This window comes from Micromys minutus (genome assembly GCF_963924665.1).
Source record: "Micromys minutus genome assembly, chromosome: 8".
NCBI classification, from domain to species: domain Eukaryota; kingdom Metazoa; phylum Chordata; class Mammalia; order Rodentia; family Muridae; genus Micromys; species Micromys minutus.
The window spans coordinates 20,497,729-20,569,817 of record NC_137977.1 but is presented as its reverse complement, the minus strand read 5'-3'; the positions used below and the strand labels follow the sequence as shown (position 1 = coordinate 20,569,817).

General features: G+C 40.6%; 1 protein-coding gene across 1 annotated transcript; it reads right to left on the bottom strand.

Moving 5' to 3' along the window:
* Nucleotides 1-19,250: 19,250 nt before the first annotated feature.
* On the bottom strand, nucleotides 19,251-45,986 carry WDR36 (WD repeat domain 36). Its single transcript, XM_080920499.1, has 23 exons — nucleotides 45,744-45,986; nucleotides 43,896-43,923; nucleotides 42,285-42,385; nucleotides 41,432-41,549; nucleotides 39,503-39,635; nucleotides 37,781-37,835; nucleotides 36,491-36,623; nucleotides 36,136-36,311; nucleotides 35,750-35,870; nucleotides 35,134-35,199; nucleotides 34,392-34,478; nucleotides 33,129-33,271; nucleotides 32,024-32,138; nucleotides 31,459-31,624; nucleotides 31,130-31,238; nucleotides 29,235-29,314; nucleotides 25,388-25,495; nucleotides 23,767-23,864; nucleotides 23,269-23,414; nucleotides 22,017-22,136; nucleotides 21,772-21,853; nucleotides 20,448-20,635; nucleotides 19,251-19,510 (listed from the first exon to the last, which is right to left on the bottom strand). Exons 1-23 carry the CDS (start codon nucleotides 45,912-45,914, stop codon nucleotides 19,361-19,363), a joined length of 2,694 nt encoding a protein of 897 aa, XP_080776625.1. The 5' UTR covers nucleotides 45,915-45,986; the 3' UTR covers nucleotides 19,251-19,360.
* Nucleotides 45,987-72,089: the final 26,103 nt, after the last annotated feature.

Sequence of the window (72,089 nt, the reverse complement as noted above, 5' to 3'; positions counted from 1 at the left end):
CTCAGCTTCTTCCTACCAGAGATCTGTGTGCTCATCTTGTTTGTGGAAAGACCACCAAGGTTTCTTCTGAGACCACATGGTCAGGAACACCATTGTGTCTTCAGTTCCCACCGTTCTGCCGGGGCATTTCTGTGGTTTCCCAATTGTGGGAAAATGTCGGAACATTTGTATGCAGAATGAGAAGGGTGGGGAAAAAAGGAAAAAAAAAAAGGTTTTCCTGCAAAACCGAAGTAAGAGGGATTTAGGGTAGTGGTAGAATAGCTGCCTAGCTACAGCAAGGTTTTCTTCAGGCTCACTATGCTGAGGTCCCAGGGGCCGTTAGAGGGAGGGACCCGCACTACACACTGCTCTGATCCAGCCCAGAATATATTTAAAATCAGGAATGATCTGAAGCTAGTAAGAACATGTTGACAGAAGTAAGGGGAAAAAATGGATGAGAAGGTTAGAGACTATTTATGAAAAAACAAAATTATGATTATTGACCAACATATTCCTTAAAAACCTGTAGGTAGGAATTCATTGGCTTTTGGGGAAAGGCAGGTAGACTAGTATCTAAGAGGCTGGGGAGAGGGAGAGAAATAATTACGTCCTCCTAAACACCTTCTTCTTGCTGTGATATGCCAGATTTTTTTTCCCTCAAAATATTTTATTTTCTGTTTAATCTACCCAGTGAATTTTTTGGCCTCTTGCTTTGTTCATTTGTTTTGAGACAGGGTCTTGCGTATCCCAGGTTCGCTTCAAAGTCTTTGTGTAGTAAAGGGTAGCCTTGAACTCCTGATCCTCCTGCCTCTGCCCTCAGAGTGCTGAGATTTACATAATGGTGTCTGTCACTGGTATGTGGTAAAGAATCAACACCAGGGCATCCCGACTACCAGGCTGCTACTCCATCTGCCTTTCCCCCAAAACCAATGGGTTCTTTTTTTTTTTTTTTTTTTTAACTGATTTTATTGGATACATTTTATTTACATTTCAAATGTTATCTCCTTTCCTGGATTTCCATCCATATCCCTACCATTACCCCCTCCCTGCTTCTATAAGGGTGTTGACACACACACACACACACACACACACATACACACACTTCCACCTCCCCACCCTGATATTCCCCTACACTGGGAATATCGAACCTTGACAGGACCAAGGACTTCTCAACAAGGCCATCCTCTGCTACATATGCAGCTGGAGCCATGGGTCCATCCATGTGTACTCTTTGGATAGTAGTTTAGTCCCTGGGGGCTCTTTGTTGGTATTGTTGTTCTTGTGGGGTTGCAAACCCTTTCAGCTCCTATTCTTTCTCTAACTCCTCCATTAAGGACCCCATTCTCAGTTCAAAGGTTGGCTGTGAGCATCCGCCTCTGTATTTGTTATGTTCCGGCAGAGTCTCTCAGGAGAAAGCTATATCAGGCTCCTGTCAGCATGCACTTCTTGGCATCAGCAATATTGTTTGGGTTTGGTGGCTGAATATGGGCTGGATCTCCAGATCAGGCAGTCTCCGGATAGCTGTTCCTTCAGTTTTTGCTCCAAGCTTTGTCTCTGTATTTCCTCCTGAGAATATTTTGTCCCCCCTTCTAAGAAGGACTGACACATCCTCACCTTGGTCTTCCTTCTTCTTGAGCTTCATAAAGTCTGTGAATTGTATCTCGGGTATTCTGAACTTTTGGGCTAACATCCACTTATCAGTGAGTGAATACTATGGATGTATTTTTGTGATTGGTTTCCCTCACTCAGGATATTTCCTAGATCCATCCATTTGCCTAAGAATTTCATGAACTCATAATTAAACCAATGAGTTTTTACCAACAATTTCTAAAAAGGATTATTTTGGTCGATTTTCAGAATTTCAATATTTCTATAAGTTTTCTTCGACTTCTCATCCATTTTCTTTGCACACACTGTCAACACAAGTCTCACTAGCTGTGATTGTTACTGGTTTCAGATAAGTTCAGAGCTGGATCTGGGCGGTGTGTAGTGCAGATTCCTCCCTCTGACAGGCCATAGGGACCTGAGCCTGGCAAGCTTCCCACTGCTGCTCTGCGCTGCCACACTGCAGTGCCTGATCAATGCACGTGTGCACGCGGTTCACATGTGGCACTCGCGACTGGACTGAACGGCCCAGATCCTGACAATAAAGACTGGATTCGCCACCAAATAACTATTTCTAAACGTGTCCCCGGTGTCCTGATAACCTTTCTTTTCCACTGTCTCTGCTGAGTGATGGGTAGACAGAGAGATTTGAGCCCTTATTAGGGCAGGTTGAAAACAACTGTATGCCTACAAAAATGCCTCTGGATTCTAAGAGATCTCACCAGCCCACACACCATAGTTGGAAACTCCTGATTTCATCTTACCCAAGATGGGCTGCCAGTCTCTGCTGGCCCGAACCTCAGTTAGTATCTGTTTTGAAGTAATGACCCTTGGTCTCCATTTGTCATGGAGGCTCTTATTGTTCTCTACACTTTTGTCCACATTGGAAGGTTTAAAAGTATATGCTATTGGGTTTTATCCTTTATATTCAGTTATTTACAGTGAAACTCCCAGGTGTTCCTGTGGTGATTGGAGCAGCAGTCTATTGAAACCCTTTTAGTTTCATTCTTCAATCCATTTTGAATGTTTCCAGCTTTCTTGACCTCAGCTCTGCCAGTAGATCCAGGCTACCTACTAATGTGTTCTCTTTTTGTAGCCACTGACTGCCTCAGTGTGTGAATCTTTCAGTAATGATGCAGATTCATCAACTGTAAGAGATGTGCACTCGGGCCGAGGAGCTTGACCACAGGAGCAGGAGGGTATTTGTGAAATCCTAACTGTAAAGTTTCCGGGGAAAATACAGCTGCTCTAACAAGTCAAGTTTAATATAAATGCATATGCTTAGCTCTCCTTTCACCACTGTGTGCACAGTCTGTATTGGTGTGTGCAGTGTCTGTGTGCACAGTCTGTATCTGTGTGTGCAGTGTCTGTGTGCACAGTCTGTATCAGGCTTGGAGAATCTATGATTCTGAATTCATGGATCCAACAAACCACATAGTTCAGATCCTTCCGAACTGCAGAAGCAGATGGTTTAGGCTTGTAGTCCCAGAACCCAGGAGGTAGAGGCAAGCAAACCAAGGAGCTCAAAGTCACTTTTAATTGTATAGTAAGTTTGAGGCCAGCATGAGCAAAGTGAGACCCTGTCTCAAAAACTAAAAAATCTCTATATAAGGACCAAGTATAGATGCTAGCTTGCCACTTTCCCTGAGCAATCCAGTGCAACAACATTCACATTACATTTGCGTTGTATTAGACATGGCAACTAAAAATGTAAGGTTCCTGAACTGTGACAGGTCAGTGAGGTGTCAACGGATATGCGTTTTCTCCGAGTCAGTTTACTGGTTACCACATTGAGGAAAGGAGAGGGAGATATGTTTTAAATAGCTGTGGTAAGTTTAACAAAAAGACACATTCAACATTGAAAACACAGCATCATCTGTCCTGGATTTAGACAGGTTGTTACCATTGAAAGATGAGGTGGTAAGAAGACAGACTAGACTCTCCAGAACTTTCTGTAGACATCCTAGGCTGGGTCAGAAGTTGATTTGGATTCTTGGGGCTGAATGGGTGTGGGATGAGGAGAGAGAGTCTAACAGCATGAAAGCAGTCAGCATGTGGCCCTTCCTTTCCGACCTTCATTATTCCAGTGTCTCATCCACTCAGGCTGACTTCCACCTGCAGCAAGAGCAGGGTGGGCCTTGGAGTGGTGTCAGGTAAGAGCAGGAGATTTCTTGGTACCAACTGTTAAGCAGAAGGAAACCTGGAATTTGGGCAGCTGTTTAGGAGCAAATGTACTCCAAGCAAGACTCGCTAGGCTTTGCCACAAGCATCATCTGCTGAATCCTCCTGTAAAAGCCGCATTCCTGTCAAGTCTGGAAGTATTGCTCATCACTCACAGATCCTCAGAGAATGAACGGCATCCACAGACCACCAAAGACTGCACAATTTGGGCCAGTTTTTCATCTTATAATAGTCGTGTAATTTCATTTCCTATTACGTAGGTTCACCTTTGAGAATGTATACACCAAATTTCACTAGTTGAAATCAGGATTTATCCGTAACTTACATAGAAAAATCCCCAATACACAGTGAGTCATTGTGCCACTGAGTAACAGAGGCAGGAGTGAGTAACCTGCCTCCTAGTCCTTGATACATAAGAGAGTCCTACTCACTTGCACTGGGACTTGTTCTCCTTTATCAGCACGGCAGAAGTGCCCCTGTTGTTTGAAGTTTCTACTGAATGAAAAGGGGTGGGCAGCTAAGGAGAGAACTGTTGTGCTTTTGGGGATGGATATACCTTGTGAATACTTTTTATGTGCCTCAGGAATTTGCACTGTAGAATCCTGAACCCCAGTTTCTCAGCCAGCAACGATATGAGTTGGGAGTGCCGTGAAGCAAGGCCCTTGTGGAACCCTGACCAGGGTGGGTGGTAGCCATGGCTTCCAATGTTCAGAAGCATTGGAAACTGTGGTTCCCAACACTTGCATCAGCCGTGGCAGAGTAACTTGAAGTGATCTGGCTGTTCTCAACCACCCAAGGTCAAAAAGATTTAGAGAGGTGTCTTCAGAAATACTGTGCTGAGATGTCCGACATTGAAACTGATCACCAACACTCACATAATTCACTGTACCAACAGGTATGCATTCTGGATTTATTCTTTATTCATTCTAGCTTTACGGCCTAGGAACAACTGAACTCAATTCATTGACACCATCTAAATCTAAGGTTCAACGGGGTCTTAATGAGAGCTGCCCGGCCCTCTGGCCCTCACAAAGGGCTTAACAGCAGCAGCAGCAGTGTATGTTCCGTATCGTAGGTATCAGATGGGGAGCACTTCGGAGACGGCACTTGGGTTTTATACAGTGCACGTTAGTGTTTCCTGGTGAGGCCACAATCCTTCAGCCACTCAAGTAGGGTGTTGTTGCCTCAGGACTCTCTCACTCTTGAAAATTGAGGGCCCTTCTAAGCTTTGGTTTAGCTCCATAAAATTCTGTTGGCATTTGCTGTCCTTAACATACTGAAAGCGAAAAAAAAAAAAAAAAATCAGATAATATATTGACTACAAAAACAGGGTTTTCATGATACTTCTACTGACCTCCTGGAAGAGTTTCAGAGAGCCCCAGGGAACCTCGAACTATATGTTAAATATACTTTAATGTATTCATAATATTTACTATAAATTAAGTTATAAATTAAATTATTGAATACCTGTTGTATACAAAGCACTGAAATAAATTCTGTAGGAAATTTGGAAATTCAGCTAAGACAGGCTAGAAGCAAAGACAGACAGTGGGAATGAGATTATCACGTGGACAGACGAGAAGACGGAGCAAGCTGACACCCAGACAACAGCACAGGCCAGAACACAAGATCGCATCCACGGCTGGCCCGGGACGTGCTGAAGATGCCAGGAAATGGTGACAGGGTGCACCCAGATTTACCTCCAGTGTCTGTGGGCAATGCTCTGATTTCAGAAACTTTCCTATTTAAAACACTCTAATAAATGTCCTTTTCTCTTTGAGAGACAATTGTGAAAAGTGTGTGTGTGTGTGTGTGTGTGTGTGTGTGTGTGTGTGTTTGAGTCTGTATCTGTGTGGGTTTAGGGATTGAACCCAGGTTTTTTGGAAACAAAGAAAGCACTCTATCATTGACTTATGCCTTTAGACCAAGATCAGTGCTTCTAAAATAAAATTTGTAATCTAAGGTGTGGTATGTGTGTGTCCACATTGACGGTGACTTCTCAGCAGGAAGAAGCACGGTGATTTCCTCATCTGAGTGCTCACAAAGGTCACAGAGATAAGCTGATATGAGATAATAGCTCTTCATTTTGTTGGCCGGCTATTTTTGTTTCTTGCTGAAGGAAAGTGAAACTACACCGGGATTCCACCCACTTCCTGGGAAACACGGGCTTAGCGCTGCTGGGTGAGGAGCCCCTCCAACAAGGGCTGTACTTCCCACCGCTCCCTGCAGAGCTGCCTGGTTCAGCAGTCAAACCTGTGACTCATGGCTTCTTGCCTGTGTCTCCTCTCTGTTCCTGCCAGAGCCGACCTGGAGATCACCCACTGCTCCCAAAGAGCCAGAAACCCACATCCAAGTGACTGCAGTCAGGTGAAGAAGAAGCCTGGAGTTTTGGGGAAGCTCCCATGACTCAACAATAAACACGGTTGGAGCTTTCTAGAGTACTTCTCTAGGAGAAATCGAAACAATCATATAGGATTTGTCTTGATAACGGGAGGTATAGACACTATTATATCAATACAAATCGTAGCACAGAGGTAAAATAGAATAATCTAAAAAGTACTAAAACTATATACAGTAATGCCAGGATAAAGATAATATTGTATCCTGTCTTGTTTAAGATAAAAGTACAGGGTTTACTGTTTGCGATTCAAGTCTCCTCTGTGCCCAGTTGAGGACGAGCCACCTCTCCATGTCCTGCCGATGACAGTGAGCTTGAATTTGGTCCCCCTGCTTTCTTATTCCCTCCCACTGAGTCCTATCTGCACTCCTCTCCCGTTGCTCCCTTCACTCGGGGCCCAGGGCATAAGACCCCTGGTCTTCCTCGTGTCTTCGGAGATGGATACACACTGTCCTTCCTATCCTCAGCTTCTGAAACCCAGCGCATCAAAAAACTTGTCTCTTTTGCTTTGGGATTCTGACCGTCTTGCCGCACTGTTCTCTCATCCCGGGTGAACTGAGTAAGCACCGAGGTAGGGGAAGAGCCGTGGAGGGGAGAGCCGTGGGGGGAGAGCCGTGGGGGGAGAGCCGTGGGGGGAGAGCCGTGGGGGGAGAGCCGTGGAGGGGAGAGCCGTGGGGGGAGAGCCGTGGAGGGGAGAGCCGTGGAGGGAGAGCCGTGGAGGGGAGAGCCGTAGAGGGGAGAGCCGTGGAGGGAGAGCCGTGGAGGGGAGAGCCGTGGAGGGGAGAGACGTGGAGGGGAGAGACGTGGAGGGAGAGCCGTGGAGGGGAGAGCCGTGGGGGGAGAGCCGTGGAGGGAGCAGAGCTCCATGGCTATTTTCTCACGACTGAGCCCCTCCACCTCACATGGTATCACAGCGGCAGCCATGAGCCACCCTCTGCACTGTCACCACCTTTCTACCCAATGAGCTGGGCAAGAAACTGTACAGAGGCTGTCAGGGAGTGGCCCTCCACTTCAGAAGCTATGTTTGACAATTGGAGGCTGATCTGGCCTCCTCTCAGAATTTGGCCATCTGTTATTAACCAAAGAACAAAGAAACGGTCTTTTCCAAAGAAAGTTGGGGTCCCTTTCTTCCTCCCCATTTTCAGTCTTCATATGCACTGTGCATTTCCACACCATCAAACAGTAACAGAAAATGGCATTTGGGCGCTTTGAGATTTCATCTTTTTTTTTTTTTTAATGTAGCTATAAAAGCATATTAAGGCTGGAATTCCAGGACACACACACAGAGAGACAGAGACACACACAGACACACTTTTTTTTGAGGGGGGCTTTAAGGTCTTTTTATTGGATATATTTTATTTACATTTCAAATGTTATCCCCTTTCCCTAATTGTCCTCCATACCCTTATCCTCTCCCCTTCCCCCCTGCTTCTATGAAGGTGTTCACACACTCACCCACCTCCTCCCACTTCCCCACCCTGACATTCTCTTATTCTGGGACAGGACCAAGGGTTTTTCCTTCCATTGATGCCCAATAAGGCCATTCTATGCTACATGTTCAGCTGGAGCTATGGGTTCATCCAGGTGTATATTGGGAGCTCTGGTTGGTTGGTACTGTTGTTCTTATAGGGTTGGAAGCACCTTCAGCTCCTTCAATTCTTTCTTTAACTCCTCCATTAAGACTCCTGGTCTCAGTTCAAAGGTTGGCTGTGAGCATCTGCCTCTGTATTTGTCATGATCTGGCAGAGTCTCTGAGGAGACAGCTATATCAGGCTCCTGTCAGCATCAGCAAGATTGTCTGGGTTTGGTGGCTGAATATGGGCTGGATCCCCAAGTGGGGCAGTCTCTGGAGGCCTTTCCTTAAGTCTCTGTTCCAAACTTTGTCTTCACTCCTCATGAGACTATTTTTGTTCCCCCTTCTAAGAAAAACTGATACATCCACACTTTGGCTATCCTTCTTGAGCTTCATGAGGTCTGTGAATTGTATCTTGGGGTATCCCTGAGCTTTGGAGCTAATATTTATTTATCAGTGAGTGTGTACCATGGGTGCTTTTTGTGATTTGGTTACCTCATTCAGGATGGTATTTTCTAGATTCATCTATTTGCCTAAGAATTTTATGTAGTCATTGTTTTTAATAGCTTAGTAATACTCCATGTGTAAATGTACCACATTTTCTGTATTCATTCCTCTGTTGAAGGACATCTGGGTTCTTTCCAGCTTCTGGTTATTATAAAAAAGACTGCTATGAACATAGTAGAGCGTGTGTCCTTGTTGTATGTTAGAGCATCTTTTGGGTATATGCTCAGGAGTGGTATAGCTGGGTCCTCAGGTAGCACTATGTCCAATTTTCTGAGGAACCACCAGACTGATTTCCAGAGTGGTTGTACCAGCTTGCAATCCCACCCAACAGTGAAGGAGTATTCATCTTTCTCCACATCCTCGCCAGCATCTACTGTCACCTGAGTTTTTTGATCTTTGACATTCTTACTGGTATGAAGTGGAATCTCAGGGTTGTTTTGATTTGCATTTTCCTGATGACTAGGGATGTTGAACATTTCTTTAGATGCTTCTCAGTCATTCAGTATTCTTCAGTTGAGAATTCTTTATTTATCTCTGTACCCCATTTAAAAGAAAAAGTATTTACTTTATGTATATAGTACATGTAGCTGTCTTCAGACATATCAGAAGAGGGCATCGGATTCCATTACAGATGGCTGTGAGCCACCATGTGGTTGCTGGGAATTGAACTCAGGACCTCTGGGAGAGCAGTCAGTGCTCTTAACCGCTGAGCCATCTCTCCAGCCCTGCACCCCGTTTTTAATAGGGTTATTTGATTCTCTGGAGTCTAACTTTTTGAGTTATTTGTGTATATTAGATATTAGCCCTCTATTGGATGTAGGATTGGCAAAGATCTTTTCCCAATCTGTTGGTTGCCATTTTGTCCTAATGATTGTGTCCTTTGCCTTATAGAAGCTTTGCAGTTTTATGAGGTCCCATTTGTCGATTCTTCGTCTTAGAACATAGGCCATTGGCATGTGTTCCAAGCTCTTCCCCACTTTCTCTCCTAATAGTTTCAGTGCACCTGGTTTTATGTGGAGGTCTTTGATCCACTTGGACTTGAGCTTTGCACAAAGAGATAAGAAGGGATTGATTTACATTCCTCTACATGATGACCACCAGTTGGACCAGCACCATTTGTTGAAAATGCTACCTTTTGTTCACTGAATGGTGTTAGCCTCCTTGTCAAAGCACACTTTCAAACAAGAAAATAAGGAAGGCTCCTCCTTCATCATTGCTCATTGAGAAAGGCAGAATGCTAAGCCAAACAAAACATGGACTTGAGCTAAAACAGCTTTCTAAGGACTGGCACATAGTGTGCTTTCTGCTCTACAGAGCAGCACCGTGTACAGCACCCAGTGTCGCACCCTGCCCGCTAGAGAGATGCTGAGAGCTCTGGAAACACCGAGACTTCCTTATCTCACCCACTCGCCCCTTACTCACCTGCAGGCTTCCCTAATACTTCTTCAAGTCGAGTTGGTCGGGGGAAATAAAGACGTCAGAGTAGTAGGACAGAGGCCAGACTTGCAAAAGAACCCAGCAAAATAAGTTAGTTGTAAAGAATGGAATTTAGTTAGGGATAGCAGAACCAAAAAAAAAAAAAAAAAAAAAAAAAAAAAAAAAAAAAAAAAAAGTTAATCCATTAATAGGTGTGATAGAAAATACTTGTTGATTTTTTAAAAAATTGTGTTCTAATATTTATGCCGTGATGGCCATCACGTCAGCGTCATTGGAATGAGAAAAGTAAGACTAAAGCATACAGTTGAGGTGTCTGTGAGGTGATTTCCAGAGAGGACTAACTAATGGGACAATAATGGGGGGAAGATATAACCCAAGGTGACCTGCAGGCTAGCACGTTCTCCTCTCCTAGTGGACATCGTGTGGTGTGCTCTGTTTCTTTGTAAGCTCCCTGATGAAAGCCTGAGCTAATTTCCCATCCCTCGAAGGTGCTTGTGCACAGAAAGGAGGGAGCCATATATCTAGTACAGCACAAAGATCCGAGCTCCGATCTTTAGCACCCAAGTGAAACTGAGGTGTGGGAATACTAGCCTGCCATCTCATCACTGAGAGGCTGCCACAGGAGCCCCGCGGGTCGCTGGCTGGCCAGATTAGTCAATTACCGAGCTGCAAAATCAGTGAGAGATTCTGTCTCAAAATATAGGGCAGAGAAACTGTTGACGGAGATGCCCAACCTCTGCCTCCCACACACATGTGAAGACACACTCATGAATATGTACGTATGCAAACACCACCCACAAAAGTACAAACAAAACCAAAACTATGTATTGAACAACACATGGGACTATTTCAGGGTGACGACGGCTGACTATGATAAACATGGTGACCAAAAGGAACTTGAGGAGGGAAGGCTTTATGTGGCTTACAATTCCAAATTATAGTCCATGTTGACAGAAGTCAAGTAGGGCAGGAAGCTGGTATCAGGAGTTGGCGCAGAGGCCTTGGAGGAGAGCTGCTTACTGGCTTTCACCTCGTGGATGGCTCAGCGAGTCTTCTTATAGAATCCAGAACTACCTGGCTACACTATCCTTCTCTCAAAGGACTGAGCCTTCCCACATCTGTCACTCTTCAGGAACATGTCTTCCAGGCTTGCCTACAATCCAGTCTTAAGTCCTGAATTTCTCAGTTGAGGCTCCTTCCTCTTCAATGACTCTAGCTTGAATCAAGTTGACAAACAAAACACAAAACAAGACCCCCAAAACTTAGCCAGCACAGGACCTTTTCAGAGACATTTAATAGATTCAAGTGGAATTAAAAATTAGCAGAATTGAGGTTGAAGACAAGGAAATAAGTCACTACAGAATTCTTCATGCAACTAGAGCCCCTAAACCCAATACCTGTAAATCTGAGTGAAAGGCAAACCATGCAGAAGTATCTGCCTTTCACATTAATTTGGGCAATGGGTAATTAGTGATATTTTGTCTCAATTCCCTATTATAGCTGTTTCCTCCCTGGCAGTTTGATTCCTGTTTTCCATGTATGGGCCGAGGGAAAGCCTTCTGTGAGAACTCGGGTGATCACTGTTCATTAGATCACAGTGGGTCCATAAGCAGTCTTCTTTTCCCAGCCCTCTTTCTTGTTGTCTACAGGAAGCAGATAAAAATTGCCAGAGTCCTTTGAACATCTCCCAGTAATGGGGAAACAATGTGTGAACAGCAACAGGCCCTTCATACTCATACTTCATGAGTATAAACATGTCAGTACTCACTCATGATGAGTAAAACCACACTGTGTGCAAGGGTACAAGCGTCAAAGAGGCTCCAGGGAGTTGAGGAGGAGGGGTTGCGGCGGGCAGTACCAAGGTTCTGACTCTGGTGTTGCAATGTGCTGGGTATTTCTCCAATGTAGCTTCAATAATCCCAGGCCTGAAAGTCTTACCCTAAGCCCCTTTCTTTCTAACACCCCCCCAGAACAGGAGGAGTCATAGAATAAACTATATAACCTCATCCCCTCTCTGGTTCTTCTGTGTCCAAGTTCAAACACTGAGGTCTCATCCCTCAGAGCCTTTCTGAGGAGGTTTGGGCTGTGCCTGGGTACTGCTGCTGCTGATGGGGGCTCTGCTCCTTCTGAGAACCAGTGTCCTTCTCTGTGACCGTCACACATCAGAATATCTGCAGTTAGAGATTCACACAGGCACTGTGTTCTTCACGTAACTGAACGTCATAGGCTCGGCATCACGGGATTCCTAGGCAAAAGTGCATGCGGCCAGCTTCATGAGTTAGCTTCCGTCTGGGAAGGGATCTCGTAATTACTACTCTTCAGAAACAAGTTACTGTGGCTTTGGACTCTCAGGGTCTCAAATCATTTATTAGTAGAAGACAGGGCACAGAGCAAAACTCAAACCAAAGTGTGTAGGAGAAAAACCTTTCAGATGATGCACATGGTTTTCCTTTTTCTTTCCAGAAACATAGCTTTCTCAGGTTGTTCTCAGAATTGTCAGATAAAAATAACATGAAACAAGTAATACTCAGACACTGAGTATCTTAGTCAGGGCTTCTATTTCTGCACAAAACAACATGACCAAGAAACAAGTTGGGGAGAAAAGGGTTTATTCAGCTTACACTTCCACATTGTTGTTCATTGCCAAAGAACCCAGGACTGGAACTCGAGCAGGTCAGGAAGCAGGAGCTGATGCAGAGGCCATGGAGGGGTGCTGCTTACTGGCTTGCTTCCGGTGTTGCTCAGCCTGCTTTCTTATAGAACCCAGGACCAGTTATCCAGAGATGGCACCACCCACAATGGGCTGAGCCCTTCCCCTTAATCACTAGTTGAGGAAATGCCTTACAGCTGGATCTCATGGAGGCATTTCCTCAACTGAGGCTCCTTTCTCTAATAATCTCAGCTGGTGTCAAGTTGACACAAAACTAGCCAATACACTGAGAAAAAAGGGTTTTTCAGTGAGGTGACAGCTTTCTGCCTGAAGAAGAGGAAGGAGAAAGAGAGAAAAGGTAGGGAGAGGAGAGTCAAGGAGGGGAAAAGCAGAGGGAGTCTCCCTTTGTGAACTTTGCTAGTTTCTGGTCTCTACAGATAGCAGGACAGGCTGCATCCCTGTGGGTCAACTGCCTTGAAAGGAATGGGATAGATACTATGAAAAACAAACAAACAAACAAACAAACAAACAAACAGGCTGAAGGCTGGGAATGTAGCCCAATGAAAGAGACCTTGCTTACCGTGCTCTGACTTAAAAACACTTGTAATTCTTAAACTATCCTTCCTATTTAAAGAAACACCAAGGTCTTCTATAATTTTTGATCAAGAGTCCTAAGTAATATGTAATAAAAACAATAATGTAAGGAGCTGAAGAGATAGTTTAGTGGCTAAAAAATAGTTCATACACTTAAAATAGTAACTGTGTAGGGTTGAGACCTGAGGCTTTTCCCCATATGTAATTGCAATAAATGAAAAGAGGAAGCCGTGAGCCTGAAGGAGATCAAGGAACTATGGTCTACATGGCAGGTCACCACCCCAGGGGTCACATATCCGACATCCCATGTATCAGACATTTACATTACAATTCATAACAGTAGCAACATTACAGTCATAAAGTAGCAGTGACGTATTTTACAGTTGGCGGTCACCACAACATGAGGAACTGTACTGAGCATTCACAATGCTAGGAAGGCTGAGAACCAGCAGTCTGGATGAAGGAAAGAGAAGGGGGAAATAATAAAATCCTACCACAACCTGGCAAAAAAAAAAAAAAAAAAAAAAAAGAGAGAAATAATTAAAAACCTTAATGCTGTCCCTACAGGGAAACATATTATTAAAACTTTGTCTTAATGTCTGGACTTTTCCTGTGAACTCTGTATCACAATACTAATCAGTATTAATACTCTATAATAAAGTATGCATTTCCATCTGTCTCTATCTTTTCCTATTCACAAAGCACTTATTTAAAAAGAACACAGGCAGTAGTCGCCCATGAGCACTCAGGAGGCAGAGGATCTGAGTTGGAGGCCAGCCTGGTATACAGAGTGATTTGCAGGACAGCCAGAACCACACAAAGAAACCCTGCCCCAAAAAGCCAAAAACAAACCAAATACATAAAAATAAAACCACATTTTAAATAGTTTTCCACCATACAAACCATGCTTCCCCAGATCCTTTTACAGAACCAGTTCTCCAGGAAGAAATACACTTTAAGATACACATTTTTATTTTTGCTCCTCTCTCCCTTGTCTGAGAACACACTTGGGTACATCTACCTCAATCCACATGGTTTCCTATGGCCTCTTTCCCCTTTCTGGGGCTCAATGAATAACACAGCCTGGCTAATGAAAAGCTAAATCCCTCAGCTACTCTAGTTGGTTCAAAGGTCAAGATGATTTACTATAAGACCTAGTCTAGGCCTTATTTTGTAACAAGTTTAAGACTCATCCATAGGGCTAGAGAGCTCAGTGGTTAGGGGCACACACTGCCCTTGCACAGGTTGAACTCAGGACCGGTGATAGGAACAAAGACCTCTAGTGTCTGAGGGCCTACAGTCCCATGGACATACCCCTTCACATAAACACACATGTCAGTCCCATGGACATACCCCTTCACATAAACACACGTTAAAAATAATAAAAGTAAATATTAAAAACCATGTAAATGTAGAACTGCTGACAGCTTGGAGTTTTGGTTTCCAATTTCTTCTCAGTCATAGTGAGAAGAGGCCGGCGCAGGAAGCTGCTATGAGGTCAGGACACAGGAGGCCACGCTCACGGAGCCCGCCAGGCAGCACATTAGAGACAATTTTATTCCTGCGTTTGGTAGTGTTAGGCTTTTGTCTTGTGCAACCAATCCATAAAAACTCGTAGGCCTACATTAAGTGAAACTAACCTGCTTGAAAAAGCTGGAAAGAACCCAGATGTCCTTCAGTAGATGAATGGATACAAAAACTGTGGTACATTTACACAATGGAGTACTACTCAGCTATCAGAAACAATGACTTTACGAAATTCTTAAGAAAATGGATGCATCTAGAGAATATCATCCTGAGTGAGATAACCCAGTCACAAAAGGACATAATATGCAGTCACTGATAATTGGATACTGACCCCAGAAAGCTCTGAACACCCCAGAAACAACTCACAGACTGTGTGAAGTTCAAGAAAAAAAAAAAAAAACCATTACGTTTACTCCTTACACACCAAGAAAACTTTGACTAATCCCAGGTTACATCCTGTTTTACATGTACTTTATGCTCATTGTAACTAGTAAGATCTTAATGCACATTATCAAACCTTAAAAAAAAAGCCAAGCAATGACAAAAATGTATTCATATACTTTTATGCAAAAATGCTTAAAATTTGTACATTTATCTTTGTTTTATAAAATAAAGTTCTTCAATAAAAAAGAGCCAAAAAAAGGAAAATGTGGATAAAGCAAGATTTTTAAAGAAAACATTAATTTGCCAATCTCAACTAGAGAAGAAACTTAACAGTAAAGTACCACAGAAGAGATGAAAATCAAGAAGTAACAGACTCTGAACTTTTTTCCTCCCCCTTTGATTAGGCCAAATATTTTGGTTGTTTTAAAATCAAAGTTAGACAATTCTATCAAACATATAAAACAGTTTCATCTTAAACTGTGCTGCCTCAGGAATGAAACATTATTCAATATGGGAAATACTTGATTCTCTCATTAAACTATACTAATTGGAGATCTTTTCTTCAGGTTTCAAAAAAAATGCCTTAATAAAATTCTATACTCACATCTATTTACGTAGAAAGTACTGATAAAATGACTCCTAATTGTACTCTGCCTTATAGGTCAGTGCCTCCCTTGGCCAACAGAGAAGCTGCCTCTTGCAGCAGATGAGAACAGGTGCAGAGGCTTTGGACCGCAGTAAACAATCTCTCCATCAAATTCCTCCCCTCGGAGCTCAGAGAACCTAGCAGAGGAGGAGGAGTGTAAAGGCCAGAGGGGGACAGAGGGCATCAGAACGAGGAGCTCTGTACCACTTGAGCAAAGCCGCATAAACTCTGAGTGGGAAACAGTAAGTGCAGGGCCAGCACGGGGCACCAGCTCAGCACCCTTTATGGGCCCCGCGTGTGTGAACCCGATTCTTGTGCCTGCTTTTGGAGCCTTTTTCCTTTTGTTGGGATGCCTCATCCAGCCTCAATATGAAGGTTTTATCTCTTACATTTTGTCATGTTTGGTTGTCATATCTTAGAAGCCTGTTCTTTTCTAATGAGAAGAGAGGGGATCTAAAGAAGAAAGGACATTGGGAGGAATGAGGGTAGTGGGGGGGACTGTAATTAGGATATACTGTATGAGAAAAGAATCTTTTCAATAACAGGCAAAGAATGAAACTAGTGAATATAACATCTCACAATGTAATGGCGGTTATATATCTAGCAGAAACTTAGTGCACCCTCTAACAGGACACTGCACCTAAGCAGGCAACAAGGCAGGCACTTCTTCAGGGCACAGCTGTGTTCTGCAGATCAAGTGATCCTAACTCCAACCACTCAAATACATGAACACTGAGTAACAAATAAAGCCTAAGCAACGTCAAAAGATGAGCTTGTCATGGAATTTCCAGACAAATATCTTTATTAACACTTTTAAATGAAATCTGTATTGTAAAGAAAACCAAGCACATAAAAATGTTTTTATTACAGCAATAATTTATAAAACATATTCAAAGGGATTTTATTATAGCAAAAAAAAAAAAAAAAAAACCTCAGAAATGTCAAACATGTATTTTACACAAATGCACACACACCAAACACTGTGAAACCAAGACACTAAGATAGTTTGCCCACAAATATTACATAATACCAATCATTGTTCTTGAAGAGAAATACTTGTTTTGGTACCTTTTTTCTAAACCAATTCTATGACTTAATGCCACCCAAATCCAGATCGCAAGATATTCATGACAGGAGACAAGAAATATTTGAAAAAAAATTTAAGATGACCATGTCCCACACATTGTATTCATTATTAAAACACCAAATAGCTCAAGGCATTACCATACAAAGAAATTGGGCATTTCTGCTCAATACAAATGACAAAATAACTGGATCTTCAATTCATGATTTGTGAACAAATGACCAATTAAAAGCACTTATTTCCATGTCTTCTTCACACTGATTACAGATGAAGACTTAGTCATTAATCACACTCACACAGATCCAAACGTGTGTGTGTGTGTGTGAAAACATGTATAATGCCTGTAAAGGAATCCCAGACAGCTGGAAATACACAACCATCTAGAGGAAACACTGGCAACAGAGATTAATGCTTAGGTTACATTAGATATCAACAAGAGTGGACGTGGTGGTACACCCCTTCAATCCCAGTACGTGGGAGGCAGAGGCAGGCAGATATAGGGTTCTAGGCCATCCTGGTTTATAAGGTGATCTCTAGGTTTATAAAGAACTACGCAGTGAGATCCTGTCTAAAAGCCAAAACAATGCCCTCCAACAAATCTGTAATAAAAAGATAGAAGAGCCAGTAGATGGAACACACAAATGAGTTCTAACATAAATGAGATCCTCACCCAGTGTGAGATTAAAGAATTCTGTTAACACAAGTGGTAAAGACGTAATACCAAACACCCCTCACGCTATGAGATACTCACTGTTGGCTGAGTGTAACTATGAAATAAAACAAAAAGCCCCCAAACTATACAACTTTGGAAGTTGAGTGGAAGTAGCTCTTTAACTAAGAATGCTTATCCTCTGGCCCAACAATTCAAACACCTAGCACATGCCAACAGAACTCTTTAATGCAGACACCATGCTCACTAGCAGTGCCTTGTATGTTGTGGGGAGGGGGGAGGGTGGGCAGAACATCCTGTAATTTAGGTGTATGACAGTGATGTACAAATAAAGACATCTTAAGTTACAGATTATCTTCTCTTTATGTGAAAAAATTTGAAATGCCAAATTTTATTTTCTGTGGCTATGTACTAGAATCAAAAACTGCTGTCAAAACCAAATCTGGTATTCTTATAAAATGTAGTCAGATATGACACATGTACTTTAAAATTCAAAAGAAGTATGCAGAGACTGGTAACATTTTGAAAAAATACATACACAAAATAGCATCTTCTATTTTTTTTCTCTTCCTTGTTGGCAGTGTCTAATAAGGTTTTAGAAGGTTATTAACAAAATAATGTGGTAATACTGTCTAAAGACATCTCTAATAAAAATGACAACAGGATAAACTGCATTTTCACTTGAAAAGAAAATTCACTTTATTAGAGAAAAATAGGAGTTCACAGCTCCTACCATTTTGCTTTTAATTTTGCAGTATTTGTAAGTAGGTGGTTTTATGCACTCAGGTCTAAGCAACTGTCTATGAAATTCAGAACTGAAGTCACTACTAACATTTGAGTCAATATATCAATATATGGTCTGATACATCAATATATGGTCAAATACGAAGTCAATAGGAAGGTGGGTGTTGTTGCTGTCATAACAAATTCTCACACTAGTAAATTAAAAAATCACTTCCACAATAAATTTCTCACTGGTTCTTCTTAGTTAAGTTTGCTTCTATATTTGAGTGTATATATGTGTATGTATATGTAGGTTAGAGACAACTGGAAAGAATTAGTTCTCACCTTCCACTACATGGGTCCTGGGAATTGAACTCTATCCTCTGGGCTAGGTGGAAAGTTCCTTTAACCACTGTGCAACCTCACCGACACGTTTTGTACGGACTGTTCTTTTCTGGAAAGAATCTATAAAATTCTCTAAGCTAATGTTGAGCAACAACACCTAGATGCACTCAAGTAGTTTTTAGAGCACAGGGCCCTAATGATTGCTTATTTTTCATTATTTTTATTAGACATGGTCTCAGGTTAGCCTCCAGCTATTTTTGGCATCTTTTTTGTCTTCTAGCCTTTACCTCTGGAGTACTGAAATTGCGGGTGTTATGCTACCGAGCCTGGTTTATATGGGCTCCGTGCTCTCTCCAGCCCAAACAGTTTAACTTTAATTGCTGTGTTGCTAAAGCCATTAAGAAAGAGGGTGATGACAGGCAGTCAGCAGTCTCTTCACAAATAAACCATCACCAGAAGCCTGGAATCTCCCTGTGCAGACACCTGCTGCACTTCTTCCTGGAGTTCCTGCCTGGAGCAAGTACCTCTGACATTTCCACCTAATGAAAACTTGTCTAGGACGGAGGCAACCGAGAAAGCTCTAGGCTGTGTTATAAAGCCAAACACACCACAGATCCCAGCCAACCTTTTTTTGACTCCTCTGCAACATAGTCGGGGCTGTACCAAAGGCACCAGACACAAAATATAGCTTTAAGAATGAACAATCTGTTTTATCAAAAGCCACCCAGAATAGAAACACTCATTTTTCTAATATCATAAAACTATTTTTATAAGTATATTATAGATCTGCTTTATCTGACATGGTCAATTTAATTCAGTAAAACACACTAAATAGACACTGTTTTTTATACATAACATAAAAAAATACAAAATGGCAATAATTCAAAAAGCCTGACTCATGTGACGAAGTCAGGTGGTTTTAAGTTCTCTTGGTGCGCAGAGCAGAAAGAAGGTACAATTTCACGGTTTCTGCACTTAAAATATACTAGCTGGTCAAGTTAAACAGCACACTTCACATTCAGCTTTGATTTCTGCAACCTTAAGTTTATTATGTTTTTTACAACAAAGCACTTTTAATATAATTTAGGACACACATGCTTTGATTGAAGAGTGACTGTAAGTGGATCCAATCTTCTTCTACCTGTGATGATAACTTCACCAGCTCCTCTAAAAGCACTGGCTCCGAAGGAAGCATTTTGAGGTGTAACTGAGGAGGAGAGAAGGTTAAGTTGGACATTTTATTTAATACTAAACTTTGATTTTTGTCCCTACCAATGAACTTAAGAAGAGTATCTAAATATTTCTTTCTTCGGTTTCCTACTGTCCAAAAACATTTTATATCAAGCTTTCTTTAAACTATGAGCGTAAACGAAGGCGATGGAACCTTCATTCTCCCACACCACAGGCCAGGTCCCACTCACTGTTCCTGTGACTCGGTTCCCCTTTTCTCTAACCCACTGATAGTCATTTATCTTCTAAAGATTTATGAAAATTTGTTTGTAGGGACTAACATTTGGTAACACATGGAAACCTATACAAACAATCTGGCATTTCTTAAGAAAAAAGGAAAAAAAAAAAAAAAAAAAAAAAAAAAAAAGAAAAAAGAAAAAAGAAAAAATCAGCTCTTTAGTACTGCCTAAGCATCCAGCTTAAGAAGTTGAAAAGCGACTTTAGAGGCCCCGGGCCGGCAGACAGGCACTACTGAAATGAGCACCTGCACTGGACTCAAGGAACATCTCCATTCTGTCACCCAAAAAAGCAAGTTGTGCCAAGTTACCTGATACTGGTGGAGGTGAATATTTTGATTTCAGCAGCAGACAAGAATGAACAAACAAAATAATTCAACTTTCCTTTATGATCACAGAAAACTTAAAAAAGAAAACGTAAATTTAAAAAGTTAAGGTTCAGCACAGGCAACAAAGAGATGACAAACAGGGATAAAGTCAAAATTATGCCACCGAGTAATAAAATAACGACTAGAAAGCCCCAAAGGCCCAGCCATGTCAGGGTGGTAAGTGCAGGCCAGGCAGCTACCCTCAGTGAGTCGGCCATCCTTTACACTGTGGTGCAGAACATGCCCATCTCTGCAGAGTACTGTTTGGTGACACTACCACGTAGAAAGGACAGGATCGTGTCTCTCTCACCTTCAGAAACAACGCGAGGTATGCCTGGGCTAACTCGAAATCCCGCTTTCTGTGCAGCATCATCCCAATCATGTTCAAAAAGCTCCGCATGACCTCTACTGACCCACCATCATCAGGAGACAGGTTGCGCAACTCTGTTTCAATTCCTGATGGGCCTAATTCTTTCAGAAGGTTAACAGCAGCTTCATCTGCATCATTGTGAAATGAATTTAGTTATTTCTTACACATTACTTAAGAAGCTTTCATCTTCCTTAACAACCAAGCAGCATCTATGTAAATGGCATTTGGCTTTCTTATGTGCATTAGTTTTTCACATTATAGCACAATGAATGCCAAAATAAATTAAGCAATAAAAATTTCAACACCAGTAAAAGTACTGAAAGTTCTTAAAGTTTTGCACTGTTGGGAATTTAAACTTCAATTAGAACAAAGAGATGTACCATTAGGTCATCAAAGAACATACTGCACAATAAATTAATGAGATTACCACCAGGAATAGGATTCGGTGGGGAAGTACCTTCCATTCTCCTAGTATTGTTATAATAATGAAACGCTTGTTAAGACATCAACAGTACAGAAGCGTGTGGGGAGCTTCCGGCCCCTCTGGTGCCAACGCCAACAGTCTGGGCTAGGGCTTTAGCTTCTGAGGCATGACAAGACTCTCAGTCTTCTTTCTGTCCTTTAGTTTATTTACACAGTGTGTTACATTCCTCAATAAGCAGCAGTAAGCAGCACTGTCCCCTGACTGTCCATGTGAACCAAGTGACACTGATCAGCACATTTCAGTCATAAAACAAGAGCAGTCAAATCTCTCAGCAGAGTAAGAGAAAAAACTGCATATATTTAGTATTTGCTACATTAGTAACCTGGAAAGTCTAAATGAAACTAAATTAAAAATTATTTTTTTTCTTTTAAAATTGCATTTCTACAAGATGATTTGGAAATACAAAAATTACCTAAAATATCTGTCTTTGCTGTATTAAGAACTAACTAGATTTTCAAATGAAAACAAGAAGCCTGAGGCTCCCGCTGGACAAAACTGACAATGAGGCAGCTGACAGACCACATGGGACATGCTGTCATTCAGTCCTTCCTCCAAACACAACCCCAGTTTCCATCCCCAAGACGGGAAAGAGTCTCAAGAGGTTTAGCAGTGACGTTAGCTGAAGGTACTGCCACTCAATCAACGTAATTTAAAGGCGAAGGTGGTGTACCTTTAGCTTTTACCGTATTCTTTTCCCTGTTAGGAACTCTGCAATTTTTCTTTCAGTAAACTAAACCAAAATTGAAGACACTTGTTCAAATATTTTATAATTTAACTTACATTGATTATTTAGTAATCCTTCTTCAAGTTTCAGGTAGAAATTTGATTTTTGAGCCAAAATCCCAAGGTTTACCACCTTAGACTTAAATAAAAACAAATGCATATTACTTAATGAATATAATAAGTATCACCCAAAATATAGCATATAAAGTAAAATGAGCATTAATTTACTCAATAGCACTGGGAGAGACATAAAATGCCAGAAACAGACCCTCGTAAACTTAAAAGACTTCTGTGGTTCTTACCTGCTGGGGGTCGCTGCTGGGCTCAGGTACAGCAAACCTGGGGACAAGCCCGGGAACTGTTGGGATGAAAAACGGAGCCGACTGGGGAACCTTGGGTGGTTCTTTTGGCTTATTCTTTTTCTGAGAGAGAACAGGGCGAGAGTGGTGAGTGCTTAGCTCTACCAACACTTTCTGCATCTTATCACACGTGCGACTGTGTAAGAATAAAGCCTTTCATACTACAGAGAAACGCTGTAGCCGTCCTTCCCCGGGCTTCCCCGAGACAGGCTCATCCTCACAGAGAAGCTGTTACACTCAGTGTCTCGTAAACAAAACAACATGTAAACAACTTAAAGCAGCTTGTCTCCAGAAGAAAACTCAGACCCCAAAGTGCAGACTCCCTCATTAGAAATAATATTTTGCAGAAGTCTGTCCCTACTTCTTTTATTATTTTTTTTTTTGAAATTTTAACTTTTCTTTAGTAATTAAAAAAAAAAACTATTGCCAATTTATAAATTATTTTATGTCAGTAAAATGCCACTGGAATTTGTTAAATTTTATACTAAATTTTATTTTTTAAATTGTGTGCCTGTGGCTTTGTGCACTGAGTATAGTGACCACAGAGGCCACAAGAAGCTATGAGATCCTCTGGAGCTACTGGTGGTTTTGAGTCACCCTATGTGGGTGCTGAGGCCCTACCTCAGGTCCTCTGCAAAGCAGTACCAGTTCTTAACCATGGAGCCATCTCTGCAGCTGGAATACATTCTCAAAATGGTGCTGTCCTTAGAGAAAAATGCGCTCACTGTTTCAACACTATAGCCTCCTAGTGTAGTACCTCAGCCATGCCTAGTGAACTTACTAGCTGACCCTGCCTGATACAGCAAACTCTGAAAGTCTACTTAACAACAGAAAGAAAATGCAACAATAAAAGGTTAATTGTGGCATTAAAAAAATTAGTAAAAATTTCTTAAACATAGCATCAAGACACAAATACTTAGATAGCAAATTTTCTTCCTTTTGCTTTGGAAGTAAGAAATACAACTTATTAGACTGGATACAGCCCAGTCTGAAATCTCTAGTCAGTGCTTCTGCTACATCCAAACACCTGCAGCACCGTTACAGTGGACACAGGACTGGAGCTCTATGTCAGCACCACACAAAACAGCATTTAATTAACCAGCAGCGTCTTGACTACCATTTCCCCAGTACCCTCAAAGCAGGGAACTCTCATTGAGCATAGGCTGGGACAGTGTCAAGAATACTAGAATGTTACCTTGATAACATCAAGATTCAGAAGGTTTTTCCAGCGTGACTCAGGGAGAAGCGAGAGAGTCACCAGTTGCTCACTCAACTGCTCTGGCGACTCATACTCTATCATTTCATCACTTGGCCCCATCTGCTCTTCCATGACTTCCATCCCTTCAGACAGATGACCAGGTAAGACAAAAGAAGGCCACAGAGCTCTACCCTATGAAGAAGCGACCCCATCCCACGGTCATCTGTCTCAGCATTCGATCAGCACAGCTTCTTACACTCCCTTCACCTCTTTCCCTTTTCTCTCGTTTCCTTACAATTCCCATCAGTAGACTTCAAATACTTTCACACAGACTCTTATTTTATATGTAAAAGATATGCCATTAGTTAGGGTTTTCTATAAATTGAAGCCACTAAACATACTTTCTATCAGTTAAAAAACTTTGATTCTATTTAACTTTTTTTCCCAGCAATAACCTAATAGATTTAGAATACATCTCAAAAGGTTTTTGATTACCTTGGGTTTGACAAGTACCAGGAAGCATCACTACTGAAGGGACATAATCTGGAGGAAGTGGTCGCAGAGAGACAACTGAATAGAGGGAAATATTCGACCTGAGCAAGCAAAAAACAAGTATTTTATAATACATTACTGCAGAAACATTACCTATAGAGAAACTTTAATACTTAGTAATTCTCCATATCTTGAATTTGACCAGAGACTACAATCATTAACTAGTTAAGACCTCAAAGAGAAATTGTGAAAAATACTAAAAAAGGCTATATAAAACATGAATGGGGGCTGGAGAAATAGCACAGCAGCTAAGAATTGACTGCTCCTCAAGAGGACAGGGTCAAGTACTAACAACAATATGGTTATTTCACAACGGTCAGTAACTCTAGCTCCAGCAGACTCAACACTTTCCTCTTGCCTCTGCAGGTACTGCATACATGCAGGCCAAACACACAGGCACAAGTAAATGAAGTTTCCAATTTTTTGAGACAGGGTGTCACCATGCATCCTTGGCTGACTTGAAACCCACTGTGTACACAGCATCTGTCTCTATGGCTTGTACAACCATACCAGGCCTGAGTTTGTTTTTAACATGGTGCTAAGACTTGAAGAGAAACCAGTAGTACGTAATACTTTTATAATATAAAGCAATTTTCACAAGGTGTTTGGCAAATACCAATCTTTACTTAAAATGAAAAAGTTAACAAAAAGGTTGAGAAAGCAAGTTAAAGTGAACATCCTAATTATATTCTTGAGGGCAGTAAGTTGTCATCAATTGGCCTTTTCGGAAATGGCTAAATAACTACACTTCTGCTACACATCTGCAAAGCAGCCACGGGGAGTACTCAGGATACAAATACCTGTTCTAACACAGGGACTAGTTTTCCCACATTCCTAATATGAATTTCATTGAAAAAGGAAAGTGGGAAACTCAGATCCCAAGTCATATTCGCAGCAGTACCCTGCAGAGAAGCACCAACCACACTGCTCTACACAGGCCTCACTGCTGGTAATCCACCAAGTACTAAAGCTTCCTGACCCTAGGTGACAACACCTTTTGTTTTTCAAGATGGCCAAAATCATAAATCAAACTTACTCTTTCCCCTTAAAATACACTAGAACATACTTTATACTTAGAGTTAGAAAAGACTGGTAAGGAAGAATACCCGTGTACTACAAACCAATACAAGATGACAGGCTTAATATGCAGCACTCAATAAATACAAAGATTTCAAGGAACTAAAAGAACTGGATGTGTAAACTCAGGAAAGATATAATTTCTCTAGGTTATTCACCAGTAACTACAGAGGCTTATGGGTTCACCCAGGGAGTTTGAAGAACCACACATATTTTTAAATGTTTATGAAAGCCATGCAACTAGGATGCATCTTACTCAGCATTTTGCTCATGTGTGCCTTACTTTATAACACACACTAAAATTCTCAAGTGATTAGCAAAAATCCTACAGTTCTCGATATATAAATATGTTAAATACAAAGCTATCTAAATGATCTAGTAGCAGTCCTAGATCCATGACTAAGCGGTAATTTTAACCACCAATCTTGACCACTGTCATCTTCTTCTCCTCCTGCCCCAAATGAAAGACATGTTTGGAAGAACTTACCACAGATAAATTCCAAGGTGATCCACATGGGAAGTTGCTAGAAAGTCTCCAGTTGGGGACATAGTAACATTAAGAGGAGCCGAGTCCAACAAAAAGCAGTCAATAAGGCTACAAAAAGAAGTATAAGTACTTAAGCTTTATTCACCATAAAGGGATACTTTGGAAAAAGGGGGTGGGGGATGTACATATATCTTTTACTAAAAGAAATAAACAATGAAAGCTTTTAACAAATTACAACCAGTTACCACTAACCACTGCTTAGTCAACTCAGCTCCTGTTTGAAAACAATTACCTTAATGGGAGAGCCAGAAACATTACACAGACTAATTAATTAGCTGGATTCAACAGTAGAGTACTAGAGGAAACAATGTTTTTCTAACCCCAGTTTGGTGTACTTATTGGGAACAATTGTAAAGACAGCACACACTTAAAGGAGGGAGGGACCACCTATGTACATCTTGATAGTGAGCCACTGAACGTTTTTTTAAGCAGACAATGGTACAATCATCTATTTAATAAAGAAATTTACCAACAGAATGCAGACCATATTTGAACAGGGAGAACAATGGGATTACGGTAGCAATCACTTAGCAGTAAAGAATCTCAGTAGGGTGGTCAATGGCTGCAAGAAGTATACACAGGCTAGGGAGCAAGAGAATGACTGTAGTACAGACTCCTCAGGCTGACAAGAGGAAGAGTACCTTCAGAAAAAGTAGACCTGTTTTTGGTTGTTGTATTTTGTATTTTTATTTTACTTTATGCATATGAATGTTTTACAAGCATGCATGTAGGTACTCCACATGTGTGCCTGCTGGATCCTTAGAACTGAGGTTATGGATGGCTGTGAGCTACTACTAAGTGTGCTTAGAATCCAAGCCTGGTCTTCTGCAAGAGCAACGAGTGCTTTGCCCCACAGTAGACTAGGTAGTTAGTTTTAAACTCAGATGTTAAAAAAAAGTCATTATGCCAAAGACAATGCATTTTTCATGTAAACATATAACAAATATCTAAGTTCAGGCTATATTCTCATACAAGTGACTTAATAGATGTAGCAGTTAATTCGTCTCTGTCCCTGTATTCTATGCCCACACGTGTCCTGATCCAAGACTTGAAATGACTAACGTAATTTTTAGAACCTGTGAGACACATCGTCTTTATCATGTAGATCAGAAAGCCAAGTTTCGGTAAGATTTGAAACCTGTTTAAGACAGGAATCATGCTCAAGAAGACTGCACCTTTAAGCACATTGAACTGAAGATATAGCAGGCAGTGTGTGGGACACAATGTAAGTGGTGTAACTGTCCATGGCAGCTCTTCAGCTAAGACATTAAGTGACATGTTTGCAGAAAGACTCCTAAACCTTCAGTGAAAAACCCAAAATGAGATAACAAATTACTACAATTAGGAGTTCTGGGAACCACCAAACGCCAGTGTGTTCGGGATAACCACTGCTCCCAGCTCCCAGAGGTAGGAGAAGAGGAGCCATAAGCAGTCTGGCTTCTGCTTAAACCTGCATGGGAAGCTCACAAGACACACTTGTGTTGAGGACAGAGGAAAAGGAAGCAAAGTGCCCAACCACTCAAAACCCAGTGATTTGACAACTGCCAAATTGTTCAATTCCCTCCATTTAAACAACCCAGAGCAGACAGCATAAGACACCAGCTTCCTCATTCTACTTCTCCTTTGTCGTGAGGCACAGGTGAGTATGAGGTCAAACTCCTACCCAGTTCTACTCCATCTGTGCAGAGAATGAACTGCCTGAGCAAACTCGCTCTACTCACAAATTCAATGTTGTCAATTTCATTGTGCAACTTCATGTCTACAGCTGTGCTGTGTGGGTAGGCTGGCCTTCCACTCTGAGCACCACATTGAGGAAGGCAGTATCTACATATACAGCATATTTTCTGCTGCCACCTAAACTCATGGCTTCAATGTGCAAGCTTAATCCAGAGTGAAGTCAGGATAATACTATAAAATTAGGGTCCCAGGTATGTTGTTCATTGCCAGAGTGATGGGATCACCTGCCATAGGAATCTTCACTAAGGAGAACCAATGAAAGGTTTAACTTATAAGAAATGTTAGTGTCTTCTGTTCCATTTTTTCTGTTAGAGTTCCATAGACTGTACATCTGAGGAAGGAATGAGATAAAACAAAATGCAAGCTTCTACTCTAAAAACAATTCATTTTGTGTATTTCTCACTCCCTATGAAGTTCAGCTTGAGTTTCCAGTTGACTACACTAGTTTCTAGTGGTCTACACTAGCCGGCTGACATGACTTCAGAGATTATGAATTCCACTTACACTTGTAATTAGGAAGTCTGCCATGTGGTTTAAAGAGGAACAATTCCAGATGGGTACAGCCGTGTGGGACTACATTCATGTGCTTAATCACACATCACCTCACTGTTTAGCTTACTTAATAAACCTACTCATTTTAATTTTTAATTGAGGATACTTCATTTTTTGTCTCCTTAGGCCCCTGAAACTGGAGTTATGGACACGTATAAATCACCGTGGGTGCTGGGAATTGAAGTCCTCTACAAGAGATGGTGCTTTAACTGCTGACCCATCTCTCCAGCTTGAGGATACTCATCCTTCAAATACTGAGCATGCTAAATAAATGATGAAAATGTTAATGAAGGAACAACAAGGATGCTCCAAAGGTTGATATCTTGGTGTGATTTTAAAAGGAGAATCTAAACAACTGAATGCTTACTGAAGGTTCTACAGTAGAATACTAATACTTCCTACCTGTCTTCTAGAGCAAGACACTGGCTCCATCCTGAGACAGCACAACAAACAGAACAGGGCTAACATGGAGGGTTCTCCCTCTAGACTTATGCTCAGCTGTTTACAACACAATCCTGAGAACAAATTACTGACTCTCTTTAAGGCAGCATCAGGGAAGCACACATGTTTAAATCTACTTAACTAGTTACTGAAATAAAAGTTCAGCAAAAATGTTACTGCTGAATCAAAACCTCACAGCTTTAAATGTAACTTTCAGATCCTGGTTTTCCATTCCAAAGATAAACTTGCTAACAAAAAGTTACTATTCTTATTTTAATTCTAATTCCATAATACTGGATTTTAGAAAACTGCAACAAAAGTCCAGGAGGTAATAAACTGCCAGTGTTTCTAAGGATCTTCACACACCTGATTCTCAGTTTCGAGGCTGAAGGCTAAACTGACTGCCTTTTCCTTCACTCATGGACAGAAGGTGACACGCCTGTGGCAAAAGTTCCCGTGATTAGGGCTGGGCTCACTGTAGCCTGGTTTCTTAGCTGTGCTTACTCTAAATCGGCTGCACATGCTGGAAGGTGGGTGTGCTTTCTGCCTATAGCAAAGTTACTAGGAAATGAGAAATATGGGTTTTTCCTTTTTAAAGGTCAGACTGCTTGTACATGTGCAGTGAACTAATTCCTGAGAATGTGCTGGATTAACAGTGACTTTCACTCTTGAAACACATTTCTGACACTGTATTGTTGAGAGAAGAGAGAAAAACATTAAGGAGAGCCATGGTTTTTGACCTTGTAATTAAATCCAACTCTATGAGCTATGAACCACAGCAAAACTCCTCAAAGTAAAATGTGTCTGGGCTCTACTGAGAGTGTCAAGACTACATAATGGGTTTTCTTAAGATTTACACAAACCACTTCTCTATTTTTCAGGAGTAAGAAATTTGCATTTTCCTTGCTATTTTTCATCTTGCTATTGCCTGATGTTTGAGATCAACAACACTCTACCAACAAAACACTGCTTATTTTGAAGCTACAGAAGCAGGTGAATGAAAGTCACATGTTCAGACGACTGAGAAATTGTCTGCAGGACTGAAAAATGAACTCACCACCCAGAGGGAAGGTCCCACGTCCTCACAGAGCAATCCATTGCAGCGCTAATCAACCAACGGCCATCAGGACTGAAAGTCTTTAAACAAAACAAAATATACATAACATGTAACATATATGTATATAATAATATGATATAGTAATATAACATATATAAATTATATTATATATATATATATATATATATATATATATATATATATATATATATATTAGCACGTACATGGATACATGCATATACACAAATACCTAAAACATACAAATCTTAGTAAAACTTTAGGCTTCATGAAATGATGAAGTGACTATATAAAATATAAATAAAGATTATATAAATAAAATGTTTCCTATATCACTTTTCTGGAACTTACAAAAGTATTAGGGTTTTAAGTAAATTATGAGTTCATGAAATTAAGAACATTATGCCAATTTCCTACAGAATAGTCTGTGACTACACATCATTACTAAAGTGAGATTTTAATAATGTAAATTTAAAAATAATCCTGTATTCTGAGAATGTGGCTAAAGAGCCTCTGCAGTGTAATTTGGGCTGAGGTTTACACAGAAGTGAAGCTAATGAGGACTGTCTCTTCTATCACACTCTACTTCATGAAAATCTTATTTCCAAAATAGTTTAAAGCAACAATGATCAAAACTATTTTCAAACCTTGAGGTAAGGGATTCCTGATGCTATTTTAAGTATCTGTTTCTAGCTATAAAAGGTTGGACAGGGACCCTCTTCCATCTAGTGCTAAGAACTTTAGCTTACATAAAAAGAAGAGCCCAAACTATAAGGTTATGGCAGCAGATAACCCAAGAGTTTATATATACCACAGAAATTATTTCTTATTAGCAAGTGTTACTGCAGTAAATTCAATGCTAATTTATTCACAGGCTGAAGCAAGATTACTAAAATTCAAACTTCAGAGTACAGACATCTCAATGGGGGGGGGGGGGGTTGCAGGCAGCAGAGGAGGGAAAACTGGCTCTCAGATAGGCTTGTATTACAATGTCAACAGAAGTGAATCTTCTGGGTGGGACAAAAGGAAGACCCCAGTGGAGAAATAAAAGCTACAGAGGGAAGAAATAGGAAGAGCAATCTGACAAGGTCAGATATTTTTAAAATGCTCCTTCAACATAACATCCCACCCCTAACCTGTTCCTCCAGACACCATCAAAGCAAAATCTGTTCAAGGCTAATTTTTCCAATCTCCAAGTTACACAATGTATTCCCTGACCAATTTCTCCTACTTGTAAAGGAAGAGGTAAGAGACTGTCAATTCTGACACCTACATTTACTTCTGATAAGGGACATGGCTGTCAACTACTACTGGCTTTATCATTCAGTAGTTTATTTTTTTTCTCTTTTCACATAATGGACTTGCAGTTAATACTAAATAATAGCATATACTTAACACAGTCCTCAGTGAACAGTGTTTGAGGTGAGGGAGGCACAATGCAAACGTCATATTTTTACTGAATCCTCTGGGGTTTAGTTACATAAGTCCTAGAGTAACAGTACCTGCAGACTATTGTAAATTCACTACAAATAGAAAAGACATATAAATTCTCTCAGCGTAGACTAATAAAACAAATGAAACAAATGAAAACCAAATGAAACATTCACTCTACAAAGTATATTTAACTTTATTTAAAGACAAAAACAAATTCTGGTATTTATACTTCAATCTGATAGTATCGATTTCTTGAAAAGTAATAAACTATTTCCTAAATATTTTTTAAAATTTTCTGTGAAAATTAGCCTACAAATTATCATTCACTTTAAAAAACCTTCTTACAATAGGAATAAGGATATTAAAAATGACCTATCCAATTATTTAAGTATCTTTATCCTAAATAGATGAATGAGGTTATTTGAAAAGCTGTTTTGTTTTACCATGTCATTTATTTGGCCTTGGTGTCCAGAAAACTCTCTGACAATCTTCCTAGTTTCTATGTCAAAGACAGTAATGGAGAAATCATCCAAGGCAAGCCCCAGGATACCACTGGAAAAATGAGTGCACAAGTTTTACTAAACAAAGACAAAAAAACTTTAAAAATTTTAAATTACAAATTTTTATTTCTTCAAATTTATCTTTGAAGAAATTAAACTATACACAGTTATTTACTAAAATGCTCTTGATTTCTTCCTACTTGATGTACTTTAGTTAGTTCTCACAAAAAACATCACAATGGAAATCTTTGTCAGCACAAGAAGCAGCTTACCTGTCCCTATGTAGTAGCATCATATTTGGAGATGAATCAAGGCTCAGAGAGTGGATCAAGACCTTGCTTTTAAAGTTCCAGAATTTGAGTGACCGTTCACTTCCAGCTGTAACTGCCAGCTGGTTTAATCCGTCCACCGCAACACCTCTAACAGAGCCAGTATGAGCTTTTTAAACACAGGGTGGAAAGAAAGAGAAGTCAGAATTGGCAGTAGATGGCCAAACAACACAGCAAGAGAAATTTCTTTATCTGAACACCTGATGTCCCATTATTGATAAAACCTAAAATCTTGAAATTAAACTGAATTACAAAGAAGGGAGACAACCCTGTAGTTATGAGGTTGTTAAGGCAAAACCAGTTGATGCCATGGCAGGGAATTTAATAAAATAGTCAATATTTGCCTAAAGCAAAGAAGAAAAATAATGTGTATCTACTTCCCCCTAATCTATTCATGACATCTCCCCTTGAATATTTTAATAGTGTTTATATCGTATATAACAGAATGTGTCAGATAGAGTAGAAACTCATCTAAACTTTATATTTAAAAGAGCAAAAAATTCAATACCTTTATCATCACCAAAACTTCCTCGATGTATACCAGACTGCATGTTATACACATCAACAGCTCCCGAGGAGAGGCCAATTACTGCAAAGTTTCCACAGGAAGTTATATCTACAGCCTTTAGTCAAAAAGAAAAAAAAAAAAAAAAAAAAAAGTGGTGGGGGATTGTTGCTTTTATTATATGCATCATGGTTTCCAAAGGTCTTTTCAATTTATTATTTGTCTCATCTTGATTAGTTTTCTTGACTGTAATGTTTTATATACAGTATACAACTCTATTTCCATTTTAAATAAGTATGAAGAAATTATCTAAGGAGGGCTGGGTGGTGGTGTCACATGCCTTTAATCCGAGGAAGCAGAGGCAGGCAGATCTCTGAGTTTGAGGCCGGCCTGGTCTACAGTGAGTTCCAGGACAAAACCAGAAAAAGAGAAAGGGGGCATGGGGGGAGAAAAAGAGAAAATACCTGAAAGAAGCTAGGACACTTTTACTACTTATATGAGAACTGTTATTTAAAGTAAAAATACTGTATACATACTTATAAAGCAATCTGCACAAAACAGGGTGAAATGCAAAATTTCAAAAGCAGAGCTGTCCACTAAAGATCATTAGTGAACGAGTTCATCAAGGCTGTAAGATGCAAGATGGATACGCAAGTGTACATTCTATCTTGATATATTAGTAATCAGTACAGTTTAAAAGCAATTCCACTTACAATAGCAAAAGCTTTAAAAACAAAGTCCCAATTATTGTTTCTGTAAAATTCATAGGAACACAAGAGCTAAATTAGTCTTCAGAGAAGAACAGAGCTGGAGGGATCACACTCCTAAAGGTCACAAGACAGGGCAGTAGCTGTGATGGACAAACTGAAAACATGCTAAACAGGAGTCCTACAAGAAATGCAAATCAAAGCCATAGGGACATCACCCTTTACATCCCAAATTAGATAAAATCTCTACAAGTGAGAAAAGTTGATACTGCTTCCAAAGCATTAAACCCTGTTTTTTTGTTTTTGTTTTTTTCCATTAGTAGTGTATTAGTAAACTTGAAACAAAACTAGCTTAGGGTGTTTTTTAAGGAGAAAATACTAGAATCAACAAGGTCACTTACTGTTGCAGTGATGTTTGCCTTTACTCCTTTTGGCTTGAGAAAATGAGCACCTATTGTAGATCTGTGGTAATTCCAGGTTGAGCAAGATAGCTTACCTTGATGGCAAGCAATGATACCATCCCAGTCACTTTGACGAGCTTCCTCTTAAACACAATAAAATCAAAATTCAAAATGCTTGTTCGGGAGAAATGCATTCCCTTATGAACTAGGCATCTAGGAGTCCACAGGCACATATGGTACCAAGACACACTAGTAAAACAAACAGGTTACTTTAATAACAATCAACTTCCCAATCTAATGGATTATAAACAAGTAAAAATCTTATTATTTTATACTGTGTGATATAAGCAACATAAGTGACTAAATGAAGCTAATACATCTCACTATAAATTTCGGTGAGAAAAGATTATAATAGAGTATGACAGCATGACAGTGTTTTCTAAGGAGACTCAAGGGCCTTCTGAAATTTTAGAATAAAAATAGCAGCTCACTTAAAGTTGGTAGTAAAACAGGGCCCAGGAGTGACAAAGTAGGGGCTGATGGGACAGTGTGAAGAGCACTGGCTGCCTTTCCAGAGGACCTAGGTTTCATTCCCAGCACCCACATCGTGACTCATGACCACCTGAACTCCAGTTCCAAGGGGATCTAAGACCTTTTTCTGGCCCCCACGGCATCCGGCACATTTGTGGTATACATATATACACACAGGTAAAACAACCATACACATTAAAAAATTAATTAAAAAATTTAAACATTAAAAAAAGTGACTAAGACGCATGTGTTTGAATGCTTGGCACACAGGGAGAGGCACTACTGGAGGTATGGCCTTGTTGGAGGAAGTGTGTCACTGTGGGGGGTCTCATGTATACTCGAGCTACACTCGTTGTGACAGTCTCCTGCTGCCTGTGCATCAAAGTGTAGAACTCTCAGCTCCTCTCCAGCACCATGATAATAATGGACTCAACCTCTGAAACTGTAGCCAGCCCCAATTAAATGTTGTCCTTTTAAGTGTTGCCTTGGTCATGGTGTCTCATTACAGCAATAGAACCCCTAACTAAGACAGGAACTATAACACTATGTTACTAATAGGTGTTACTAAAAAGGAGATGAACACAAAACAATTCTTGCTAAAGGTAACTTTTTCAGTGTTCACACACACTAGCATTCACTCGAAGTCACCTTCTGAACATTTAAATATACAGAAAAGTTTATTAAAATAGAGGATACAAAGACATAAAAACCAAAGAATTTCTAGGGACTCACCAGCAGCAAACTGTGTGATGGGTGGAAGTCTTACTGACATAGTGTTCTGAAGTCCTTTACGCTTAACTATCTTTTTGTTTACTAATCCTAGGGTTGGGTGAAAGAAATAATAGGAAAGTTCCTTAAGGAAAAAGCATGTTACAATAAGTATATACAATAAGATATTCCCAATTAAATTAGAGGCAAAGTATTACTACTACTGGTAAATAATTTCTGAAAATAATTTTATAATTATTTTTATAATTATAAAATAGTCATGAAAATAATTAAATAAAATAGCAAAAAAGATAAATCACAATTACATTTCAAAGATACTATGGTCAGAATCGAATGAACCACAAGAACCAAATAGTGTCGGTATGTATAGTGTCATTGGGATATTACAGAACCAATACAAGGGGATTGAGTTAAGTGGCCAACACTATAGCAGCAATCAGATAAAAATAGTTTAAAAATGTTCCATGCATATTAGCAAAAAGGCCTGTGATGTGCCATTAAGTAATACTAAGTGTGGTTGTGCCTGAACTCAATCCTCTGAAGACCACGCCCTCCTAGGTAAGAAGAGCTGTGAATACGAACACAGGTGTGCAAGGGCACGTGTCTAACAATGCCCCTCCACCCACTTTTCACAGCATTACCTGAGAGAGACGAATTAATGAAACTCCTTCAGAACCTTGAACTTAGTTTCTTTTGTCTCTGTTTTCTCACCAACAGTTTGTTCTTTATCTTCCAAAAGACTTACCATGCCCCAAGCTCTTGTTGAATTTTTCATGAACTGTAGAAAATGACTGTAGAGTCCCATCTTGACCTATTAATAAAAACAGAAAACCCACTCAAATCATCAAAAAGCAGAACATACCCATCAGAAAATAGGCCAAGATGAAGTCCTGTAAGAATTGAATGCTTGCGAGAAAACTAAGAAAACAAAGAGTCTTGTGACCTCAGCTTTTTGAAAACACAGAATTGTTCTTGGAATGTGTTTTCCCAGGTGTGGATAGGAGTGAGCTTACCTCTATGGAAAGATGTTTCGCCATGTCTTCTTGTGATTGAATACCTTACTCATGTGATTCCTAACCCTCAGAGTGTTAGCTGCCTGATGCTGAGTGAAGTTGGCTACTGCATGAGACTTTTGTTGGTCTCATTTTTAGGTCCTGCTCTCCCAAGCTCATGCCACCAACTAGATGGGTAAACAATGACAATCTGGAAGTTGGAAAGCTAGGTCCTATGAAAAGCTACAACCTGAAACACTTCAAAGAGCCATTTAAAAAGAACAGATTTGTAAATACCAAACCAACTGAATACTGAGTTCCTAGCTCTTAATGTTTATGCAAAATAAATGCCAGAAAGCAGAAACTCACTTGCACTTAAAATCTGCTGTCCATTTTGTCCATAATATCTAATCTTGGTAAGAGATGCGCTATGTCCCATTCTGAATCTCAAGAGTCGTCCCTCACCTGTCGGGCCATCAAATATCCATATCTACAAAGAAATACAGTGTAAGTTGCTTCAACCATGTTGTATTTGTCACCCTTCTAAACACATAGCCACCACTGGGCAGTGCTCGCACTGAGACTAAGCTGTACTCTTACCCACTTCACTGCACTCACGTACCCTGCTATGCTTTTGCTCTCTCTACCAATCTCATCCCACACCGTCTCAGTCATAAGTCCAAGGCTGAGCTACTAAAGCAAACGACAATAACCCCAGGCCACATGCACTTAGAAGAGGACAGTAATCATAATACCCTAAGAGCATTATCAGCGCCATTTGTAACAAGCAACGGCTCTCTGTGGAGGAAGGTCAGCCCAGATATTGCTGTAGAGTGTGCATTTCTCATTTGATTAATTAATTTTTTGTCTTCCAGATCCCAGAGTCCAATATGGCCACATGGGCTTCCAGCTGCCATTATTGGATGACCATCTGTCAATGAAACAAAAATATTAATTAAAAAATGTCTCAAGACACTGCCCATATTTCTATGTCTTTTTCTTTAGTATTATAATTTCTATTAAACAACAAGAAAATGTTTTAAAAAATACCCTTATCTTTCTAATGACTAAGTATTCTTAACTCTAATGATTAAGTAAGTTAAATGTTACCTGTGCGAAATGAGATGGCAGTAATGGGTCCCCAGTCCTGATGGAACTTCATTAATGTTTCATCAAACTTAATGTTGTGAATGATAACTTGACCAGACACAAGACCAATGGCGACGACATCCACGGCCGGTGCCTGAAAATTAAATGACCAGCCTCTTATTTTCCTAAACAATGCAACTTCTCAATGATGCATACTATTATATGGTATCAAAAGAAATAAATACCTTCTAAAAGGGAGAAGAAAAAACCCACTAATATTATCATTCTGGCACTACCAGTTATTAATTTTCAAATATTTAACAATGTGTTTTCCAAATTAGTTCCTAGAGTTAGATTCTGCTCATTATAGTCTCTTCCCAATCCTTAAACATGCTGTTGGCTTAGATGACAATTACATAGAAAAGACTGTATGTGAATCACTACAATTTCTGACTAGCAAAAATGCAGGAGAAAGGTCAAATCTTATAAACATGGAAAACCTTGCCACAAACATGAACACCTTAGTAGCCAGCCTTATCAAAAGAAACTAGGAAAAATCTAGAAAACATGCTAAAGTTTCATAATCAGCCTGTTCCAACACTAATAGTCAATGATTAGAATGGCCTTTATAATGGTCTAACAGAGAAGGCTTCACTTACAAGTTTGGTCTTAACACAGATGAGTACCCAGTATCATTATACAATGAGTCAGGCTATACATTCATCAATAGGCTATTAAATGCCTAAATAAGAATAATAGAGCCCAGAAGCCAATGATCCCTGCCCTCCCAATACTTGCTGGAGTCTTCAGGAGATGTCATCAAAACAGAACGAAGTTAATGGTGGAATGCAAATGTGCACAGTTAAAACACAAAGGCCATCCCAGCAGATATTCTGCAGATGCACACCGTGCACACACTCGGCTGACCAAACCAAAGCAGTTGTTTATGAATGTCTACCATCTAATAAATATCAGCATTCAGGTCCCAATTATTTCCAACAGAGCTCAACATCCTGATGAATGACTCACTTCTATCACAATTGTCTTATTTCCACTCTACAGAAGGCACTAAAGGACATGCTCAGGAATAAAATCACCAGGAAATGCCAGGCACAGGAAGTTAAACAAACCTTTATAGCAAAAATATTTCTTATTTTCAATTAAATTTCTAGAACACTATTTCCTCGGAGTAACAGTTTAAAGAAAAACAAAGCTAAGTATTAATGTTTATTTAAGTCTAAAATCATGGTTATTCTAGGAAAGACTATCGCCTTCAAGCCTTGTTTACTTTTTAATTAAAATGATACCAACCTGCTGAAGAGCTGTTACTCCAACCTTCCACCCTGGAAATGTATATAGAAGTTTACTAGAAGAAGAAAGAGATAAAAATTATTTTTTAAAGGAAAACAAAATCAACCTGTATTTAATAAAAATAACAGGTGCTGCTTATTATTTTTATAATCAAGAAATACTATACATTTTAAAGGATATTTTCTTTTATGTATATAGGTGTTTGCCTGCATGTAATATATATATATATGTGTGTGTGTACCCCATGTCTGTAGTACCCTCAGAGTCCCCAAGAGCACATTGTAGCTGGAGTTAGACTGTCATGAGCTACCCTGTGGGTACTGGGAACCAAGCCAACATAGGTCCTCAGGAAAAGCAGCTGATACTTTTAGCCCCTGGGCCATCTCTCCAACACCCAGGTGCTATTTATTGAATTCTTGCTTCAGCACTAACTGTTCTCAGAACATATGCGAATTTACTTAGCATTTAAAATGTAATCGCATAAATGAAATGCTACCCACATTCACCATTTCCCAGAAAACAAAGTGAAATAATGAAGCTAAGGTAACATAGTAAGTAATGAAGTCCAGATGGACATCAGCCCTACAAGCTGTAAGTTATCACTCTCGGAAAAATAACATGATGAACAAGAGCCATTTACAGTAATAAGACAGGAATTTCATTTTCATTATGATTTAATTATTTCTAGAAACATCATGACTGATGGGAATAGTATTTGTATATTACATGAATTATATACGACAATTCTGATGTTGCCTTGATTTTAGGATCTAACCACAGTAAAATAAGGTAATGAAACAAGAAATCTAAAACATAATGACCACTGAAGTATTAAATCATGCATTCCAATGTAGAAACGGGCAGGGTTTAGATTATTCAATAATTATGCAATAGATCCTTAAGTACAGCAAATAACACAAAAGAAAAGTCTTAAGAAAATAACTTTACAGATAGAAACAGATCTTGGTCAATAACCCTGAAACTAGCACAGAGTAGGGAGACAATGGTATTAAGCTAAACTGAATATTGATTGAAAACTAGGAACTAGGATTAGCATCAAACCTTGCATTTGAAAATTTATAAAGGCTTCACAAAGGACAACTGAAGGGGGGGGGACTCAAATATTTTATGTGTACATGTGAGTGCCCACATTCACGCTTGGTACCTGAGGAAGAGGGCGATGCATCCCCCGGAACTGTAGTTACAGGCAGTTGTGAGCCACCTGATATGGGTGCTGGGAACCAAACCCAGGTCCTCTGTAAGAGCAGAAAATGCTCTTAACTACTGCGCCATCTCTCCAGTCCCTTGTTTACTCTTTAAGATACTATATAAAGGTTGAGCTGCCTTCCCTCCTCTTTGAATAAGTTTTCAAACGGGTAAATATATATCTAAAATCATGTAGGCAGTCTTCTATCTCTACTAATAGTAGGTAGTCATCAGAGTGGTGGCAAGCAAAGTAACTTCTGTTTAGAAAGCACTCTTCTAGTCACTGTCCAGTAAAACCTCACTGTAACTATTGAGCCACTAGTAAACACTGTTCAATGGCCATTTAAAAACTTATGATGCCATCCATCATGAATCAGTACAATACACGAGCTCTCATATATGCTGTCAGGGGCCATATTTCAAAGGTAGAAGGTTAACAGAATGAACAGAGGCTTCACAACCCTTGAGCAAGTCATAGGTAAAAGAGAACTAAAAGCATTTAGAATAAGTGCTTACTTCGACTTTATATTCCATAACTGTAGGCTTCCCTGCTCACTGCCCAGCAGGACTTTATTCAAGTAGGTGCTTGGATGCAAAATTGTAGAAATTTTAAAAACGGACTTATCAAAAGTCAACTGAAGGTATTCTTCTACAAAAGTAAAAGTAACAACATTATTAATAAAGCGCTATACATTTTCATATACTCAAATCTGCTAAATGCAAGTAAATATAACACACCAGAGACTTAACATTAATAAATCAAAGATTTACATATTAATCTATAAACAACTTATTTTTAAAATTATTTACTTTGTGTATGAGATGGGCACACATGTTCACAGTGTGCATGTGAAGTCAGAAGACAGCCCTCAGGAGCTGGTTCTCTCATCCACCATGTAGGACTGAGAACACTGGGGAACACTGGGTTTGGACGCAAAGGTCTATCTGCTGAGCCATCTCACCTGCTCCTTATCCAATGAACACTTATTTTTCTTTTTATCCTAGAAATATTTATCCAATAAAATATTTCTAAAAAAATGTGATAGGGCAACTTTGTAAATGTCCTTTAGAGTATCAAAAATGATCAACAAGTTCTAGTGCAAATATTACTACTCAAAATTATACTGCCAAATCAGTTTATAGAAAGGATTAAAAATGACATTGGGAATTAATTGGGCATTGGGATTTCTGTAATTCCATAAAGGAGAGAATGTTCCAAATGAAACAAAGTTATCTACTTTCTGAGCAGCTCTACCAGCCACTGAAACAAAATACAAAGAGGGACACCTCATCAAGACCAACATAGTGAGCACACTTCCTCAGAGGCTTCTCATACTGAAGGGGACAAGCTAACCCTGCACAGCGGGGGAGAGGCACAGCCATAGTCACTTGCTGTACAATCAAAACCTTAGAAATTGTATGCTTACTACACTTAAAATTTCTCTTTAGTTTGGCTTTTTAGTTTGTGATTAAAACAATGTTTTAATAAACTTCACACAAATTTAGTATTAAAGAATTAACAATGGAAGAGAACAAATATAGATATGTGCCCAAACTTTGGAACCTACTTTAAGTGATCTTTGCCTTTTTGTACCAGCAGGTTTACTTAAAAGTCACTAAACTTGGCTCCATGAACAACCCATTTCTTTGTGCTGTTGTAACGGCAACATAAAATCTGGGCATTAGGTTCCAGAAATAGTCAGATTCTGAGACCTGAAGAGCACCAGTCTTCGCAGGAAATGCTTTCTTTTACATGAACAAAGGGAAAACAAAGGATTACTCAACAAGCACACAGCACGCCTCTAGGAAGGAGATGCTCTAAAGATAGTTACTAAAAACAAACACACTCACTATTCACCGGGTCAGAGAGGGAACAGTTAGTAACTTAAAAGGCAAACAGGTAACTCAATAGACCTGATTCAGGATGAAGCCATGACACCTTAGTAAGAAAAGCTAGCATTAACCTGGTGGTTGGTCAACTCTACTGACTGAAAATTCCAGTTTCACACAGTGATACTGCAAAGGGGTATTAGTAAATAACACGAGTCATTTGAAAAAGGATGAATGTTTTCTTAGATTATAGGATCTTCATGCTTACAACCATAATTTCCTTTACTTAAAGGTGAAGATATTACCCAAGGATGACTCAAGTGTGAATGTGCATTCAAAAAACTTTAAAGAAAACCACATAACACATCACCAAGTTTGGAGAGCTACAGTGAAGAATGTATTAGCCAAGATGAGAGCACGTTTAATGCACTGAATGATTGCTCACAATCTAAGTAAAACTGCTTATTTAGAAGCTTTATCCAAACATGCTAAATATCCTCAGTGCTTTAATGTGCACATTTGAAAACTCTCGTATAGAACTTATGGTTTCCATTAGATTTTTAGCTACATACATAAGTACACATAATATCCTAAGGTAAAAAAATAAAGTCTTACCTTCTGAATAAATGTGCCAAATAATGAGAACGCTGTCAGTGTCCACCGAGATTACGTGATCCCCAAAGGGTTGCAGTAGATGGATCTCTGCCTTATGGCCCTTAAAGGTATGTACTATCTAGAATGTCACATGTAAAACAAACCCACGTTACTTAGTCCATTACGTAATGCTATCACATTATCCAGAAAGCATGCTAACAATTCGAACACTTGTGTTAAAAAGGGTGCTCCAATTCCTGAGATTAAAACGATGAAATAAATAACAGAGCCAGGCCTGTCCAGCTGCTCAGTCAGGCCACTCAATAAGGAAGTGGAGAATGGAGTAGGAAGACATCAGAAAGGAGAGCTAGAGCGCTCTGCTGCAGTTAGAAAAGTGGCCTGCTGTACACAGGCCTCTTCCCAATGCTACCAGAGCACCACCGTGCACCCTAGAGAAATGGTATGCTACAGAAGGCTGGCCTCCAGATTCCTCCATTAGTGTCTTCCAGCTGATGTGGGGAAAATAGGGCAGACTACCCTTGCCTTACACCTTTCTGCTTTGACAAAGAAGCTCTTTATAGTAGCTGCCCTTCCACAGGTAAATTCCTTTCTCTTCCAGGGCATTAGTCTCCATTAGGCCCCAATAACTCTAGTTTTTGCCTTGTTCCTTTGGTTCAGGAGGTAGTCAGCTTCCCCACAGCTGATGGCCCCTACTTTGTTCCCCTAACCTCTGATCATACAGTGACTGCAGTTATTTTATTAAAATTTCTTCATCATCTGCAGACACACTCTCTCTCACATGAAACCCATTGTCTCTTCCTCTAGAAACTGCCAAAATAGGAAAAATAAAGGTTAAGTAGTTCATAATACAAACCTCTTTATTACGAGCAAATGCAGAGAAAACGTTCCCATATGCAGCAAAGACTAGCCTCCCATCAGCCGCCATGCAACAAATATCCTGTGGAACAGAGTTACCTGGGGAAAACCAGAAAATAAATGTGGGCTGTTAAGGCTGTGAAATGACTAGAAATCTTAAATATATATAAAATACTTTCATGACTATAATTAAAAATATATATTTAAATAAAAATGAGAATCAGTATGAAATTTTGACTTCAATATCATAAATATCTTATGCAGACATTAACAGATTTCAAAAGAAAGAAAAAGCTTTTTGAGAAATTGGGAGATTTCAGCACTTAATATAAAAAGTGGCATTTGGACACTGAACATCTTAAACAATATAAAGTTTATTGCTACAAGAAAGATTTAAAAGTAAATTATAACTTGGACCAACCCTGAGAAACTCCATATAGTATTCTATATGCTGGCTCCTACAATAACTACTTACAATACTGCTTCTACTCAAGTCTTTCCCAAAGTAAATATGCCCATCATTACCTCTAGCCACTGTCACACGATACAATTTCCTAAATTCTTTCATGTATATGATCATACTGCCCTTAGGACTAAAGACTTTAGTAGACAGAGGATAGTCATAAGTACTTTTATCTTGAGTGCTCCACTGTGGAACTGACATTCCACAACGGTACTTCCTTAGAACTACCGAGTCACTTTCTTACTCAGCTTAGTTTCCTCTCTTCTGCTTGTTTACTTAAAACCTGTGTTTTACACAGGGTTTATCAGACATATACAATGAATTCCTTAAGTCTTGCACCTCGAAAGGATTATATATGAATGTAAAACCACTCTCTCTGAGCTGCCAAGCCCTTTAGTCTATTAAAGGGCTTTCAGAAAAGTAAATATACTTCTCACTGAAAACAACAAACTAATTGAGACTTCTTTTTTACTCTGATAATAGAAGGAATAAACACAGTAGCTGATCCTTCTACTCTCTGCCTTGGTCCTTTGGCTCAAGGGATAGTCAGTTTCCCCACAGCTCGTACCTGCTGATATCTCCCTGCCTCTAATTTGTTCTCCTAATCCTGCACACAGCGACTACAGTTTTGTCATTTAATTGTCTTTCTTTGTGCAGGTACACTTACATTACCATGCTAATAACTCATTTAGGTAAGTACCACTAAGTACTAAGAGACATTCTGTGCACATTAACACAGAATAAGTAGCAGCAACAAAGGGAAAGGTAACTTAAGTGCTCATGAGAAGTCAGCACTTGTCATTCATTGTTATTCCTGACAAAGTGCCTGAGTCCAGAACACTCAAAGTGAAAATTATTAAATAAGCAAAAATAAATAACTGAACTTTTCATAAACAATGAAGATGAAATTTTAGTTGTACAATATCTGCTTAGTGTGTGCAAAGCCCAAGGGGTTTAGTTCCCAGCACAGAAAAAAATAGTCAGACATGTAGATCATAAAAACAAGTTCTGTTGGACTGCACCCGAGTGACATTGCAGCAGACAATAAAGCATGACCCTGTCCTGCCCTTATCATTATCATCAACGACAAAATAAAAACTACCAAACAGAGCAAACAGGGACAAATTCACAACAAAGTACACTTACTTACTGCAACCAGCCTAAGTTTCTGAACCTGTTTTTACAAAAGAAAAAGAAGAATTAAACACATTTTCATTAACAAAAACAATTATAATACCTAAGATCCCCAAATGAAGTCATTACCTCCTACATAAGCTTGCTACACTATTCTTTCTGAAGGAAGATACTCTAGACCCTAACTCTATTTATTATTCGAAATGCTTGTCAATCAGCCATAAGTAATAAATGTGCCTGAGTGGACTTCAATGTTGTGTGGGCATTAAAGTTTAATCTTTACATAGTTTTCACAATCATAAAATATTTTGATCTTCCAACTTTTATAAAAACATGAAAACCACTTGTGATTCCCGAATCAAACAAAAACAGTGGGTGTGACTACTTTGCATCTTAGTATGTGGGTGGTAATCCAGCTGTGTGACATTAACTACTGTGTGCCCTCAAGTGGACCCTTCTGGGAAAAAAGGGGGTTTGGAGACTAGAATTCATATGCACATTATAGGGTCATTCAAAGAGATTTTGAATAAACATATGTAAAACAGAACAGAGCCAATTATACAGTAAATGTTCAGTAAATAATTAGCTATCCAAAAATATGTCCTATCACTAATCTATAGAAGTGGGAGGAGCGAGAAATGGTAGACCAAGTTAGCTTACAAAGGTCCTGAGCAGATCAGTGACTTGAACATAAAAGGTTCGTATTTTACCTCTTAAGCTATTTCCAGTTTCAGACAATGCACTGATCGGTTTGACCAGTCCAGGGTCTTCAAGCATGTCCTACTGTTGTGGTAAGAGTAAACATAAAAATGCACTACAACTTAGAACAAAGAGATCTGATTTTTTTTTCTTTTTTTAACCAGTAAACTTGAGTACACAGACAAGCAGGGCGAATCTGGAAGCAGAGCAGGGGAAATGTGTTTATGTGTAACAGTGTGCAGCACAGTAGCCGGAGAGCCTTTGATTCCAGACACTTTCAGTAACTTTTAACAGAGAAAGAGGAAAGTTACACTTCAGCTAGAAAGCTTCAACAAAGCCCAAAGTTTGCAAGCAAAGAGGAAGGAACAAGACAAGCTCCTACAGGGTGAAGAAGCTCTTTATAAACCACTCTTCACATTACTAAACCAGGTTTTCAGAAACCCAACAGCTCTTCGGCCACACCTGGCATTAACTCATCTGCCTCCCGGCCTCCAGCTGTCTTTAACTGCAAGGACTGATAGGCTATTAAAAGTTACACACTGTCTCTAAGAGGAAAGGCCTTGGCAAGTAACTTAATTCTTCTAAGACTTCCTAGTTTACTCAAGGTTGCTCCCAGATAATGAAATCATCCTCGAGTGTCTACAGTTTCATCTAAGACCGGCACTATAGTGCTCAAACACGTAAGGGAAACTGGATAGTTATCAAAGATGAAGGGACCCCTTAATCTTTATCTCACCATCTCTACTTCTTTTACTGTTTTAGTCTGAATCTCCATCCCCCCCCCTCCCCTTCCCTCCCTCCCTCTCTCTCTCTCTGAGTAACCAATTATACAATAGTAATGTCTAAAAAGTCGTCTTCTTGTGGACAAAGTTATGAATGAGGGATAGGTTTTATTTGTTCATGCCTAGGGCTAGGTAAACAGACATACTGCCCCCAAGCTCGCATGTTCTCCAGTAGTTTTCTCCTGGACCAGCAGATTCCTCCGAAACCCGCCCCCAGGTTAACTGCAAGGGCACAAGGATGCCATGAGGCTAGCACAACAGGGAAGGATTATGTAAGAGAGGGCGGCAAAAAGGGAAACCCTAGGTAGGTGGGAGGCGAAAGTGGGACTACACCGGGGCAGTTCTGGTTCCTGGGAAGCGGGTGGAGGAAATCACTCACGTCATACGTGTGGAAGCTCTTGCCCACGCAAGTCGTCACGTAGAAGCGGCGCTTGAGCGCGCTGTACCGCACCACGTGTGGAATGTCGTTGCTGAACAACCCCAAGGCCCGGAACCCGGCGAACAGCACGCTAGCCGTTCGGCCTTCCACAGCGCTCTCCATCTCCGCCATAGACGGAATTCCGCTCAGCTCGCGGCCCGGTGGAAAGTGCTCACCAGGCGCTCCAGCACGCCTCGCGAGGAGCCTACGCCGGAGCAGGAGATTGATGAGTGCTTCCGGGATCCGGAGCCAATAGTGCAGCACCGACTGCCTTCAGTGTAACACAAATTAGCTCCCTTCGGAGCCCGCGCGCAAGCGGAACTTCGGTTCCGCATGTGGCTTGTTTCTCAGCGCTGTTGGTTTCCTCTTATTTGAGGGAAACCACTTTCAGGCTGGGCGTTAGAGTAGCAGCTGCGAGCGAAGTAAAATACCCAGCAGCGTGGAAAGGACTTTAATGACAAGTGGAGGAGACAAAAACCGGAATTATAAAGGGAATAAAACAAAGAGATCACAGGATATTTGTTAAGAAATTGTTATGAAGTTATTTCAGGCGTGGTTAGTAGTGAACGCCTTTAATCTCCAGGGAGGCAGAGGCAGGCAGATCTCCAAGTTGCACGGTCTATGAAGTTCCAAGACAGCCAAGGCTACATACACAGCCCCCGTCTGTAAACAAACAAACAAATAATGGAAATTAATTTTAATTGATAGTAATATCGGTATTTTTTTCCAAAATCTTTATGGGCTGAGCATGCACAGTGACATATACACACACGAATGATGTAGCAGCTGAGATAACACAGTCCTGTAATCTCAGCATCATCAGGAGAGAGGAGGAGGCTGGTGTACTGAAGGCCAGCCTGGGCGGTAGAGTGGGTTCTACACCAGCTTGAACTAGAGAGGCCAGGAAAAACAATATGATGTGTAAGAATTTATTCCAGGGTAACTGAGAATGGAACGATGTTTAGTTGAAATAAGATTGATAATTGTTGAAGTTACAAAATGGTGTGAGAATTCATCGTATTAACATTTGTGGTGGCCCATACCTTTAATCGTAGCACTCAGGAGGCAGGGCCAGGCAAATCTCTTGTGTCCTAGGCCCACCAGGGCGCCGCATAGTGTAAAGTGTCTATTTGTGTGGTCTCTCTCCAGGTCTGTCTTTACCCCTTCCCTATTATCTATATATCCATATGTGCCTTGGTATAAGACTGAAATTTTCCAAAATTTTCTGGTAAGGCCAGATGACTTAGCATGTAGAAGCCCTGAGGACAAGACTGAATCTGGTCCCCAGAATGCACATGGTAGAATGAGAGAACCCGCTCCGGGAAAACTGTCTTCTAACCCAACACACTGACATATGTGCCCGCACTCAAATGTATACAATAATCCTTAAACTTTAAACTATTTAAATAAATACTTTTTGGGGCTAGAGAGATGGATCACTTGGTAAAAATGCCTGCGGGCAAGCCGGAGTGCCTGAATTCAGTTGCCAAAACCCATGGAAATTTATGAACGGCTATATAGTCATGTAGCTCCAGCCCTGAGGTTGGTGGAGGGAACACGGGGATACCTGAAGTTCACTGACCAGCCAGACTAGCTAAATTCATGAGCTTAAAATTCAGTAAGAGACCTTGACTCAAAAATAGAGTGGACAGCAATGGAAGAAAAACTTGAAAGACTTGACCTTGAGTCTTTTCATTTATTCACATTCCCTTTCAATCCTGTATTAACAAAAACACACTACACAGTCACACACACCACCACCACCACACCTATAGAGGCCAATATCTTTCTATTTTTTTTACTGAGTTTGTTTGCACTATAAAGATTAGAATATAGATGGCTTACTTTTTAAATGTTTGCATTATTTTACTGAGAAAATTTAGGCGTCCCCCTTCAAGGTTCTTAGTTTATTCAATCAAAGAAATTAAGAATGGATTTAGAAGGAAGCTTGATGAAAATTTTAACAGAATTTATAAAGAAAAGCAGGCAGGCCAAGCTTCAGTTGCTGGAGCTGCTCTGAGGGGAAAGAGGGATGAGAGAGAGAACCATGTGTTTATAAGCAGGCACAGAGCAAGAAGGGCTTCTGAGAAAGCATGAAGAAGTGGTGTCTTGGAAGGCATGCCTAAGCTTTGGGAAGAAAAGAAAGATTAGAAACAAAGGAAAGTTATGCATTTCTGACTATTTGGTTGGAGCTGCAGCCCAGGCTGCATAAATGACTGCAGAGAGAGCAGGGATTTCATCGTGGAGAAGTATACTACCTCTGTAAGGGAGTAGTTAGCCCTCCCATCTCCTTTGCTAAGCTTTATGTGAATCAGCCCTTCTAATGGATGCTCTCTTAGTCAGATGATAGGCAGGCCAAGATGGATTAACACCGATGTTTTTCAAAGCTTAGAATGTTAGGTCTCCACCCAAGGGCAGAGGGAGAGTAGGAAGAAATAGCTTCCCTTAATGAGCCCCCACACAATTCCGATCAAGGCTAGTGTAAGATTTCTCCTCTCACCACAAGAAAACCTATAGTATCAACTGACCTTGGCCCATAGGGGCTCACAGAGCCTGAACCACCAACCAAAGAGCCTGCACAGGGCTGACGTAGGCCCTTCATACACGTAATAGTTGTGAGCTTGGTCTTCTTGTGGGACTCCTAACAGTGGGAGCAGGGACTGTCTCTGACTCTGTTCCCTGCTTTGGGGACCCTTTCCTTCTGGGATGCCTTGACTAGCCTCAGTAGGAGATTATGTGCCTAGTCTCACTGTACCTTGATAAGCCAGGGTTCATTGATATCCATGGGCCGCCTCCCCTTTTCTGAAGAGAAATGGAGCAGGGAGAGAAGGACTGGGAGAAGAGGAAGGAGGCGATGTGGTAGTGGAGATGTAAATTAATACATTAATAAATTTTTATTGTTGTTATTGTCTCCTCTGAAGAGGTAATTGAGTTAAAGATATAACCCATTTCTACCACAAAAATATGGAGGTTTAGTTCCAAAGCTGTTCACCAGAAGGGATTAGTATTTGGACTAGAATTTAACCCATACATGGCCTCCAAGCAAGGTGTTCACTTAGGAGATGATAAAGAACCAGAGCTCCCTTCTGGCATTCTAGCCAGAGAATCAAGGGCATTCTTAGAACTGCTATTTTGGGAGTCCCTGCTAAAGTTGTCTCTCTAGTTTTCATCAGGGTTATGAAATATGTGCAAATTACCTCACTTATGACATGCAATCTTTTATTATTAGAGAATGTTATGGGTATAAAATAATATGGTGTCATATCCACTCCCTCATTTCCCGCTTCATTCCCTCCCTACCCAGTGTCTTTTCAACATGTCACCCTCCTGACTTCATCCTTTTGGTTCTTTAATAACATACCAAACACAGTTAGCACTGCCCGTGGTTAGGAGGTTGTGTACTGGAGTATGGGGTACCAACTAGTGATCACATCCTCAGAGCACAGAGATTCTCCCTCCCATCTCTAACAATGACCCATTGCCAATAGTTTCCCAGGAAGAGCTGGGCCTGGAAGTTATCCACCCTGTCTGTGCTGGGATTCTGACTGGCTTGATCCTGTGTAGTTCACCATGGCTGCTGTGAGCCCATATGTGCAATATTTTGTTGTGTACAAAGACAGCATTTCATATCAGCCTTTCCCATCCTCTGCCTCTTAAATCCTTCCCACGTCTTTTATAATGGTCCCTGAGCCATGGTGAGCAGGGAAGGGCTGATAAAAACGTCAAAATTAGGGCTGAGTATTCAGCCTGTTGTTCTTAGCAGTTTCACCAGTTACGAGCAACTGCATTGTCCACTTCCTGCCAATAAAGCAAGCAAACAAACATACACTTCCCTGACCAAGGTTTAAAAGCACTCACACATATCCATAAATACATGTATACTTTTTCTGTTTTTTCTTTCCATTTTCTGGAACTCACTCTGTGTTTGTAGACTAGGCTGGCCTAGAACTCAGAGATCTACATGTTTCTGCCTCCTGAGTGCTGGAATTAAAGGTGTGCACTACCACTGCCTGGATAAATATGTGAATATTTTAAAACATTTTCTGTGCAGATCTTGTGCTGTTCCAGACAAAAATCCCAGCACTAAGAAGGAAACATCCTACCCATAACCAAGAAGCCTTTGTAATTGATACCTGCTGGGAAAAGGAAAATCAGTCAGGTTTGTATAGTGGAATGTTACTATGCATATCAACCATGCTCCAAGGCAAGCCCTGTACCCAGGAGAAATTGGCCAATCAAAGTGGACTCCATGTTTTTTTAATTGCACTTTTGTTTTGTTTTGATACATATACACATACACATACATATATTCATATTCTTATTGGTTATCTTTCTTGTAGTTTTAGTTTGGTTGTGTCTTTTGACTTTCATGGTTTTTTCTTTTGAAAAAGAGGAAGCATAAACATCCAAAGCAAAATAAATGAAAAAAGTTTCATAATGAAGTGTAAAAAATATAATATTTTTATTATCAGAGGCAAAAATATTTGAATGCATGATTAATCTTGTGGAAAGGTTTGAATTTTTTCTTATCCAGGACTGTATACTGCACAAAACTATTTGGTACCCATTTTTTTAAAATATCATCAAGCTATGTCAAGAGGTATTTACACCAAAAACTGTGTGGCTGTTTCATAAAGGAGAAAACTTGTTTATCAAGCTTAAGTGACTTGCTCAAATTTGCAAAATTGTTTTGTGCCAAAATCCAGACCAGCACAAAATTTCAGGAAGAGGAAGAAGGAGAGGAGGTCATGGAGGACAGCTGGAGGATGGGAGATCAGCAATCAGCAATTATATTTTGAGAGCATGCACTGGGTCATATGATGGGCTGAGATTCATTAGATAAAGGCTCCAAAATTCCTAGATGCTACCTAACTTCACCAGGGTTATCTAAGTAATGCTGTTTTTTGTTTTGTTTTGTTTATTTTTGTTTTGGGGTTTGGTTTTACTTTTTTTTCTATATTATACTTTCCCCTGGGGGTGGTGGGTAGAAACAGATGCCTACTCTTTCTAGACAGAAAGACCAAAGAAATACTTACACACACACACACACACACACAGACACACACACACACACACACATTTTTCTTGGTTAACTTGTATTTGGATATTCATGGAAGCATGGATAACTCAAAGGCAACTGTATCACCAAAAGGCCTCCCCCTTAGCATCTCTGACAACTCACCCAAAGTACATCTCTGCTGCTTCTAAATTGCAATAGCCACTACCACTGTATCCACTCCCCAGTAACTATTATTACTGTTTATAAAACTCTAGGAGAGCAGCTACTGTGAAACTTGTAACTTTCTCATCTTCCTGAGCCTGGTAAGTTTCTGATTGCTGACTAATGAAACACAGTTTAAAAATCAAAATGACTCTGACAAATCTAGAAGCAGGGTTGTAGCAGATACATGTGTTAACTGCTGTGCTATGTCATTTGAAAGGGGAGTTACGGGCTCATTGGGAGTTGTATAGTTTTAACAATTAGCCAGAGTTCACTTCGTCCCGGATCACTTGCTATTCAGGAGCCAGAAAGTTTTGTGACTATGTGATTGGAGGAAGGAAACTAGGTTCTACCTTTGTCTATTAGAGATGCCATAAAGACACCAGAACCAAGCTCAGACTACAAGAGAAGTGGAGTCTGGGATGATAGAAGCAGTACACTGGTAAGAAATGATACATTTCAATTAGGGCTTCACTATATCCAGGAAAATGTATGGCTATGTCATGGTGTTACTTTGAACTTAAAGTTTTCTTCTTGAGAAAGATCCTTATGAGTCTTGGAAGTGCCCCCTCATCTCCTCCCTCAGTGCCGAGATTGTAAGTACAGCCACCATGCTAGCATGAACAGTTTAAAGGTTAAACATTACTTTTCCTTAGTACTTAATGTAATGAGACTAATATTTTTTGTTATTTTTTTTACTTTGTCTATCATGGCATTGAGATCCTAAGATATTCTTTAACATTCCTGCTTCCTTCTCTTCATCCCTCATATATTCTTGTGTGACTTTCCCTGGTGAAATGCAAAGAAATGGAAAATTCAAGAGTCAGATATTAATGTATTAGTTATATCACAATACCTGCTTTATCTACAATGTGCTTTCTTATATCTATAAAGTCAGGATAAATGTCACAAGTTTGCCATAGATATTTAAGTACTGGTTAATGATATTTAGCCTTTAGTTCATATTATACCTCCTAGAAATGACAGTGAAGCTTCATCCAGCAGATACCTCAATAATAAATAGGGTTTCCTAAACAAGACTTGAACAAGAGCAGCACCAATAGACAGATAACAAGGAAGGGGGGTGCCCTATGTGGTCCCACCTGTAGAAAAAGTGCTACAGGCTGAAAGCAAGAGAAATAGTATTCTCCAGAGATGGGCCCCAACTGGCTATCCAATACCAAGAGGCCAGTCTTGAAATAACATACCTACAAGCAACGCTACATAAACTAAGCAAGTTGCATTTATATATTTATGCACATATATGTATATCAGGCTCAATATTAACAATAAAAAGAGAGTCCACTAATTTAAGAGAGAAGGGGAGGGCAATAAGAGGAGCTTAGGGAGGAAAGTGAAGGAGAAAATAATGAAGGTATACTTTAATTAAAAATTAGGGTAAAGATAGAGGCAGTAGGATTGAAGATCAAAACACTTAAAAAAAATGGCAGAATCAGCAGCAAGTTTGTTCCAACTGTGCTGCATAACAGAAGGAAGCCAGCAATTACAGCTACTCAGTGCTCACTTCTCTTTATGACACGCCACCATGGGATGGCTGCTGAATAAAGCAGACAGCAGGGGAGAGACCAAAGAAGTAAAACTAAAGACATGGAAAAAAGACTTGTCCTACTGATGGTGTCTTTTGTCTTACAGTTTCATGAGGTTGCATTTTTGAATCATTGATCTTAGAGCCTGAGCCACTGACATTCTGTTCAGGAAAATTCCCCACTGTGCCAATGAGTTTGAGGCTCTTTCCCATGTACACTTATATTAGATTCAGTGTATCTGATTTTATGTTGAGGTCCTTGATCCACATGGACTTGAGCTCTGTGCAAGGTGATAAATATAAATCTATTTTCATTCTTTTACATACAGACTGCCTGTTAGAGTAGCACCATTTCTTTATTTTCTACTGTATGTTTTTGGATTTTTATTTTTGTCAAAGATCAAGTATCCATAGGTGTATGGGTTTACTTCTGGGTCTTCATTTCTATTCCATTTGTGATGGTTTGTATATGGTTGGCTCAGGGAGTGGCACTATTAGAAGGTGTGGCATTGTTGGAGTAGGTGTGTCATTGTGGGTGTGGGCTTAAGACCCTCACCATAGCTAAGTGGAAGTCAGTATTCTACTAGCAGCCTTCAGAGGAAGATGTAGAACTCTCAGCTCTGTCTACATCATGTCTCCCTAGAGGATTTCCTGATCCCACCTTGATACTGATGGACAGAACCTCTGAACCTGTAAGCCAGTCCCAGTTAAATGTTGTCTTTTATAAAACTTGCATTGGTCATGATGTCTATTCACAACAATAAAACTTTAATTAAGACACCATTGTTCAACCTGCCTGTCTCTGTACTAAAACCATGCAGCTTTTATCACTATTGCTTTGTAGTACAGCTTTAGGTACTAGATCACTAGGGATGGTTATTCCCATGGAAGTTAGTTTATTGTTGAAAATTGTTTTGCATATCCTGGTTTTTTTTCAGTGTCTATGAAGAACTGTGTTGTGATTTTGAGGGGGATTTCATTGAATCTGCAGATTGCTTTTGAAAATGGACATTTTTCACTATGTTATTTCTACCAATCCACAAGCATGGAAGATTTCTCCATTTTCTGAGATCTTCCTTGATTTCCTTTTTTAGGGACTTGAAGTTCTTGTCATACAGATCTTTCACTTGCTTGGTAAGAATTACACCAAGATATTTTATACTATTTGTAACTATTAGGAACAGTATTGTTCCCTAAAACAATGTCTTTCTCACCTCTGTTTATTATTTATATAAAGGAAGGCTACTGATTTGTTTGAGTTAGTTTTATATCTTACCATTTGGCTGAAGTTGTTTATCAGCTGTGGTAGTTCTCTGGTGGAATTTGGGGGGTCATTTATGTATCCTATCATATCATCTGCCACTAATGATACTTTGACATTTTTCTTTTGAATTGTATCCCCTCGTTCTTATTTTCTTGTCTAATTCATCTAGCTAGAACTTCAAGTACTATACTGAATAGATAGGGAGAGAATAGGCAACCTTGTCTTATCCAGATTTTAGTGGAAATGCTTCAAGTTTCTCTCGATTTAATTTGAAGTTGGCTGTTGGTTTTCTATATATTGCTTTTTATCATGTTTAGGTATGTGACACAAATTCCTAATTTCTACAGGAATTTTAATATGAAGGGGTATTGTACTTTGTAGACGTCTTTTCCAGCATCTAATGAGGTGGTCATGTGGTCTTTTTTTCTTCAGTTTGTTTTTATAGTATATTATGTTGATAAATGTTTGTATATTGAATCATCCCTACATCCTTGAGATGAAGCCTACTTCATGGTGGTGAATGATGGTTTTGATGTGTTCTTGGATTCGGTTTGCAGGAATTTTATTGAGTATTTTTCCAAGCCAGATTGGTCTGAAGTTTTTTTTATTTGTGGTTTGGATATCAGAGTAATTGTGGCTTCATAGAATGAACTAGGTAGTGTTCCTTCTTCTATTTTGTGGAATAGTTTATTAGTATTAGTATTACCTTTTCTTTGAAATTCTGGTAGAATTCTGTACTTCAACCCTCTGGCCCTGAACTTGTTTTGGTTGGGAGGTTTCTGATGACTATTTTTATTTCCTTATGGGTTATGGGACTGTTTAGATAGTTTACCTAATCTTGATTTAACGTTGGTACATGGTATATGTCTAGAAAATCATCTATTTCATCTAGATTTTCTAGTTTTGTAGGGTATAGGTTTTTGTAGTAGGTTTTGATGATTCTTTTTAATTTCTAATTAAATTTCAGGTTCTAATGTTATGTCTTCCTTTTCATTTCTGGTTTTGTTAATTTGGATACTGTCTCTGTGTGTCTCTAGTTAGTTTGGCTGAGGGTTTGTCTATCTTGTTAGTTTTTCTAAAGAACAAGCTCTTGGTTTTGTCAATTCTTTGTATGGTTTTCTTTATTTCTATTTGGTTAATTTCTGCCCTAAGTTTGACTATTTCCTGCAATCTACTCCTCGTGGGTGTGTTTGTTTCTTTCTGTTCTAGAGCTTTCCAGTGTGCACTTAAGTTTCTTGTAATGGATCTCTACAATTTCTTTATTAAGGCACTTAGTAGTGTGAATTTTCCTCTTAATACTGCTTGATGCCTTCATTTTCATTGAATTATATAAAGTCTTTGATTTCTTTCTTTATTTTTTTTCCCTGACCAAGTTATTGTTGAGCAGAGAGTTGTTCAGTTTCCACAAGTATGTGGGCTTTTTGTTGTTTTTGTTATTGAAGTCTAGCCTTAGTCTATGGTGATCCAATTGAATGTATAGGGTTATTCCAATCTTTTTGTATCTGTTAAGGCTTGTTTTATGTCCAATTATGTGGTCAGTTTTGGAGAAAGTTCCATGAGGTGCTGAGAAGAAGATATGTTCTTCTCTTGTTTGGGGGTGAAATATTCTGTATATATCTGTTAAATCTATTTGGTTCATAACTTCTGTTAGTTTCACTATGTCTCTGTTTAGTTTCTGTTTCAATGACCTGTCTATTGGTGAAAGTATGGTGTTGAAGTCTCCAACTATTATTGTATGAGGTCCAATATGTATTGAGCTCCAGTAAAGTTTTTTTTACAAATGCAGGTGCCCTTGTACTTGGGGCATAGATGTTCAGGATTGAGACTTCCTCTTTGTGAATTTTTTTGATGAATATGAAGTGTCCTTCTCCATCTCAATTGACAACTTTTGGTTGCAAGAGTATTTTATTGGATATTAGAATGGCTACTCCATTTAGTTTCTTGGAACTATTTGCTTAAAAACTTTTTTAGCGTTTTACTTTAAGGTAGTGTCTGTTATTGTCACTGAGGTGTGTTTCTTACATACATCAAAATGCTGCATCCTGTTTACATATTCAATGTGCTAGCCTGTGTATTTTTATTGGGGAGTTGAGTCTATAGACTTAAGAGTTATTAAAGACAGATGATTGTTAGTTGCTGTTATATTTTTGTTGCTGGAGGTTTTATTATGTATATATGATTCTCTTCTTTTGAGTTTGTTGTGAACTGTTTATTTTCTTGTGTTTTCTTGGATGTAGTTATCCTCCTTGTGTTGAGATTTTCTTCCAGTATATTCTGTAGGGCTGGATTACTAGAAAGATAAGTTTAAATTTGGCTTTGTAATGGAATATTTTGGTTTCTCCATCTGTGATTGAGAGTTTTGCTGGGTATAGTATCCAGGTTGGCATTTGTGTTCTCTTAGGGTCTAGATGACATCTGTCCAGGATCTCCTAGTGTTTAGAGTCTCTGTTGAGAAGTTTGGTATAATTATGATAGGTCTGTTTGCCTTTATATGTTACTTGGACATTTTCTCTTACAGCTTTTTAATATTCTTTCTTGTGTGCATTTAGTATTTTGTTTATGTGACAAGAGAATTTTCTTTTCTGGTCCAATCTATTTGGTGTTCTGTGGGCTTCTTCTACATTTATAGTCATCTCTTACTTAGGTTAGGGAAGTTCTTTTCTATGATTTTGTTGAAGATATATTCTGGCCCGTTGATCTGAGATTCTTCTCCCTCTTCTGTTTCTATTATTCTTAGGTTTGATCTTTTCATTGTGTCCTGAATTGGATGTTTTTGGTTAGGAGCTGTTTATACTTTGTATTTTCTTTGACCAATGTGTCAATATTTTCTATGGTATCTTATACTTTTAAGATTCTCTTTTCTATATTTTGGTGATTTTTACCAACAGGATTGTAGCTCCTGATCTCTTTTAAGTTGTCTATCTCCGGGGTTGCCTCCCTTCGTGTGTGTGTTTTAAAATTGTCTGTATTTCCATTTTTAGGTCTTGTACAATTTTGTACCATTTTTTTCTTTCACCTGCTTGATTATATTCTCCTGTATTTCTTTAAGAAATTTATTTGTTTCTTCTTTAAGGGATTCTAACTGTTTGCCTGTGTTTTTCTGTATATACTGTAATACTTTATAGTTTTTTTTTAATCTTCCTTAAAGGCCTCTATCATCTTCATGATATGGGATTTTTAGATCATTGTCTTGCTTTGCATGTGTGTTAGAGTAGACTTGGCTTGCTGTGGGGGCAGAACTGGGTTCTGATGCTGCCAAATTCAATTGTGTTCTGTGGCTTATAATCTTGTGCTAGCCTCTGGCCATCTGTTCTTCTCTGGTGTTAACTGGCCTGGGTGTCTGACTGGAACAAGCCTCCTTGGAGGCAGGTAGAGCTCTGTGACCTGAATTAGAGCTAGTCTCCTTAGAGGCAGGCAGTGTTGTCTTTGGTTTGGACAGTCCCCTTGTGTCCCTGGTTACTTCAGACCTCCTGTGCCCTTAGTTACTGTGGACCTCCTGGGAGGCTCTCAGGCTGCAGTGTTTGGACTGGTATCAGCCAGGCTGCTGATCTGGCCCGGGTAAGGAAGTGGGCCAGAAGGAAGATGGAGCTCTGAGGTGTGGGGTGGGGTAGGGTAGGGTAGGATAGGGTGTGTGGGGTCAGGTAGAGGGTGGGGTAGGGTGGGGTAGGGTGAGGTGAAGAGTGGGATGGGAGGTGGGGATACAGGGTGGAAGTTGTAGGTCCCATGCCATCTGGAACATCTACACAGCCCAGCTGACATAGGTATTTGGGTGAAATTCTCACCTGTGTCCTTGGTCACTGTGGACATCCTGGGAAGCATGCAAGCTGCAGCATTTGGGCAGGTATCAGACTAATTCTAATATTTTAACACCTAACCTCCAGTTAAAACTATTCATTGTGTATTTATGTAAAATTATGTGTATTTTTTGTAAAATTTTACAAAAAATACATTGTAATTTTCATATCTAGAATCTGAGCTTGGATCTTCTCTATTTTCTACACATCTTGAGTTGTTGTGGGGTTTGCTTAAATCCAGCATAACTCAAAGATTATGCAGATGACAAACATTTATTGTAACTAAGCATCTACTAGTTAGGGCTGAAGAACAGACTTGGGAGCTGAGCTGCAACTCTGAAGGGACACTACTGCATATTTAAAGGATAAAACCAAAACCATGAAGTGGGGGAAGAGGTGGTGGTGGAGTGAACTATAGCATTGTTCAATCATACTTTGACATAGGAGTTGAGCAAGAGAGTTTCCATCAATCAAATACAGTAGGTTCTTGGGCTTTGGGACATGAATTTAGTTGGACCCTGCCAGCAAGATGGAGAAGTTGTCCCTGAGATGGCTGGACTCAGACAACTGTTTCCCTAAAACAGAAACTATTCAGCTGTTAGGAATTTCCCAGTTCCCCTAAGGCCTGAGAATTTAGTTTCTCCTTAAGATTAAATGGAGTCTGACAAGGGAATGGTAGTACTTAGAATAAGTTTCTTTTGCTTGTTTTCAACATTATTATAATTAATTTAATATTCGATTTCCTAATTCTACCTTCTATGTTAGTTTTGAGTTAGTGGTACTTTTTATACCACAGGAACATATTTTCCACCTTATTGTTTTTTTTAAAGATTTATTTATTTATTTTATGTATATGAGTACACTGTAGCTGTCTTCAGACACACCAGAAGAGGGCATCATATTCTATTACAGATGGTGGTGAGCCACCATGTGGTTGCTGGGAATTGAACTCAGGACCTCTGAAAGAGCAGTCAGTGCTCTTAACCACTGAGCTATCTTTCTATCCCCTTGTTCTCCTCCTTATTTTTGAGACATGCTCTCACCGTATAGCTTGGCTGGCCTGGAACTCACTAGGTAAATGAAACTGGTCTTCATACAGATTTGCCTGCTTCTGTCTCCAGATAAAGGGTGTGCCTTCCCTAATAGGGCATAATAGTTCTTACGGATCTTTTGTCCTCAAGATCTGCCCCCACTCCTTTTTCTTTCATTCTCTAAAAACTTTAATTATGTATGTGTATCTTTGTATTTATTTCGGTATCTCTAGATGGATACATTCACATGTGTGTGAGACATTCTTTACTTCATAAGAAAATGCCGTATAGCTGAGTATTATAGAGGCATTTTCTCAGCTGAGGTTCTCTCTTCTCTGATGACTCTAGTTGACATCAAACTCAGTGGGTTATAAAATTGTCCATTCTGCCTGGTGAGGACAGGTCATTTCCCTGGCTTGCAGTGAGCAATGGACACTAGTCCCTCTTGTTGTCTGTTGTTTCCTCCTCTCTCCAGTGTAGTTTTCTCAAGGAATGTGCTTGGCAGTGCGGTCCTCAACATCAGAAGTTATCTTTTAATGGTCTTCTCCTCAGAGCACCCCTTCCTTTGGTACTCTGTACTATGAACTCTACCAACTTGGTAGACGTAACTTTTGGAGCAATTGGGTCTAAAGGGATTAAGAAAAAAAATGCTATAATACCATTTATCATGATTTAGTAAGAGGTAGAATGAACTTGTAGTAAGACAGAGTTAATATATTTAAAACATTGGGCCTCTGCAACTTGTATTCAGAGAATTAATGAATGCTGCCCTTTCTAGACCCAGTGGAGTTTTCTTAGGGTAGTGCTTAAAAGCTCTGGGTAAGAAATTTAGAGGAAGATTTTTGAGAATATGCCTGTCCTTATTTTATTCCAAACAAAAGAAAACTCACTGGCCCACGTCAGTCGATTTGTTAAGGTCTATTGACAACTGCTTATTCAGTTCCCCCCTGAGCTTCTCTGGATACGAGCTCTATCTTACTTACTTTTGTAACTAAGCATTCGGCACAAAGTTCACCAACAGTAGGCACTTTAAAAATATTTACTCAATGCTTATTGTTAGCTCCATGTTGACAAGTAAGGCAGGTTTGGGGACATTCAGCTTTCTCATGTGAACATCTCTTCTCAGGGTTTGTGTGTGTGTGTGTGTGTGTGTGTGTGTGTGTGTGTGTGTGTGTGTGTTAAGCTGTTTACATATAGCCTTACTTGGATTTAGCCCTGCAGTCAAGGTTGCCTTTGCTAACAATGCTCAGAAGGTTCTGAGAAGTTCTGAAGAGGGTAAGAGGGGGGGTTTACAACAGGTGTGCAGGAATGAATTTAACATCCACTGTTCACTCTCACCTGTTTTATCTATTCTGAGATAAAGAAAGATTCACAGTGGGAATGAGTGACTGGTGCAAATATTTGAAAAAAAAAAAAAAAAGTACTCCAGTCATTCTGAAGACCTTTTCTCCTGCAGGGAGGACTGATACCAGATAAAAGGAAGTGTGGCCCATGGGATGTTGGATTGAGCGTCAGTAAAGATGCAGATAACAGTGACCGATGTCCCTTAGAAACATACGCACGAAAATTGCTTAACCAAATTGAAAACACCGTTCATAAGAAACAAATTTGAGAAATACTTTATTCAGAAATGTATCTTCAAGAGTGCTCACAAAATAAGTTAGAAACTCATTATATACAACTTTAGATTTATATATATATATAGCTGTACAAAGGCCCGTGCGGATCTGCTTGCACATCCCACTGTGGCAGGTTAGATCCTTTCACAGCTGGATTTGCAACACAATCACAGCAGTTTCAGATCCCACAAGCTTCCTCCAGACCACTTCATCAGGGCAGTGACTGCCTACATATGTTCCTTTGCCACCATTTTCTTCTTTAGTAAAATCTTAGCATAGGAATGTTAGCAGAGTCATTACAGGTAGAAGAATTCTTCTCTTCTAAACCAACTTTAGATGCTGTCATTGCTTTCAACATTTTTTTTTTTCTACTTTCAGTTCTCCTCCTACTACAGTTAGGTTTGCCCTAGAGTGAGGCGTCTGCGGGTGAGGTGAGAAAGACCACTCAGAAGGGGTAATGCTCATTTCCCATTTAAAGCACCTACACTAAACAACAATGATGTGCCAAACATAAGTTAAGAATCCCTTCTGTCATTAAAGAATAAACATTAGTGTTCTTGTAAGTGTCACACCCTTAGTATTATATCTACTAAAACAAGACATACATTTTCATAGTATAAACTGAAAGCTAATTTTATCTTGGAGATTGATTGAAGGAAAGCCACAGTCCTAGAATTTGTGAGGTCTGATTCAGGCAGATGTTTTTGATGTCTTGTGTCATTTCCTGAGTACCGTTTCTCTGTGGAATAGGGGGAAATAGTCAACATTAGTTTTTTTTCTATCATTAACCACTGGCTGAGTGGCAGCTTATGTTTCTATTTATATCCCTTTCCCAAGAAATTCCCCAAATACTTGGTCACTGTATGACTGCGTGTGCTTCTCCAGAGGAAAGCCCTGTCTCTCCCTGCACCTCTTCCATAAAGCCTCTGCAAAGTCTCAGTCAGCTAGTTCCTTCTGAAACTCTGCAAGGACTTCAGTGTCGGTATCATCTCACTTGGCTCGCATTGCTGTTGCATCATGGGTATTCCCCACAACCCTGAGTGCAGCGTTCTCTACATCAGAAACATTGGGTGTCTATTGCATAATTAAATGAAAGAATAAAATCACACTTTCATGATCTTGTTGACAAGATAAGTTCCCAGAGGCATAAGCTGTCTATTGTGCCTCAGTACATTACCATTCAACAGACTCAGTTTGTTCTTCAAAACCAAAGTTTTCAGGCTTACACATCCACCCTACTACTCTGAAGAGGATTCGGGTACAGTTCTTCAAATGAACTGCCCTAGGGTTGTGACAGACTAAACCTCCGAGAGATAGAATTTCCCAGGTTAAACAGTAACCTTCCATTCTCCTCCAACTTCATCTTTGATCTTGGAAGGTGCTAAGATAAATTCCTCCAGGTTCTCCCCCTTTCACACAAAGTCTACCCATTTAATGAAGCCTGTCTCCTGGGCCCTGGTCATATTGATTTATTATATTGTGTCCATCTGCAGATTTGCTAGGGTCTCGGTGAAAAGAAGGCAGAGTCCAGCCAATTTCTCATATGGCTGCCTGCTACTGCTTTTCTCCTGCAAGCTCAGCCAAGGTGACTTCCACTGCCAGCCTGACTGAGCTCTGGGGGTTCAGTCTTGAAGCTCCAAAACATGACAGTTTTATCTACATTTACTTAGAATAGATGAAGTTCACTAAGTTAACACGTTTACATGTGTATCTACATATACTTATATGCATGCACACACAAACATGTGTCTGCTTTCTTAAGCATGTCATAATGAAGACAAATAATTCTCTTTCACTTGCCAAGTGAAATAAATCTTGAGGAAGTATTGGAGCCAGGCATGGCGCCAAGCGCTTTCATGTGTGGTGACTTATTTGATTCCCACAATAGCCCTGCATAGAATGCAACAGTGCTGTTCTTCTTTTTGCCAAAGCACCGTAGGCTAAGTACTTTATCCAAAACTCCGCAGCTAGAAGTTGCAAGACTAGGGCCCAGAGGCAGGTGGACTCTTAATTCTCCACTTATTCACGTCTAACTGCGCACACAAATACCATATGCAAAGAGACTGCAACTCCATTCACACAAGCAAGGAGGTGAAATGGGGGCGGGATGAATGCGAAAGTTAAGGAAAACACATTACTACAAAGTGAAGTTTACACGCAGCGACTGAACAGCGGGCCTTTAAGGGCCACCAAACCCAGGAATTTTGGAGGTCTTGCTTGTGTGTCTTGGAATTGGGTTTTTTTGAACTGTCATGTTTCAGGAATCAGGAGGACAATCTGCTAACATAGGAGGGAGGCTCACTGATCACACCTTGAAACACAGATTTAGAATCAAAACTCAGACCAAAGGACAACAACAAAAAAGTAGAACTCTCGAGGTAGACTGTGTTTGGGGGGTTTTGTCAAGGTTAGATCGACTGACAAACACAGCCTGGCTCATTTGCGCCTGAAACGATAAAATCAGATAAACAAAGAACAGGACACTTAAAGCCCAGTTTCAGTCAGGGCTCCTTTCTCCCCATTCATTCATTGCAAAGGCAGGCATTTGGGCTTACCTCGGTTTCAGAGTAGCCTGGGCAGTGGTAAATGAGTGCCCCTTTCGTTCTTAAGGCGAATACTTTCTCGGGGAGTGATAGGCAGCCAGGGATAGGATTGAGAGTGTGGTACTCGATTTTCAGGAGACAAGCTGTCTGCTCAAAAAAAATAAAAAATAAAATAAAAATAAAAAAGCCAGAAGTTAAAAATCGAATGAAAGGGGCTGGGGATAAAAAGGAAAGACGCCTGGAAGGTGTCTGCAATCCCGAGCGAGCTGAGAAGAGGAAAACGGAATCAACCCACAGGAGGGAGGCGCCTGGCAAGAGTAGCCGAGAGCGCCTACTGGAAGGGCTTCCACCCATGCTAGCTCCGCCCACACTTTGAGGTGGCTGTGAAGAGCCTGTGCTGACAGCAGATGCCCGGGGACCCAGGGAGGTGGTGTTTCGACTTCGTTCCTCCGGGTTTCCCACTGGCTTTTGTCTCCTGGCAGAAAGGGATGCCTACTGCAAGTTGCTCCGCAGAGACTTTCTTCTAAACTGGAGAAGTGGCGTCCAAGACCGAGCAACCCAGATGTCTCCCATCGGCTCAGCAGCCAGCATCAGCTGCCGCCTGGGGCTCTTCCCCTGCTCCCTTCCCGGATGCGGGCCACCCCGGGAAAGCCAGCGCTACTGGTACTTTACTCACCCTGCTGTTACAGTCCTCCATTTGGTCAAACATGGTCTGGAAGAAAGCAAATTAGGATAAAGATCTGAGTTGGAGGGAAAAATCATTCCCCAGCCCTTTGCTTCCAGGGTTCTCCGAGTTGTTTCCACTAAGTGACGAGACCCTAGATGACGGACAAGGTGGTGAAACATTGTTTTCTGCTTTTGCTAGGTTCTCAGAGGGAAGCCTAGCCCCACCCAAGCAGGGATCCCTGCACCTGGCACTTAAAATCCACTTGCAGCAAAGAACTATTCCTTGAATGTCTATATCTGCTTTATAGCCATTCATACCTGCCACTCTCAGACTGCACCCAAGAATGTGCATTTTCAAAGAAATAGTTTCTACTATATATTTTTTAAAACATTAAAGTCTGCCATGTCGCATAAGAATATCCTGAAATATCTGGAACACTAGAAAGCTATGAAACACAGCTCCACATCTTAGCTGCCCTGCTCCTGAGTTCTTATCTTACAGGGATTCCCGTTCTGGAGCAAGGAATAGACCAATATCCATATCTGTTACCAGCCTCTTCTTGCTTTGTAAAAGCCATGTGGATACACATTTTACATGCCAAGGCACTTAAAATGCCACTTCTAAGAAAGTTTTAGGATAGTTTTTTTTTCTTTTTTTTCCCCCAAATTGTTTCCCTTTCTTACAGAGTCAATTTGGGGTTTGTGATATTTGCCCCTACCTTTTTCATGAAATAAATAAATATATCATATATATGTCAAATATATTTATAAATACATATATGTCAAAAAAGTCTCTTGACTTACCCCATTCAATTCTTCAAGCAGGTCAGGATAAATTGTTGCACGATATATTTTCAAAATCCTTTCGAAGTCACAGTTAGAAAAGTTGTAAGTTAGCACCAGCCTTGCCACTTGCAAGAGTAAGAGGTTCCTGAAAAGAGCTGGAAAGACACACAGTAAGAAAATGCTCACTGAAACTCAGTTCCAACTCTGCTTCTCTGGAGCTGTCCCTCCAAGCACGGAGAGCACCCAGACCTGCAAGCTCTGTGTTCAGGTACCAACCCTCGCCTCCCCTCCCCAGTCCCTGGACAGCCCATATTCACCCATGCTGTTGCCTGAACTTGGAGTCTCCCTGATGCTCCAGTGTTCTCTGCTTCCATATATATAAAACCTAAACGCCTACGGGCTCTTTTCTTCTAGGCCAATGATTTGCTTTGGTGTCATTCTTTCTTTATAGAATTCTGAATTGATGATGTAAAAGAAAAGAAATAAGTCTAGCCAAATCTATGGAATTTTAACATTAGCAGGAATTTCCCTCACCTTTCTCCTTTTTTTTTTTTTTTTTTTTTTTTTTTTTTTAAAGCTCTGCCCTAAACACTTGCTACATGCTTAGATGTGCTTTTAGAGATGGATACCCTGTCATCATTTGACATCTTTCTTTTACTGGACAGTTTCTATGACTGATCCTTTCCACCTGGGAAAAACACCCTCTACAGCCGCAGTTGCTCTAGAGGTTTCTTACTGACCCTGTTCCACCTTGCACACCCTGACTCTCTCCTTTGTCCAGTCTGAACTGGCACTTCCCTCTTCATGGCTACAGAGAAACTCAGTGTTCCTGTATGCCAGAATTTGGAGAATGAATACAGCCTTGGGATAAGATAACTTTTATCGAAGGCATTGCATTGGAATGGGGCAGTTGCAGCCAGAATATTGGGAACAGGAACAGTGGAAAATTGAAACACACGAGAAAAGGACCAATTAGGCTCATCTTCAGAAACTCAGAATCAGGGTGAGTTCCTAAGCTTGATTAAAAAGGTGGTTGTGGGTGTATGGAGGTGCAGTTCATGGACCCAAGGCTTTTCTATCCAATTCAAAATGTATTAATATTTTTCAAATGATAAAGTCAAACAGCCAGCCGCCCTTGAAACTTATTGTCTAGGTCTTGGTGGAGTGGAGATGCCCTACCAAGAGTAGTGGGGGCTTGTAAGGTGCAGGGTGTTATGGTGCTGTTCCAAGTATAAGCTACTGGACACCTGTCCAGCACCCTGTCCTCCTGGAGGAGGAACAACTTCGGACCTGCCGTGCTGTGTCAATTCAGGCTCTCAGCCAGGAAAACTTTGGGTGGCCCCAGGCGTGCACGTCCGAGTGGCTCCCATGTCGGGGATGGAGAAAGGAGCTAGATGGCGGGTTCAGATTTGTACTTCAAACCCTTGTAGATCCAGGAAAGGGAGTACAAGACCACAGCAGCCAAGTGACTCAGGGAGAGCGCCTGAGAGGATGTCTCGCAGCCTTCTGATTGGAGCAGTGCCAGTACTGGGAGCAAGGAAGAAAGACAGACATCGACCCAGCTGTTGAGATGAACCCCTACTCTGCTGGAGCTCAGCCGGCTGCCCCAGGCCCTCCTGACACCCAGTTCACTCCCCCCTCTCTTGCGTGTCAGAGCCTGCATCAATCTGGTCCTTGGGAAGTTCCTAGGAGTCATCACTCAGAGCAATGATGTTGGGTGCTCCACGTGAGTCCTTGCAAATGTCACAGACTACGCTGAGCCAGGGAAGGAGCACAGACTGGAATCAGAGGTGAACTTTTCCCAGAGCCCTTCCTTCAACAGCTGGGGCAGTATAGCTGGACCTGATTCTCTGGCATTAGGATGAGGAATAATGTAGTGACAGGAGGCTCGGAAAGCTTCTGTCTCTCTGATGACTTTAAAGATACACGTTTTAAGTTTTGAAACCATGTCTGGGTTGTGGCATCCTACCCCTCTTCCCATCCCTACTTCTCACAGTGATGTGGGAAGACGCCAAAGCCTGATTCATCTGGTGTGACATCAGACATGATTCTGATCAGCAGCTAGATATTGCACAGGCAGAAGCAATCTAGAGATCCAGATGTGGTCACTGAGTTGGGATAGTTCCAAGGGAGAAAGGAAAGGAAATGGTGGCTGATTTTGCCATCTTCACTCACATGCCTTCCCCTGTAGGGAACCCACTTCTTTCACTGGTAAGCATGTGGTCTTTAAGGTCACTACACTTATACAGCTTCTCTGCCCGGACCGTTTGGGTAGATTTGTTTGGTGCAGGAGCCAGGAGTAATTGCTGGTGGGGGCAAGGATGTCAGACAGCAACTTGTTTTTCCCGATAAGGTTTGGCTTGGCACCCATGGGGGTGCTCCCAGCCTACCTGCCATTTTTGGTTTCTCCTTTAAAACGTGTCTATAGTCTATGTATGTGTAGGTAGATCTGAGGCTGGCTTGGAGCCTCCCTCAGGGATTTTTAGACGGCATCTCTTTGCTAAGCACATCACCTACATATCTCTGTAGCACCTAGTTTCCTACTGGTAATGATGTGACATCATTTCAATTTTACTCACTTTTCCTCCTCAAAACATTTTGGTAGACTCAATTACTCTACGATTCTCACTCAACATTCCCATGTTTCCCTCAAACAGTATTCTAAGGTAATATACTCTGAAACTTTCCTGAACTTGCCTCTTCCAAACCTTGTTACGGCATTCTGATCACAGAGATGCAGAAGCCAAGGCTTCTTTAGGGAAAACAACTTTTAACTGTGCTAGCGCAGACTGAGGCCAGCAAGATAAAAGAACCCTTTCAGGAGTTTCGCATCTTTGTCTCCCATATGCAGTGCTCACTGTTTGTGCAGTGCTCACCCTGTGCAGTGCTCACCCTGTGCAGTGCTCACCCTGTGCAGTGCTCACCCTGTTTGTGCAGTGCTCACTGGTTTGTGCAGTGCTCACTGATGTGCAGTGCTCACCCTGTGCAGTGCTCACCCTGTGCAGTGCTTACTGTTTGTGCAGTGCTCACCCTGTGCAGTGCTCACCCTGTTTGTGCAGTGCTCACCCTGTTTGTGCAGTGCTCACCCTGTGCAGTGCTCACCCTGTTTGTGCAGTGCTCACTGATGTGCAGTGCTCACCCTGTGCAGTGCTCACCCTGTTTGTGCAGTGCTCACCCTGTGCAGTGCTCACCCTGTTTGTGCAGTGCTCACCCTGTTCAGTGCTCACCCTGTGCAGTGCTTACTGTTTGTGCAGTGCTCACCCTGTGCAGTGCTCACCCTGTTTGTGCAGTGCTCACCCTGTTTGTGCAGTGCTCACCCTGTGCAGTGCTCACCCTGTTTGTGCAGTGCTCACTGATGTGCAGTGCTCACCCTGTGCAGTGCTCACCCTGTTTGTGCAGTGCTCACCCTGTTTGTGCAGTGCTCACCCTGTTCAGTGCTCACCCTGTGCAGTGCTCACCCTGTTTGTGCAGTGCTCACCCTGTTTATGCAGTGCTCACCCTGTTTGTGCAGTGCTCACCCTGTGCAGTGCTCACCCTGTTTGTGCAGTGCTCACTGATGTGCAGTGCTCACCCTGTGCAGTGCTTACTGTTTGTGCAGTGCTCACCCTGTGCAGTGCTCACCCTGTTTGTGCAGTGCTCACCCTGTTTGTGCAGTGCTCACCCTGTTTGTGCAGTGCTCACCCTGTGCAGTGCTCACCCTGTTTGTGCAGTGCTCACTGATGTGCAGTGCTCACCCTGTGCAGTGCTCACCCTGTTTGTGCAGTGCTCACCCTGTTTGTGCAGTGCTCACCCTGTGCAGTGCTCACCCTGTTTGTGCAGTGCTCACTGATGTGCAGTGCTCACCCTGTGCAGTGCTCACCCTGTTTGTGCAGTGCTCACCCTGTGCAGTGCTCACCCTGTTTGTGCAGTGCTCACCCTGTTCAGTGCTCACCCTGTTTGTGCAGTGCTCACCCTGTGCAGTGCTCACTGATGTGCAGTGCTCACCCTGTTTGTGCAGTGCTCACCCTGTGCAGTGTTCACCCTGTGCAGTGCTCACTGATGTGCAGTGCTCACTGATGTGCAGTGCTCACTGTGTAGGGCTCATCCTATTTGAATAGTGGGTTTTTCCTTAATGGTGTTCAACTACATCATATTTACCTCTCTCTGTGTCTCTGTCTCTCTGTGTGTCTCTGTCTGTGTCTCTGTCTCTCTCTTTCTCTGTCTCTGTCTCTCTGTGTGTGTGTCTCTGTCTGTGTCTCTGTCTCTCTCTGTCTCTGTCTCTCTCTGTGTGTCTCTGCCTCTCTCTCTGAGTCTCTGTCTCTTTCTCTCTCTTTGTCTCTCTCTGTCTCTCTGTGTGCCTCTGTCTGTGTCTCTCTCATTCTCTGTCTCTCTGTGTGTCTCTGTCTGTGTCTCTCTCTCTCTCTCTTTCTCGGTCTCTCTCTCTGTGTCTCTGTCTCTCTCTCTCTCTCTGGGCATGTTCTGTAATAATTGATTTGCTCAGTATTTCTTTGCTCTGAAGCATTTATGTGAATATAACAACCACAAAGTGAAAACCCAAAAACAAAACAAGAAAACAAGCAGGCAAACAAAACCTCCTGAAGATAAGAATAGTCCAGGGATGAGGAAGTGTGCGCGGGTTCAGGGAAGGCGTAGACAAACCGTTATTAGAACCGGGGAAAGAGACAGCTGAGACAATGGGGTGATTCAGGTTTCAAACCACCGAGGGACAGAGCAGACTACAGCAGGCTCTACAGCCTACTCACACATTAAAAGGAAACCGGGCTTCCTTAGCCCTGTCGATATCCCCATAGCCAACTGCAGAAATATTTCCCACTGAAACAAGTTTGCTACAGAAATTTCTTTTGGTAGCTCATTACTACCACCTTCTTAGACTCTACTTAGTCTTACCTGGGGCAACCATCAGCCCAAGGCATAGTTTTGGAAATCCCTGTGGGTTAAAGAACTCTCTGTCTCTATCTTACTCTGTATATTTAAATGCTGAAGGCATGCACAGTCTCTACATGTGCAGTTTGGGAAATCCTAGGTTGGGTTACTACTGGGACACCTCTTTGGTGGGAAATAAAAGTGATGTCATTGGTAGAGCTGTGTGACTACTCAGGGAGTTTAGCAATATTCTTACCCACGGGGGAGGCCAGCAGATGACCCATGCTGTAACCATCCTTTCTCCCACTTTCACCAGAAAAATATTCACTTGTTTCCTTAATATTTCTTATAGTAATCCTTCTCATTCTTTGTGCTTTGTTTACTCATTCTTTCTCTCCCCCCCTTTCAAAACGATGTGCTTGACATGGTGCCTCGCTTGGCTGGCTTGAAGTTGTGGTGGTTCCCAGGCTGGCTTGAAGTTGTGGTGATTCTCCTACCGCTGTCTCCTAAGGACTGAGATGACCAGCGTCAACCACCATGTCTGGTTTCTCCTGCTTTCTAATTTTACTTCCTTACCTTGCTTCTTCAGTTAGTCCTGAATTTCATTTTTCTTTTCTCTCATATCTCTCGTTTTCAAACATCTCTTTTATTTTTCAAGTGTTTCTTTCCCAGGCTAGCCTCAAACTGCTGAGCTTTCTAGCCAAATATCATCATACTTAGTTGGTCCAGTATATTTAAGTAGTCAGTCAATTCTTCACTTGAAACTCGGTTTAAGTTTGGGACAGCCAAATTCCTATGAAAACTCTGCTTTATTCTTAAATAATAGTAAATTATAGAAATCACAAACTTCAAAATAGAAGTGATAACAGACAGGTTTTATTGAAGAAACCAGTGGAGAGTCCCTTCTTTGTAAGAAATGTTGATGACAGACACCAACCTTAGTTTGGTAGCATTTTACGTTTACCAGTGGACAGACCTTTTCTGGAAGAATGATTCTCTTTGGGTCTTGGAAGTGAGGTGGGGTAAGGGGTGTGTGTGTGAGTGTGTGTGCATGTGTGTGTGAGTGTGTGTGAATGTGTATGTGTGAGTGTGTGTGTATGTGTGAGTGTGTGTATGTGTGAGTGTGTGTGTGTGAGTGTGTGTGAGTATGTGTATGTGTGTATGTGAGAGTGTGTGTGTGTATGTATGTGTGAGTGTGTGTGTATGTGTGAGTGTGTGAGTGTGTGTGTGTGTGAGTATGTGTGTATGTGAGAGAGAGTGTGTATGTGTGTGTGTGAGTGTGTGTATGTGTGTGACCCTCAGTTGCTAGTTACATAGTCATACTCATTTTGCCTCTTGGTGTTCATTCATGCACAAAGGAAAAGACACACTTTCTGAAGTGAGCATTTTTTTTTTAAATTATTTATTTTTATTTCATGTGTGTAAATGTTTTGCCTGCATTTATGTATGTGTACCACATATGTTCCTTGTGCCACACAAACCAGAAGAGGATGTTGGATCCCCTGGAACTGCTGTGTAAGCTGGCATGCGTATGTCGGGAGCTGAACCCAAGTCCTCTGCAAGAGTAGTACCTGGGTGTTCTTAATTGCTGGACCGTTGCTCCTCCCTATTTCATTGTCTGTGCTCTGCTCTGATTGGTTCCAGTTTGGCATAGAAACCAGGTAATATGCCATAGGCTGTGTGGTTTGTGATGACTGTCCACCTTGCTCACTCGTTTGTGTTATACATTATGTTCAGACAGCTTTATTGACTCGAGCCATTGAATGCACAAGGTCCCTCTAGACTCTTTGGGACATGTAAGACTAAAGGGAAACGAAAAACTTTCTATGGCCAATGTGACAAAAATCCTTTCATTTCATGTTACACTAAGACCGCTGATAAAGTTAATAATCCGCCCATAGCTGAGAAATGTTGGAAGATGTTTTGACTTAGAGCTCTGAGACAACACATTCATGAAAACATCATACTTGTAAATTTGTGATACTTGTCAAACTCTGTATAGTTTCGTTTTCAGCTAGCAGGGAAAATAAAGCCTTGCCCTGTTTCACTGTGGTTTTTACACTACAGGAGAGAAGACTGTAGGAGTGACACCTACTTAAAATGCTCCAGAAGAGCTATAGATGGATGTATATACTCTGCAAATATAGTCATAATGTATAGCTTGCATCCTGCTTTGTACCCTGGGCGCATGGTCAACAGTCCCTCTTGACCTCCCACTTCTGATTGAGTGTGACCATAGTGAAGTGTCAGTAGGAGATCAAAGAGAAGAATTAGAGTAAACTGGAAGTTGCATCCTCTCCCCTTCTGTTGGGCAGCCATAGATGGGATACTTTCTTCCACTGAGGCACAGCTTATTCATCTTGGGGACTGACAGGATCTGTAAACAGTCTGTCCTTCTGTCTCTTTGCTTCTGGGATGGATAACCACTCCATATTATTTCTCATGGGGTACTGTACTGTCCCAGCTGTTATAGTTTGGCTGTGCCAGACACGTTGGCTACAGTAATTTATAAATGAATCTTCTCTTTATTTTCAAAAATGGAAGAATTTCAATGATAAATTGTTTATTATTGATTTCTTTTCTTATACCCCTTGTAGATGGTCAATTTATTAAAGCATATCACAATTACAAATGTAGAGTGTGCTCCTTATCTCCCAAAGTCTCCTGATTGACTCAGTTAACTATCATGGTGACAAGTGTGTCATTATATTAAGTCAATTTCTAGTAATTATTTATTTATTTATTTTATTATTTGTACCACTACAGCTCTATAACCTTGTGAAGGAGACAGTGGCTACTCATCTAGATGTGTAATATGTAGACTTTGACTCAGAAAAGACGAGTTATGAGAAATTCTGACACTTTCCATTTTTAAGTGGCCTTTCCTCATATTTGGCAACATGTCAGGATTTTCAAGAAAACTGTGAGGCCATTAGAGTTTGTTGTGTAATCTCATAGTTTAGTCTTATTTTTA

Bases quoted from the DNA above. Each gene is read 5' to 3' on its own strand.
- WDR36 (XM_080920499.1), bottom strand. From the start codon at position 45,914: ATGGCGGAGATGGAGAGCGCTGTGGAAGGCCGAACGGCTAGCGTGCTG. The intron at 39,636-41,431 runs GTAAGACTTTAT...TTACTTTTGTAG, and splicing joins TTGGCACATTTATTCAGAAG to AAGAATACCTTCAGTTGACT. The intron at 31,625-32,023 runs GTATTGAATTTT...GTGTTTAAAAAG, and splicing joins AAGTTTTGGTGATGATAAAG to CTCATACTGGCTCTGTTAGA.